Genomic DNA, 70,433 nt, shown 5'->3' with positions numbered 1-70,433 from the left:
CTACTCTATCATTTTTGTTTTGATTTAACTTTGTGTATTTTTGAGGGCTATGCATTTTTGCCTCCACTGATGCAAGTTACCCGATCTCACGTAAGTCTAGCCTAGTTTCTAATCCTGATATACCGTGAGATTGGGTAACTTGCATCAGTGGAGGCTAACTTGCATAGCCCTCAAATGAATGACCTGGCTGGTCATTAAAATACAAAGTTAAATCAAAACAAAAATGGTAGAGTAGAGCTGCGAGCAGAGCTGCGTAGTTGTATTTTAATGACCAGCCAGGTCATTCATTCGAGGGCTATGCATGTTAGCCTCCACTGATGCAAGTTACCCAATTTCACGGTAGGAGTTTAAGCTTAGAAAAGGGATGAATTTAGAGACTCTTTGACTATTAAATAAATATTATAATCATATACACTTTTCAATTACTTAAGACAAAACACTTAAAAGCTTCTGTCTAATTCTCCAGTCATGTCTATAATCTACCTCGCGACAAACTTTTGCAAATTTTTGCCTTCGTTAAATTCCTAATTACTGTTAGTTTTTCTGGAAATATTATCTTTAACTTACTATTTAAACTTACTTATCTATTATTTATTATTTACCATTTTAATATTTTAACCATTATATGTACATTTTAAATAAACTTAACTTAATAGACTTAAATTTTTTTATTTTCCTAAAAAATTTTTTGTTAAATATTTGCGAAAGTAATTCTAATGAATTTATGCAAATAAATATATAGAAATAGAAATAGAAATAGACTGCCCGTTAGAAAAGTCGCAACGGTCAGGGGTGAATTAATGGCTGTGAGGTTTTGCAGCATAAATGACATATACTTCAAACATTTTCAGGCCAAAATATCAGAACATTCTCTCAGTTCGCTGAACATATTGATGATCTAGCCAAGTTCGGGCCACAAAAACTTTGGATTTTCAACTCCGAAAACCTGGCCAGTACATGTGTGGGACAGGTTAGGGTCATGTTTTGGAAAAAGAGTGGAATTATTTTTCCGATGCATTTTGCAAAAGTACATGGATTTTTATCAGAATTTCCGACCACCACTGGAAAAGAAAAATTATTTCCAAGGCTAGAAAAAATTTAAAAATACACATTGTCCGACGGGGGGTAAAAAAAGTTTTCTGGAATGGCCGCCCAATGTACCTTCAAATTTCCAGTTTATTTTCCCCAATCGGAGATTATGCCATGTATACTAACTTCTCCCTATTTTACAAGCCTCTACAAGTGAAAAATTCAAACATATGAAACTATTATACTTTTCTTGATCAGTAGATTTTGGTATCTGATTTCTCAATAATGATCATACAGCAAATGAGCTGTGTGTAAAGATATGCAGAATAAAAAATATGGGGGTTTCCCCTTTGGTTTAACTAACCTCGCTAAGTATCTGCGAAGCCCTGATGCCATTGCTTTGAAAGTGCCCTGTATCTACTTCTGCTCCACAATTAAGGTTGTCGATAGTCAGAGAACGATGTTCTCTCGTCAAATCTCCTCCAGAAATTCTTGCAATGTTAGATAAATTGTTTTCCGACGTCGCCGCCATGTTAACTAGCCTTCTTCAAGAACAGGTCACGTGATGTTACTTTTAAAATAATGACCAACTAAGCATATGATAATAAGGCAGACTTTAAACACGCAACTGAAACGGTCAGTTTCTAAGCAATGTTTTGATTTTCTACATCTACCCGCACCCGTATTCAAATGTTCTAATTTGACCCATATTGAATTTTCGACAGATCAAGATCACATTTTGTGAATTTAGGAAATTTTCTATTAAAACCAAAAAAAATGTAAGTATCTTTTTACTTTATCATATTGACATACTCCAAGGCTATTGCAGGATGATTTGATTCTAGAGCACTTAACAAATCATTGACAAATCTCTTTAACAACCAGTCAGGGAAATCCCTCAATTGCGGTAGTAAATTTTTACTGCAATTATTGCAAACGTCACTTTTACAATTTTCATATACCGCAATTGCAGTATATTCAAGAATCAGAATTCAAGATTCAAGGAAAAAACAGGCAATTTTTGTACATAATTGATCATATCTTTCAGTTAGGAACGTTTGGCAAGTTCCTGTACGTGGCCGCAATCAAAAAAATCATAAAACATCACTCATTAAAAAATGGCGTTCGTGTCTTTTCGCACTTTTTTTAGTCTAGACAATGTAGCAAACATAGTAAGTCTAAGCACACTGTGTTTTTAATTAGCTGAAACTTTTTTTTGCGACATTTGACCAAACTGTTACAATGAAAATTATCCAGCGCGCATTTTTTATCTTCTTACCTTCTTCATTTTCAATGAAGCACTCAAAGTTTACTGAAGGTAAGCACATAAGATATTCTTATAATTAATGATATTCATTGAAACACGCTTCGTTGTGCGCTGCGGGGTGGAGTGCGTGACGTAAACTTTTTCCGCCATTTTAGATGGCCTTAACAATAGATCCAAAAGGGCGCCATAATCTTGGAAAATAATTTGTTTCGGTCTCCGGCTTTGGGAAGTAGCAATGTTTTTGGTTGTTTTCGATGGAAAATGGTAAGAGACTTAAGGTAGCTTTTGCTGGCTTATAGAATGGCAGGATCCTGGATGGTTTCCCTAACTGTCTTTTTAACACACAGACAAAATATTTTTTCTGTAGATCAGATTCTTTTAATGCGATTTTTTATAGTCGATGTTTGTTTATCTTTGTCGACCAGCACTATATGTAGTCATTATAAGCCTTTGTAGGCTAAACACGAATGAAAACTACCGCAATTGAACTCGACTGCTACACCATAGTTGAATTGTCAACCCATTCTCTTTGCAATCACTTAAATAACAGTTTATATGAATTGCAATAAATACTTGTATTTTTTCTTTATAACGTGAGTTACTTTATGGAAGTCTGAAACTTCCCAACCTCTTGCGTGTGTAATACCTTAGTTTTCCCTAGTTTTTAACCCTTTTGTTAAATTTTAGTCACAAGGTTTTATACTGACAGTATAGACCTAACTCTTCATATAAAATTTATGGTAAACGCATGTTTGGACTTTGTACCTTATCTATGCTGCACTTAAGCCAAAGTCCAGCAAAGGCAAGACAAAAATAATTTTTTTTAAGTTTGCAAAAAAACGCCACATAAAAGATCTTTCAAATTCAGTATGTGAACAGAGCAGTAAAAATACAACTTTTCTATCTTTCCTGCCTTTTTTTTACAAAGGTTCTACCGGGTGTGCCACAAAAAATTTACTCTCTTCGATTTGATATTGCAGGCAGTAGCAGAAAGATTTTTCAAAGATTGTTTCGGAATCATTCAGAGGAAAGCCTAACTTAAAATTTGGTGTATTAATTTTTCATTTTACTTTATTGGTTCAAAAGTTATGTTCAATTCAAAAACCTAAAATGTCAATTTTAAAAAATGTCAAAAAAGGCATAAGAGGTTTTACCTAAAGTTTCACATAGTTTTCTAAGAATTCCCTTCATACATAGCTGTCCCCCAGCCAGCCTTACTAAACTTTTCTGGTCAAGCTAGGGTAAGTAACAAGACCAAGCTACTGTATTATGAAATATTTAATTTATTCAATCAATAGTTGTGAAAATGCATATTCTAGTTTGGCTACTATAAGTGTTGTTCCAAGTGTTATGAAAGAAGTTTTTATGTTTCTTTGCTTTAGTGTCAAATATGTCTACAAGGTAAAAGTATTCTGCATGTCTCGCTTAACTTTCTTCTTTTCAAATTCAGGGCAGATTACTGGAAATCAACTGGTAAACATTATTGTGATTTTTGCAAATGCTGGACGGCAGATAATAAACCTGTAAGTAATATTGAGACTGGGGTAATATCTGGTCTTCTACACAGGGCTTAAAAAACAGTAAAATAGCCTGGTCCATATTAAGTCAATTAGACAATTAGGGTCAGACGTGTCTGATTATTTTTTTAGCGAAACTGGACATCTACAATGAATGAGTATTTCTCCTTTTCCTCAAACACATATGTACTGAAGTTATATATTGAACAAAGGATCAAGACAAAAATACCATTAGAATACCGCTAGAAATTTCCAATTATGTACTGAAGTTACAATTCTATCGTATTCATTTGAGTACTATTTTAGTTTAATTGAAAATCTCAAGAAATTTTTAGATATTTCACTTTTCACTAAATCAAACATAGAAGGACATTGCGAGTTTTGTTGCTTTTATTCTCCTTTTTAGAGTATACAATTTCATGAAAAAGGTAAAAATCATCAGGCAAATGTGAAGAAAAGACTCGCAGAGGTAATTTTTTTGTGTTCGATTTTCTACATTTTGATAATAACAAACATCTATTATGCAAATGGTAAATTATTGTTATTAGCAAAATTACCATCTTACATTTTCTTTATTCCCTCATTCTCATGCTTTTCAGATCAAAAGAAACTCAATCGAAAAGCGAAAGAAAGATGAAAAATCCCAACACATGTTCCAAGAGATGGAGAAGGTAACCCACTTTGATTCCCGACAAAATGTTCAAAATTATCTTTCATGATTTCCTGTAAGTTTGTACCTTGTTTGACCCATTTGATATCACTCATAAGAAAACATATAATAAGTGAAATATAACATATCTATCTATCTCTACACAAATTCCTTCCTTTATTTTAGGCTGCGTTGGCTGCCGTTCAAAAAGATATGAATAGCTCAGATGTGTCTATTGGTAAAGCTGACATGAGAAATATTGTCAAAGGTGCACACCATTTTATGTCATTAAACTGTGGAAGAAGATGAAAGGATAATGTCAAAATAATTTTAAAATGTTTTGTAAAATTGAAAAATACAAAAGTACCTAGTTTGTAAACTTAAAGTCTTAGAATAAGGAGGCTTTAGAAGCATGAGCAATCGACGATCAAACTTAAATTTCAAATCGAAATTGGTGTTTCATTATTGTACCAATTACTTTCTTTTGAAAAAATAGCTCACTCTAAAACAGAAGAATCGGGAAATGATGATATTAATAACAAAGATATTTATCCATGGCAAGTGATGGCTGGGCCACAAGGAACAACATATTACTACAATGCAATGAGTGGAGGTATTGTTGACGACTAGTCGTTCCTTCTGAGGTATACCTTTGTATCGTTTGTCTCATCTCTTGGTTTTATTTGTACAAGATTACTCTTTTAAAAAGTATACAGCTTAATGATATACCAAGATTTCTTTAGTGATCTTGTAATCTCTGGGTAACATTATCGTTTTTTTGAAGGGTTTACGGATGATATTTACTGTTTAACACAATTTTTGATATATTTTTTCCTTCAAAGAATCTACTTGGGTGATGCCAGAAATCGTGAAAAACCAATTAGAGAAAAAGAAACGGTTCGTGTCATGTGATTTCTATAATTCGTTTGTTTCTAAGAATAAGTAATAGTTACCGCACGGTACAGAGCACAAAAACGGGATCAACTTGAAAAATATCAGCAAACCTTTCTCTCTCCATTTCATTATTTGTGTTTTCTCTCTTCTTTGTTTTTTTTCACTTTCTGTATTTTGGTGAAATCAACATCAAAACATTCAAATCTTCGAAAATGATTCGAATGGTCATTAAAGTATTAAAACATGACAACTTTTGTGAGTATTGAGAGAAAAAATAAAAACATTCTTGAGAATAACTTTTGGGATAAGATACAAAAGTAAGTACAAAATATGATATCTCGCTTGCCAGACCCCTTTTTTGAATGAATTCTTGTATTTGCACGGTACATTTATGTACGCGTTTTTAGCCAATCAGATTGCTCATATTCTACATGTTAACGATAAACTCGAACAACCCCTGGTTTAAGCATCTTTATTTTTGTTCGTAAAATAGTGTCTAATTGACAAAGAGCGTGCTTGATTTATTGTTCTTTCAGGACTGCCGAGGACACCTCAACGAAGACTGTCAGTAAACCATCGAAGGTAGCTTTTGCAAAGTTTTTTTTCTATATATTTTTCATTTGCTTCCCTTTATTCATGTTTTCCTAGAATTATAAATCCGTCATCTGACGTCCATTTACTTTCACTAAGACGATATTGTCGTCAACTAAATTACGTTTAATTACCATTGATGGGTACAAAGTATGTTGACCATAACTACTTTGATAGGTTTTCAACTTACAAAAACCTTGTAAAAATGCTTGAAATGGATAGGTAACATAATTGAAAATAATTGAGTGTCACTTACGGAGATTTTGCGCATACTTTCTTCGTCATCCATGCTGGACCCTGTCATCTCGTTGTTATCAAGTTTCTAGCAATCAGCTGATTTTCTCTCCCCTCTCTTCTCTCGAAATAAACACACGCTATAAAAGCTAATTATCAGAAAGTCAGATAAAGAAAAGACAGGGTTTTGAGTAGTCTAGCATGCTAGACGACTTAACTCGGTAAAAAATAGGAAGTAGAAAACTTGACAGGAGCATCAATATAGTCGTCTAGAATATTTTGTGCACAACAAAATTTTCATAAAAATTCTCTTTTTTTATGTTTTTGGATAACATTTTCAGGGGGTCTTGTTGGTTTGATTTGTTTGTTTGTTTTTTCTTTCACTTAGAAATTCTCATTGGCTGAAATTTTTATTTGTTTATATATTTTGTTGTATATGATTGTTTTCTCACCCCGCAGAAATCTGCGGGCCCTGCTGGAACTCCCGTAAGCTACGGAAACCACCTTAGCCCAGTCGTTTATTTTAACCATATTTCGACATAAAAATTTCCCGCTTTCAACAAAAACGTTATAAACGACTGGATACCCAGTCTAGGTTTTGAGAGAAGTTCACCTTATAAATTTTTTTTGAGTTAGCTTCCGTCTGTAGCATTATGACGAGAAATGAAAAGAAATGACTCTTATTTTTGATCCTCTTTTAAAACCTACACTTATTGTCAATTTCCCTTGATTTCTTTACTCTTTAGAAGAGAGTTACCAAGACAACCCGATATCATTGTCAACTTTTAAACTCTTTTTGATTATCAGTGTTCATAATTCATATGTTTATCCAAAACTAACTGACCATTATCCATGAACGTTTTACATTCAAGCCCAATTGATATTACATATTCCTTGCAACAAGAAAGGACAGAGTTCGAGAAAAGTTCCTCGGAGAGATTTATTTCGTACGAAAATATTTTGAGAATACACAAAAATGAACTCTCCTTTCCCTTCAGTCATATTCATCAAGTACAAGCACTGCTTCAAAAGATCCCTACCGTGCACAACCCAAGAAAGAAGAACCTCCTGAAGAAGTTCGAGACTCTCATCCTTTGTTAGGTGGATGGTCGACCGTCAAACGATACGATAACACCGCTCAAGAAGAGACGAGCGAAGAACAAAATGTGAAAGAAGAACAGCCGTAAGTCTTCCCCTGACTAGAGGGAATTTGTTTAGTTTTTTTAGGAAAAGACCAATTGCCTCGGTTATCAATTACATGGTTTTCTACTCGCAGATCGTAAAACCTGTGTTTTGCTCTGTTTCAAAGGGTTTGAGTTCCTTTTTGACTTCAATCGTTCTTATGAATGTGAACTTTGAACTTTTGGTTAAGTCAAATGTCAAGGATTACGTAATGTTGTACAAGATTAAGAAGGAATTGATGTTTACTTACTCAAAATCTAGGGCGGAAAAACCTACAGAGACAACGGAAGCACCCGAAAATAGCGGAACAACACCTGCAGAACCTGTTGCGGGGAAAAAGTTTAAAGAGAGACAATTGAAAACTAGTCTAGCCACAGAATCCGATGCACCAGTTGCTTTCAAGAAACGGAAATTCGGAAACCGGAATGTTCGTAGGAGGAATGACGATGACTGATTTTTATGTAGAGATACATTTTTGATAGACTTTGTAAATATTTTGTTTTAAATCCACTTTTTTGTATTTTTGAAGATAACACTGCTAGCTTCGTTGCCGCCTCGTTAAAATCATCAAATGTAACAATAAATTCTGTTGGTATACCTCTTGGGAATACCTTGCTAACAACGTCAAAATTTCGACAAAAGTCTTTGTTGTTCTACTCTTCTCAAGTCGATATTCTTATGACACAGGCTCTCAACTTTGGCAAGTTAATTTTTTCAAGTCATAAGAAAAATTATTGGAGTGACAAAAGGGATTCAAAAGTATACACGCAGTTGAAATTCTGCATTTCAGAGTTGAAAATGTTGATAAAATATATTGCAAACTCGTGAAAAAATTTGAAATTTTTTTTTTGTGCATTAGGAGTAATGTTCAAGCTCTATCAATCATTTTACCTAAACAATTCAAAGAAATAAAATTACGACGGAATATTGTCAGATTTTTCATTTATCAATTTTGAAATACAGGCGGCAACGAAGCTCGCTTCAAAGAGACAATAAAAAATAGATGTCCAGTCGTTTATATGTTCATGGTAGAAGACAATACGATATTGACTACAATAGTTCAAATTTTATTCCTCCCCACTCTGGTTTTGCTCGACTTGATTGGGAGGGAAAATAATGGAGGGAGGGAAAGTACTCACCAGTTTGCTATCATCAATTTCTTTTTTGTAATTCTTCCTTGATCGCTCTCTCGTCATTTTACTGCTGAACAACAATTCAAAAAAATATACACTTCTTTCTAACACGCACTCAAAGTCAACTTTTTTTAACTAACATACACTTACTTATCAAAAGTCAACTGAACGACGACTTTAGACGAAGTAAACAGTTTCGCATTATCATCTTATATTTTCTTAGAAAGGAAAGAAACAAGCTTCGATATCATGTTTGTTTCGAGCACACAATGCTCTGTTTTTTAATGCAAGTAAGATAACGTGTTTATTGATAAAAATATGGCATCATTTACGTTTTGAATTTCTTTCAGCCCGAGTTTATCTGGGAAAACCCTGTTTGTTTGGGAAATTACCTTTCAACGACAAAGCTCCATAATTAATAGATTTTCTTTCATCCGTGGAATCAAATCCCAACATGACCTAGGCTGCACGATTCTAGATATGTTTTGTAATATCAAATGAAATAGTCCCCCTAAAAATGGTCCGAAATCGCCCAACATCCGTCACATTTCTTGGTGACGTCATCAGTTGCCCAGTAAGATTTGCATTTTCAAAAAGGGTAAAAAAATTATTAGCTCGATTGAGGATTTTTTCTGGTGGTTTTAGGAAAAAGGATTTCAGCCACGTATCATTTTTGTCAAGTTAGGGAATTTTTGCGCTAAAGAAGAAGAATCCTTTTGATGTGAAAATTATTCCAGGAAATTTTGCCATGTTTGTTAATTCCCTTTGAGAGGGTTAATTTCAGCAACAATATTTTCATTGGTAAAAAAAGGAGTCATGATGTAATTTCGTTGTCCCTTGCTATTCTTTCGTATCACAAAATTCAAAAAATCTACAAAACTCACAAAATAATATTAGTAATAATTTAAAACTGTTTCATTGTTTGATTGAAAAAGGCGGCTAAAAGAAAGGTTGACCGTTCTTGTCTTTCACATCGACATCGTTTGACAGAAATATTGAAAACAACCGAAAATCTAAGGATCAGTTCAGTATCAAAATTTTGAAATTAAAAAATTGAAATTACCCAGCTGCTAAAAAAACTAAATAATAAATCTTTATTCAAAAACAGAACGGGACGCGCACCATCCGAACTGCATATTTTCCGTTTTACTCAAGTCCGATCCAACGGCCAGTAATTCACTCAGCTGAAGAAGCGATCTTTCGAATCATGTAATTGAGGATGCCGCCATTTTTGTAGTAAACAAACTCGAGATCGGTATCAAAACGTGCTTTCACTTGGAACGATCGACCATCATCAACCTACAGATGATAAAAGATAAATACGTTTACTTTCCGTTGACAGAAACTGATAGTATCTGATATGTATCAAATTAAGGATTTATTGAACATAGAAGAGATTCTGGCTGGTAGTACAAGGATGGGAGAAAGTTATTAGTCGTTAATTTTTTTGTCATTAGCCATATTTAATCATGAGTTTTTCCCTTTGCATATACAGTATATGGCCCCCAAAACGGAGACGGCCCCCAAAACGGAGGTTTTCATTAAAATGAAGATTCTGACTTGTAGATTTATCAGAATTAAACGATTTTTGTTTATTTTGAAAGAATGATGGTTATACTTAAAAATGAGCATGTTTTTGCTTGTTTGAGACAGATTCAAAATAACATATTTGCGTCTCAAGGAAATGTTTTAACACCAAAATTAGATAAAAATTGCATATAACTCACTCTAGCTCCTTGGATATTGAAAATAAGTTATGAAAACGGGGTATAGGAAACTTTCTACACCTAATGCCGTTCAGAAAATGCAAATACATCTGTGACTTTAGAGGCTGGGTAAAAGATATAGCATCTAGAAGGTCGACCAGGAATTCTATTCCTATCACCTTGAGTTAATAGTTTATCACAAAAAATTAACATTATATATAAAAATTTTCGCAGAATCAGCAAAAATGACAAATTCTGTCATTTTTTTGCAAAATATAGGAGAAAAATATCTTTAAAGCTTAACATTTTCAGTTTCAGTTAAGCTTTTTTTCTAAAATTTTCACAGCTTATTCCATACATGAATGGAACTATTTTCAAAAAAGATTTGTTTTTAAAAACTTGATTAAGACGTTGTTAAATCAAAATTGTCATTTTGAAAATTTCTAAATTTTCAGTTTGGACTTTGCAATATCGAAAATCTTGAAATATTTCATAAATATCATAAATTTTACATCCATCGGGTCGTAAATTTAAGGGAAAACACAAATATGTTCATAGTTTCTCCCCCTATTACCAATGGGCTTAATAATTTGATTTTAACTACACCTCCGTTTTGGGGGCCGCAAACCTGCATTTTGACAACCGAGGGTATACTGTAAAAAGTCTTATCAAATAAATTTATGCCCAAAACCCTCTAAATCATATTTCAAAACTATGGTCAAAATTTTGTATTCATATCTTAAAGATATCTCGAGAAATCGCTAAAATTTCAAACCTCCGTTTTGGGGGCCATTAGAAAAAAGCTACCTATCTTTAAGCGATTGAAAAATATTGTTGAAATTGAAAATTTTGAAAAAGAACTTCCAGGAAATAAAGTAGAGATGTTAAAGGTTTTCATGCAGCAAAAATTTTTGTAAAATCTCTTTTCGTCTAGATTTGACAGAAATTTCAAATTTGATAGCCGTTTTGGGGGCCACATACTGTATATTACATGGCCCGTAGCTCAATAGTTCAGCAAATTGCGAGTTTGAGGGTCGCCGGATTTGTTGTTTACCAAAGGCAGCTGGTCAGAAGACAACATTGGAACGAATGTACTCGCTTCATTGCAAATAATCAGATTGAAGCTTTTTATTTTTTTTTATTTATAAGTAATGGCACGAACATAGAATACAAACACTAAAAGGCTCCAGCCCTCCCGCAAAAAACCGCTAGATTATACCGCCAGGAGAGAGGAACCTTATAAAAAGAGAAACGAGAAAAAAAAAACAATAGAAAGGTAAGGAAAAACAAAAAACAAACTAAATGAGCATTGTGAAAAATCAAAACAACGGACCCTCGAATCGACCGGTATCTTGGGTAAAGTTTACGGTTATACTTAATATATCCTGATTTAGGTTGTTACTAAAATTCGAATCCCCAAAGAGAAGTATTCTGGAAAGTCTTCTTGGGTTTAATGGTACCAAGCATATGTCAAGTTGAAGAAGGCTGTCAAACATTACATGTCTATCATCGGAGAAATCAGAGCAATGCATCAGAAAATGCTGTGTAGTTTCGATAGAGTTTTTCTCTGTAAGTTCACACTCGCACGATTCGTTCAGAAAATATGTAGAAATGAAACACTTACCTTGACAGTCACCATAGAACCAGCTCCCAAATTTTCTGGATATTCAATAGTGAAGCTCTCTTTACCGGTCAAACCGAGGCTTTCCGTAGTATCACCGGATAAGTATTGAAGCGGAGCAATACCCATCCCAATCAAGTTACTTCGGTGAATACGTTCGTAACTCTCAGCGATCACTGCTTTGATGCCCTAAAAAGATAAAGTAGTTGCATTGTGCTAACAATTTCTACTGAAATTCCATGATTTGTTGTTTCTATGAAGTGCCGAATACTAGCTAATGCCCATCAAATTCATTTACATTAAACAGGTTTTTGAGATTCATAGCTATGGAGAATAGATTAAAGGTATATTTATAAGTAAGCCGTTCCATTTTACTGCTGATTAATTTCAGATTTAAGGAAACCGAGAAGACGTGTCATCATGGTTATTGGATTATATGAGTACGCACATACCTGCATCCATGGACCTTTAGCAGCCCAATCTCTTGATGATCCACATCCGTATTCTTTGCCAGCCAAAATAATGAGCGATCTTTTTTCTTTGATGTATCTCTCGGCTGCATCAAATATGTCCATCTAAAAGAACAAGAATCGTAGGTTCTAATCGTAGAAATTTTAGCGAGACTAATTTTAGCGTTTTAGCGAGTTTTCCCTATTTTCGCTAAAATAAATCTTGCTAAAACACGCCGAATCGACAGATCGCTAAAATTTATCCGCGCGAAATTTCTGGTTATATTGCCTTAATATACTTTTATCAATAGAAAGGGTTTAAGTGCAAAGAAATGCTAGAAAACGAATTCAGTCAATAATGTAACGAGTATTCGCTAAAATTTATCCACGCGAAATTTTTTGAAATCGTGATTCGCTAAAATAAATCCAAAAAAAATCTAGATTTTTCTGATTCGCTAATATACGCTAAAATTAGTCTCGCTAAAATTTCTACGAATAAAGTAGCTGGTTTAAGAGGGAGGTAATATGGTTAGATTGGGGGCAATTAGTCGAAATTAAATATTTGCAAATGGAAAGTTATTTAAATTTACCTCATCTCCAGAAGGCCAATGTTTAGTTTTAGGTCCCGGTTTGTTCATGAATTTGTTGACCAATCGGATGTTTGCAAAAGTACCACGTGCCATCACATTGTAATTACCACGTCGTGAGCCGTAAGAATTGAATTCTCTTGGCGTCAGTCCCAGGCCCCCAAGATAACGTGCAGCAGGACTCGTTCTGGAGATCATTCCAGCAGGGGAGATGTGATCGGTGGTGACTGAATCACCAACATTCAATAAGACTGCTGCATTGGCGATGCTTTCAACTTCTGGTACAACAAGTGTCTGGAGAAAAATTTCTGAAATTTGACTACCAACTTTTAATTTTGGCGCAGATTTCATTTGATATTTGGTCAAAATACGATTTTTGGCGGGGATTAAATTTGGCGAATGGGGAGATTGAAGTCAGTAAAATACATGAGAATCGCTATGTATATCGCTATGCGTATTAATCTTTTGGTTAAGTTTAGTGGGGATTTAATTTGGCGAATAGCGGATTTTTTAAATTTTACTTCGGATATTAATTTGACGAGTTTTTTACATTTCGCCAAATTCGTCAAAATTAATCTACTTAAGGTATTTGTTGGTACTTCTCAGTGCAGCACGAAAAATAAGCTTAGACAAAAGAATTTCGAAGATCTGAAGAGATAAAATACATCATATTTAAAATGAGATTCTTACCATTTCATTAAAGAATGGTGGGGGTTGAATATAAGTTGAACTTGATTCCCAAGGGTAAAGAAGAGAGGCGCTGGTTTCCAAGTTATTCCATGCTGGGTTTCCAGTCTGAATCTTCGAATAAACTTCTTGGAACAAGGCTGGGATGACAGTTTTTCGTTCCATTTCCTACGGAAAAAAGCACATAATTAAGTCGAGATAAAAATATTACAGTGTAGGGAAAAAATATTATGTGCTAATAAAAATATTCACCTGAATTTCTTGTCTTGATGGCCAGATGTCGCGCAAGAAGACTTCTTTGCCTTCCTCCGTTCTACCTAAAAACGTAAAAAAATATAGAACGATTATTTTTCCAAAAGCAAATTTGTTGAATACTTAAACATGTGACAAAGGCTACTAACTCGATCAGCTAACGTTGTTATTGTTATCTCTATAATTGTCTGTCAACACAAAAAAGTGGAACCTTATTAGCCAGACGGAGACCATGCTTATTGAGAAATAGAAGTAAAAAGTGCAACGTTTCATCTTACCGATTGGTTCTTTTTCGAAGTCGATATCAACAGTACCAGCCAAAGCATAAGCGATAACGAGAAGCGGTGAAGCCAAATAATTTGCTCTTGTCAAAGGATGGATACGTCCTTCGAAGTTACGGTTACCAGATAGAACACCACACACAACAAGATCGTTCTGTGCGAGAAAATTACAGTAACTAGCAAAGCGATAAACTAAGGAGACAAGAACTGCTTGCCAAGCTCAAACGGCAATGGTTTCCAAAAGACTGACTTTGCTTTAATTTTATAGCTGTTGAAATAGGCGCGAGTTTCCAATTTTGCTCTAACAAGAGGATATTACGATTTCCATCGAGTTCCTCAGGGTTGCTTCACTCAAAAAACTGGCATCAATCATAGGACTTATGATTTCATGTCTTATAGGAATAAATTTGCATATATAATGAAAAGATTTCAAGTTACCTTTTCGATTACTTCAGCGACAGCTTCAGGTAGAGGACCACTGTTTCCAATACAAGTCATACAACCATATCCAACGATGCCGAAACTGAAAGGGAGAGAGAAGAATATCATTAGCTGAAAAGTAGTGTTATAAATTCGTCTAAATATATTGGGTAATGTCATTATGGCTATTAGCACTCCTAGTTAGCTACAAAGTCTACGCTTAGAACTCAATTTTGTCAATGTGGGGAGAAATAGTCTTCACTGAGTAACAGCCATTCTTTTACACTGATTTTACGAACTTGACAAACCCTGTCGACGATTACCTAAATGGTAAAACCGTAAACGGTTTGCAAATGGTGTTTTAAAAACTTAAGATGAGTCAAAATGAATTACCCTAATTGTTCGAGGTATTTATCAACACCGCTTTCTTTTAGATAGTACGTCACAACACCTGATCCAGGGCTGACACTGGTCTTGATGTATGGTAATGTGGTCAACCCAGATTCGATAGCTTTCTTGGCTAACAAGCCTGCACCCAGCATGACTGACGGATTACTTGTGTTTGTACAACTGGTGATCGAAGAGATAACCACCGAGCCTGAATTTGAAAAAAGAACACTCGTGTATATGGACTTAGACTGCTTAAAATAACTTTAAAATGTTTTGAAACTATAAATTACTGACGCATTACTCGTAAAGAAATTTTATAATAGATAAACGATGTCATAGAAATTACCGTGTTTGAGAGTGTACTCTTTTCCTTCGTAAATGAAAGGAGCGATCGTTTCAGTTTTTTCTTCAACGATTCCGAAACCTTTGAAACCAACTTTGTTGAGGAGACAACTCCTGAAATCAGTTTTCATTTCGGAGACTGGTACTCGATCATGGGGACGTTTTGGACCAGAGCATGATGGGACAACACTGCCAAGATCAAGTTCCACGATCTAAGAGAACGAATCACAAAAAAAGTAGTTTCTTGCAAGAATTTCTTCGAATAAACTTGTCAGTAAGGATTAAATATAATACCTCGGTGAAGACGGGGTCTTGTTCAGGATTTGTGTAATCACGGAAAAGGTTGTTGGCTTTCATATAATCTTCAATGTATTTGATGTGCTCCTCAGTTCGACCTATAGTTGATTTTAAACAAAGATCGAATTACCGAATAATGTACGCGATCGAGCGACAAGAAAAGCACTATCAACTATCAAGTCATAGTCTCACATAGTTTTTCTGGTCATTTCTTGAACTTTGAAGTTTTAAAAGAAAATTTTCGTTGTTTTTAAATTGGTCAGGACAGAACGACTGATTTTTTCAGTCTACATCATAAACTGGTAAGAATTTCCGGGAGTATTCGATGTAAAACATCAACCATACCTGACTGTCTTAAGTATTCCAAACTCATTTTATCAACAGGGAAGAAGCCAACAGTGGCTCCATACTCTGGACACATGTTAGATATGGTCGCACGATCGGCAATCGACAAACTTGCCACGCCAGCCCCGAAGAACTCGACAAACTTTCCAACCACACCGATCTGCCTTAAATGCTGAAAGAAAAACATCGACATCTTTAGTTTCGTTCTCGTTGGAAAAATTATCTAATTTGATTGAAAAGATGTAAATTAAAAAGAAAGTTAAAAGTTGATGAAGGAAAGGCTGCTATTTGAAATTTTAATTTTGAATACGTATTTTATTCGAGATATAGAAGAAATCAATTATATGACCCTATTTACTGCGCTTGCAAAAGTATCTACAAAACGGATACCTTAAATGGATTAATTTTGGCGTGGAATTTGGCGATTGGTAAATATACGATTTTAGGTGGGGTCTTAATTTAGTGAATTGGGAATTTTGGAACACCAAACTGGATGAAAATTAGATGTGACTTTCACATGATATTATTTGCGTTAAATTTTGCAGGGATTTAATTTAATTTAATCCCCGCCGAAATTAATCCACTGAAAGTAAACTTTAGCAAACCTAAAATTTGGATGGATCGAATCTACTCACCTTAGTAATAGTGAGGACGACATCAGTGGAGGTAGCAATAGGGTTCATAGTACCAGTGATTTTATATCCAATAACTTTGGGTACCACCATACTGATGACTTGACCAAGCATCACTGCTTCTGCTTCAATACCACCAACACCTATAAGGTTTTGAAAGTTGTCTTATTTACATTCTATTTACTATTTACTATTGTAATAAACAAAGCAGGAAAAAGCACTCTGCTTTGTCATCAATTTGTCAGAAATGTTCCTTACTTGTTCATAGTACAAAAAAGACATTTTCAGCTTTGACTAACTTAAACAAAAAATAGCTTGTCAAACGAGCTTACTTACCCCATCCTAAGATACCAAGCCCATTGATCATTGTGGTGTGAGAATCAGTACCAACTAGAGAATCTGGGTATAAAGCTCCTTTTTCACTGAACACAACTCGAGCCAAATATTCCAAATTGACCTAAAGTTACAACACAAGAGCTTTTAAAATCTTTTAAAATTGTTATTATCTTAGTCAATTTACGTAATAGTTATCACATGGTACCGAGTACAATATGGTATATATTTTTCGAGTTTACATTTTTCGTCATAATATAGAAAACTATATCCTATACAGGTACGAGTAAAAGTGTGATAACTAGTTTATCATCAACTTGAAAAATGTCAACAAACTTTTCTCTCTCCATTTGTGTCTCTCTTTGTTTTGTTTTTCTCTTCCAATATTTTATTCTTTTACTTTTATTTAGATGAAATCAACATCAAAACATTCGAAATAAGAATCGAATGGTCATTAAAAAGATCAAAACATTCTTTTCAAAAAATCTTTTGATAATTTTTTGTGTATTGGAAGCGAAGAGAAAACCTTTCTAATCATAAAATTGTACAAAATATGATCTCTCGCTTACCAGGCCCCTTTTTTGAACGCGGTCTTGTATTTGTACAGTACAATATGAAATACAGCATTTATGTACACGTTTTTAGCCAATCAAATTGCTCATATTTTTCGTGTTGATAATAAACGTTGTTTTAAAAACAGCTGATTGGCTTGGGTTTCAAAGCTCTCTATTAATTCATTAAAAACGCATGCGATGTATTTGGAAAAATTCAATATTCAAAACAAGAGCAGCGCGCATATCCCGAAGGGTAGTTTTATGCTCGAAACGAAGGAAGATACGACAAAGCCAATGTTCAAAACAAATTGAGCTTCATAGTTAAAACATGAGCACTTTTCGGCAGTTTGATGGGCATATTTACCTGGTGTACAATCCCAGATCCAGGCGGGATAATTTGAAGGTTTTTGAAGGCTTGTGATCCCCACTGGAAAAAAAGGAAATTCATTACACACATACAAAAGGGAGAAGACTTTAAAGAAGTACAACAATTTTTTAATATTTTTCTGATAAAGATACCTTGAGAAATTGGAATCGTTCTTTATTTCTACTGAATTCAAGTTCCTGGTTTTTCATCAGTGCATCTTCACTGTAAGAGAATGAAGCAAAAGTGTGCTGGATATCACTCACAAAAACAATTTGTTAATTGGAAAAAGAACTAGTGGAAATATCATTTATTTGGAAACATGAAGAATTGTTGGTTAAATGAAACACATTAAACTAGAGGTAGTAGAACCGAAACTTAAGAGATATTCCAAAGGCTCTGATCAGTTTCAAAAGTCTAAAAAATCAATATCACATGATCAACTTCCATCATATCTTAAATAAAACTAATGACAAGTATTGGAATTGCTTTCAAAAAATGTTAGCATTTATATAGTAATCAAAAAACCTTCTGAAATGATCAACTTGGATGGAGTGATCGATGACCATATCAGCAGGTGTCAATGGGTTAATTTTTGAAGGATCACCTCCAAGTCTGTTGACAGCGTCCCTCATTGCCGCAAAATCAGTAACTGCGGGTACACCACTAAAATCAAAAAAATTTTAAATTACTAGCTGAAAAGTGTGAAAATTTTCAGCCGGGTCAAATGAAAATGTCATAACAGGGGCATGGAGTTAGTACAAGACATTATGCCTGTTAGTACACGGTACTAACTGCTTGAGAAAATTCTTTGTGGCCCACCTGGTAGGTCTTTGAATCAGAACATTAAAATACTTTTTAATATAATAGTTGAGATTAAGAATCAAGATATCATTGTGTTCTTACGTGAAATCTTGCAAAAGTGTTCTAGCAGGTCTGAAAGGGAATTCGACTCCATTATGCTGTGTCTCTTTCCAATTCAACAATGTTTCAACATCTTTTTGATGAACTTGAAAACCATCACAATTTCGAACGACTGATTCCAGTAAAACTCTGATAGAGAATGGTAATTGTCCTATGATAAAAAACAAGATAATTTATTTTGTTGACTGGAGGCTCGAGAGGTTTAGCCTCATATAATTATCATTACATCACTAGGTTAAAATTCTAAAAGAAAATTTGATCTAGAAATATAAAACTTACCATATCGCTGATCTTCAAGTTTGCTCAAATCGAAGTATGAATAGTCCGTTTCACCACTTTTCAAGGTGGACTTGCATTTCTCAAAAGCATGATCTTAAACAATAATGAAAGAAAAATATGAAAAGTGCAATTTTCTGTTGTTTTTTCTCTCTTTTTACTACTACCTACTACTCGTATATTTTCTAAGTGTATAGTTAAAGAATAATTTTGGCATAAATTCTTGGAATTAATAGGCCTTTTGTAGGACACAACGTCATGTCAATGATAAGAAAATATTCAGTACACAGGCTTACTTAAATATGTTCTTGCTTGTTCTTTTCATTATACTGGAATTATTAAAATTACATCACATCCTACAAAAAGTTTATCATCTTTCTTAGTGACATGTAGCAGCAAAGAAAAAAACGAGCAAATAAATAACTGATCGAAAAGAAACATGAAAAACAAAAATTTGGCGATACTAAAAAAGTAACATAGCTTCTCTAATATTGATATTTTTACGAATAAACATCCACAACCTACAGCCCAGCACTGCTCTAAACGTCCAATCAACATTTACTGTGGAAAACGGAAATTGAGTTTGGATGGCTCTCCTTAGAATGACCTCCAATAAATCTTACTTCAACTTAAAATATTGGACCAGAGACTAGTTTAGTCTGGTAGACCAGGAGTGGCCAGAGACTAGTTTATTCTGTCAGAACGGATATTTTTCAGTTGTAATCCTTACACAATAGTCCTAGTGTTTCTTAATGAGTAGCACCTAATTATTTGATCATCAAAAAATAAAGAAATGGTAAAATTTCCTTAGGAAAAAGTGAGTGATTTAAGAGATAGGAATAATGGGAAGGTTGACAAAAGGTTTTTTCTTATGGTTGCACTAAGCAAAGAATATAGTTTCAATCAGTGATTCCAACCTTCCTACTAATCCTATCTCTAAAGAAGGGTATCTGGATAAGATGAGGTATGTAGACATTAGACCAACTTACGGTAATTAGCGGCAAAAAACACTACCTAATGACTCCACATGATAGCCTGATAGTAGATCAACTTCTTAGCGCCTAATTTTAATCTACTGATTTTGCTATACCAGTGACCACCACTCGCTAAGGCTAAAAGAGTACATACACAATCGCTAGGATATTTGACATTTTAGAACTTTGTAACCTAATGTTTGCATGTGTACTTTTAAACTTGGTGCGCAGACGCTGACATTGAGTGGTATTGAGTTTAGCAAAAGGTCTATCGATATGTAATCAAGCCTTTTCTAAAATATTGAGTATCAATTGATCATTAATGGTTTTTTCATTAATTTAATATCGTTTGTGATCAATCGGTCATCCCAGAGCCAAATGATGATCAATTAATCAATAATTGGTCAATCGATAGGCAATCAAGCCTATCTATTCCAGTTTTTACTAAAAGAAAGCCTGCGATCTTAGCTTTCTAGCAGTTTACAACACTTTAGACACAGACTACATAGTAGGCCCGATTTGTAACAAATTCCATGCAAATTTTGTGCAAATTTGGAACAAAGCACCAAATTTGGACCAGACATGCCTAATACCCTATGGATCGAAATTAAAAGGGCTGCCCAGAAAATTTTAAGGGTAGACTTTTTTTTTGGACCCATTTATTGAAAACCTAGGCTAAAGCCCAAGGGCTCATTTTTATGGAAATTTCAAACTCATTTTAGGCCAAAACCAATTATAGAATCTGAAAGCTCTTGAAAAACTATATAGAAGACTTTTAAGTGAGTATGGCCGATTTCTGCACTGAACGGGTGTTATTTGATGAAGAAGTGGTGGTTTCCCCCTCATTTTTGCAACATTTAAAAATTTGCCTGCCGTGGGACAGAAAATTGTTGAAAGCATCGATAAATAAATTTCTCTGGAAACGAGGAAAACATAATTGAAGGCTGAAAATTTTTATTCAAAATACCAGCCAAAACTCTTTTATTACAGATTTTTTCAGGTTTGGAAAGAAAAAACATTCAACTTTTTAATGTATAAAAAAATTTTTAAAAAATTTAAAAAATTTGTATTTTTAGTTTATATTTTAACTCGCTCTAGTCAGTGTGAAGGAGAGAATGCAAAAAATTTCAGGCCAATAGATGGCTACCGTTTTTGACTTTAGTATCAACGGTAAAAAGATTTGCTGTACCGCGAACAAGAAGTTCGAAAAAGCGCACCCAAAAGTACTCATTTTCAAATTTTGAAATAATAAAAAGATGTACCTTGAAAATTTCTTTTGCAAAAGAAAGCTAAATATATTCTCTTGAAGTTGGAAAAAACATTTATGCCAAAACAGGTTTCCTTCCTGGAGACATCTTTTTTTTCAACTTTTGGTGGAAACATTCTGTTGCTTTCTAACGCTTTTTATCGTTTTCTATCGCCAGAGTGAAAAGATTAAAAAGATTTATATTTATTTATCACTTTCTATCACCTGACATGAAAGAGTTCCGACAATTTTTTAACATAGATTTTTAATAGAATTTTCCTTTCTTATAAGAATATTATTCTCTTATTAAGGTAAAGTATACCTTAACCGGTGACGGTTAATTAAATCGCAATTCATTCAAATTCTATCAAAAGTTACAGCCATTTTTGTCTCAGCTGCAAATCATTTTGAGACAGACGTTAGAAAGAAATATTTAAAAGTGTAATATCTCTCCAACGATCTACATTCGCAAATTCTAAGTGTGACCAATAGATTCGGTACACTTTTTTTAAAGAAACACACTTTTAAGAAATATGAGGCTCAGAATGCCTAAAAACTAAGAAACATCTAAGAAACATGCTGAGGTTGAGAATGAGAAAATAACATTTTTTAATTTTAAGAACCTTCCAATCAAAACTGATTATGGCTGATTAATTTCAAAAAAAATTAGAAACATGCATGTACGAAACATTTAAGGCTCAAAAGGCTGATTTCTTAAGAAACATTGAGGCTGCTTAGTAAAACTAGTTTCTTAAAAAAAAAACGTGTATACCAAATAAGATAATTGTACAAAAAATTGGAAACTTTCATTTGCGGTGGAATTATGAACATCCCAAAAAATATTGCAAATTAGGAATTTTTTATCTGTACATATCTGTAAGGCCCCGCTTACACCTAAATAAGTTTTTCAAGTAACACATAGAAAGGGCTTAACGCGAAATCAACATGCGTTTTCCAGCGGGAGAAGTAAATTTTTTCAGTCCCAGAGCAATTCAAGAGTCCAACCTTTCTTTCTCACCTAAATGGAGTGGTAAGAATCTTATCAAGTACTTTTTAATGTGCAACTTTTTCTATTTTTGGAGAAAATCTAGGTACTTGCTTCATATTCCTATTTAGGAATATTTTTCTTCCTAATTAGGAATAAGATTCCTAGTTAGGAATATTGGTAAAAGTAAGAAAATATTCCTAATTTGGCTAAGTGTACTGAATGATTGGCCCACTCTTTTTAGGACTTTAGCATTGAGAGGGAGCAGGCTGGCTCTAAAAAGCTCTAAAACAGCATCTAATAACATAGCTAGACGGCAAATTGGTAAATTGGTAAACGCTTTTGCAACATTCTAAAATTTGTCTGCCCCTTGAAAATGGGCCCTGCCACCTTTTTGACTCATCTCAACCTTTTCCATATTTCTATACAATAATATTCTAACACCATCAAAGAATTCTCCCTCCAAATTTCAGGTCTCTAGCTACACTAGAAAAAGAGATATTCAAAATTAAAGAAGCATGGCATTTTTTCTTTTTTGACAATTTTTCACTTTTTTCCAAGCTATTTTCCTAACCACATTTTAGTCAAACTTTTGACACTAAAATTTGAATATCTTTACAACCACTTATCCTCTGAAGGCCTATGACCCCTCATTTTCTTTTTTTTCCAAAGCTCTACAAGATAGGATAGGTTTTGAAAAAAAAAAATTAAAATCTGAAAAATCTTCTGGAGTTGCTAGCGTGTGCAGCATTGGGTACAAAGTCCAAATATGCATTTCCCATAAATTTCATATGAAGAGTTAGGGCTATACTAACGAGTGCATTAGTACCATATGAGAACGAATAAATCAATCAAATGTAATCAAACAGTAATCAAATACAATCAAAAACGTAATCTAAGCAATTGAATGGCAAATCCTGGGTAATATTTGATTACTATTTGATTGCGCTTGACAATTGAATCGTAATTATTTGATTGTGTTGAATTGATTTGACGTTTGATTTGTTCAATTGACACCGTCTGGTTTAAAGCAACGGTGAATTTTTCTAGGAAACGGTAAATTTTTAGATTTATGGCTGCTTTCACCCTTAAAAGAATAAAAATTTGTTGCGGGGCATTTTCCAATGTTTCAGAACACTGAAGGATTCCGGAGCACAATTTTTGGTGATTGGTCTGCACCGGAACTCTCAAACATCCCAGTGTTCCGGAGCAAGATATTGGTGATGTAATTACGAAAGTTAATCATGTGAAAATTAACTGCGCACGCGCGTATTGAAAAAAAAGGCAACTCATGATGGGTAGTGAAACCTCACGTTTTTTTATTTTTTCAAAATTTTGACCAGTGATGCTTTCAAATATAATGTGACAAATTCAATTTCATTTATGTCTGAACCATCATCCTCAAAGACTGTAAGTATGTTATTAAAACATATCTGCATATTCCTTTAACCATGTTTAAGCGGTTTTCTAGAACGTGTTAAAAATCACTTGCTCTGGAAGCACTGGAAGTGCTCCGGAACTTTCCGGAGAGAAAAATAGTGTTTTTTAGCCGTTCCGGAAAACTTCAGAAGTTCGAACGGAACATATTTTAGGTTGCCGCCTTATGTAATATTAATTTTTTTTCTTTTTTACGATTACAAAATAAATTTTTTATTTTTGAATTAAAGAAATATAATACAATATATTATATTGATTCTCTGTGCCAAAAGATATTTCTTTACTTTACGAATAATCTGCTATCTATACTATGTTGCTTCGCCACTTACCCCCTTACTGTTTTAGTAGGCACTTCGGTCACGTGAATAAGAACACACGTATATGTTGAACCCGACTGTGGACTGTCAGAAATTGCAATTACATAAATTATTGTGGAAGTGAACGCTTGAGACGAATGTTTGGGAAATCAAAAAGACAACTTTCACAAGTGTTTCAACTGGTATTTCCAACGAAGCCATATTTTGGTCTGTACCGAAATTTTGCCCGCTCAAATCTAAACAACAAAATGGTCAATCTCACTAAAGCAAAACATTGCGGCCACGGCATTTCCCTGGATAAAAATTCTGGTCAGGTGACCATCCATGATTTTAGACCAATGAAAACGCTTCATTTCCTCGGCTTAAAGTTGTGTCTACACTAACACGCAGGAATTAGCTAGAAAAAGAGAGAAAAAACCGGGGGTCAAATTAAATGTTTCTCCCTTCTTGCGGCAAACATAAAAGACTTTAAGAGGCCATTTATCTAAGAAAGGGGTGTAATATCATAATTAAATTATGTAAGTATATAAGTGATATTTTAAGTAAGAATTTCATTAACAATTTTATTTTGAAGTTTGTTTTTACAAACAAAACCACCGTGCTACATGATAATCTCATTTTCTTAACTTATGGACCCATTTGGAAGTCTTTGTAATACAGATCATTTGGCAGTGTAGTTGCAGCCTATACAAGAATTGGAATCTAAAGTCTGAAGTCGTAACTCCTTGCCAGTGACCCCGCAGAGAAATTTTTAGTTGGCAGACACTGACTTTAGGTTGGTTTGGAAATCATTTTATTTTGAAATGTAATCTTCACTTTAGATGAATACTTTTATTTATTTGGATTCATGAAAGGTTCAAGGTTTGTTTACTTCTTATTTCAAATTATTTCATTGATTTATTGAGCTGCAATAGCTGATTGAAAAACGAAGATTTTTGATAATTATCAGCCAGTCGTTTCGCTTTTGATTTCAAGCCAACATCTTAGCAACGAGGTGCTTGCCCATAGTTACAGGGAATTGTGCAAAAAAACAAACATAGAAAGTTTTCCAAATCCCCTATTTCAATTAAACCAATAAACAAGCAGCCTGTCGGCATTAAGGCCCAGCTCTCTTTCAGTATCGTCGGGCATCTCGCATCTCTCCATCATTCCTGCAGATATCAATCAGTACTTTTTTTTATTTTCAGACCCTACAGTTGATATGGATGATTATATGGATTTGAGATTCTTTGGGTCTTGGATGCTTCGGCGAAATAACTACTTTGATTATAATCATACATGTGTTGAAGCACTCGAAATATTTACCTCGCCTGCAGTCTATAACAATTTTTTTCTGTGCAATAAATCAAATACTGACTGTTATAAGTTCGTTCTGGTTTTTCAGATGATTATAATAACACCCTCCCTTATAAAGTATATTGAACTGAAATCAAATTGAAAAAATCATTTTTAGGCTAGCTGTAACCACCGACTGGTTATCTGCAAGCTTGTACAGAGTCACTTTTTAGATAATCAGTGAAAAATCGGTATTTTTCAAGCTACGCTAGAAAAATTCAAGACTGTAATTGCAAATTCATTGTTTTACATTTCGGATTTCGAAGGTTGCTAGTTTATTGGAGTACTGAAAAAATGAGTCACCCCTCCCCTCTTATTTTTGCAGACGCTCCCTAATTAGTTTATTTCATGGAAAACCACCCATTTCCATTTATTTTACACCCATCCCGTTTATGATATTTTTCTAAAATGTTAACCACCCCCTGCTATTAGGCCCTCCCCCACAATTAGCTTCCAAAGAGTAGGAGAGATTGGGGTATATTTCAATATGTAGGGGTAACTCGTCAAAACTTAAAAAGTGATCAGTATATCCTAAACTCCCATAAAGGTCGTTACCGATTTTCAAAACTGTATCCAGATCGTTTGTATCCCAGTAGCGGGGAATTATTGCATTAGAATACACTATTGCCGATAATGACATAAACATACACTGGGAGCCCGCTGTTCGGCCATACACCGCCCCATTGCCTTGATGAGTTGTTGCTTTAACTATTTTGTAAATGGTAACAGGGCCTGGATTCGTTTCTACATCACCCGCCTGAATTAGAATAATACATGTCAGTAACACCAAAGCAAGAATAGACGGAGAGCGGGGACGCCCATTCCTGGCCACCCTACTGGTACTGCCAAATTTTGAGGTGCTATATAAGGAACGGAGGTCATATTGCCTAGCCCTATCAAAGTTCCCAATGGATATGCGATAAGCGTCTAAAGATATCATGTTGTCAGGATAAGGGAAAAGACAATAATTGAAACAATTTTTGATTATATTGAGTTCTGTATTTTTACAATAAGTTGGGTAGTCCTCTCAACTCTCAACTAAAAAGTGAATAATTAAATATGTTAAGGCTTTGGCTTTGGCTGTGGCTTTGGATATTATATATAATGCGTTCTTTACTATATATAAAGAAAGTTCCATCCAAACTCGATTGATTATCACCGGACTTCACTGTATGAACCACACTGATCTCCTACAAAAAGAAAAAAAGAAAAGAAAATGTTTAAAATTTATAGAAGCATGTGAAAAGCCTTATAAAATTGTTTTAAGTACTCTCACCTTTTGGGCGGGGTTTGAAATTGGTAGGGGGGTGTTTTAAATTTTTGATTCTAACATCCCCCCTAAAAATGGGAGGGTAAAATATCAGGATTAGATAAAATAAATTTGCAATTTGAGATAAAATATATTACCTCAAAGTGCTTGGCCACTAAATTGTTCCTTGTACTTCTCGTCTCTCATCCTTCCCTGGATAGATAAAAAAAAAAATCTATATTGCAAATTTAAAAACCCTTTTATCATAATACACCATTCTATTTTCAAGCAGCTTCAAGACACAATCTTCCAAAAATTTAAAGAATTTCCAGATATTTCTTCAATAAATGTTAGGGCCCGTTTACATGGATTTTCGGTACGGGGCGTACTGAGATTTTTCAGGACGGTCTACGGTCTGAAATATCGTTTACATGCCAGACCGTTCCGAGATTTCAGTACGCTCCAAATTTCGGTACGGTCAAAATCACCGTACCGAAATTTCAGTACGGTCCAGAAAATCCATGTAAACGCAAAGAAATTTCAGTTCGGGGTGGTCGTAGCACTTTCATAGTGTCCTCCCCCCCTTTATAAAGGGGGATTCTGATTTTAACCCTTTTTGTGAGGTATGGGGGAAAATGAAAAATTTGAAATAAGCAGGGGAAATAAAGAGGGGCAAAACTATAAATTTTGACTGGGGGAACTTCACTGATAAGGTGATCTCGTTGCGAAACCTGTTTTAAAAAAGCAATAAAATCAGCAAATATTCTTAAACAAACCAACTTTTCAATACAATTTCACTTTTCAAGCACTTTCAAGGCTATATTTTTTTCAAGCTTTCCAAAATTTCAAACTTGATTTAAGGCATTTTTATGTTAACCATATGGGGGAACCACAAAATTGTCGAATAGCTGGGGGAATTCAATAAAGAGGAGGGAACCAAGAAATTTTGAAATATGGTGGGGGAAAGAAAAGAGGGGGGAACGGAGAAAAATTTGGATTTTTAGTGGGGGGAACCAATAACAGAACTCAAAAAAAATTACTGGAACAGATTTTTCCAAAGTTTTCTGACCACGGGAGAGATTTTTATTTTTGAAGTCTGTGGTAAACATTCGGCCCGCTAAAGTACTACGACCACCCCAAACCGAAATTGAAAATTCAGCCCGTACCGTAACACCTCATGTAAACAAGACAGAAACTCAGAACGGTCTGGATCTCAGGCCGTACCGAAAATCCATGTAAACAGGCCCTTAGATTTCTAACAAATTTGAGGTGATTTGAACACGAAAAGTAGAAAATAAAATATATAGATTACCTCAATGAACTTGGCCACAAAATTGTTCCTTGTACTTCTTATTTCTCACCCTTCCCTGGATAGATAAATAAAAAAAATCTATATTGCAAATTTTAACTAAAAGCCCTTTACCATATTACACCAATCTGTTTTCAAGCAGCTTCAAGACACAATCTTCCAAAAATTCACTGCGCCGCCAGTTGCCAGTGCACTGGTGTGTTTTGAATTGCGTTTGATTAATTAAATTCAAATCGCTCAATTAGGTTGGTTTAATTTGATAATCAAATTGTTTGACTAATTACCTCTAGCATTTGTGGACCAAATCTAAAATGGCCCAATTGTTGTTTACAAAAATCCACAGAACAAAAAATTGGGCAATATCAGGACTCTGTGGTTAGCTTTATCGGATTATAGTACGAAAACAGGAAATTTACATCGCTCGCAGTATATAAACACAGTGAAAATTCACTTTTCATACAATTGCTGAGAAACTCTATGAGAAAGCCTATGTTTTCAGACCTTATTTTTCCGACGATTTTAGTGCCGACCAATCGATGACTCACTTTTTAGGGCTGGAATTGACGTGAACACAAGTTATTTGTGACTGCGGCCATAATGATGAATTTTTTTGAAATAATGAAATTTTCAGGCGGTTGCTTTTTTGACATACAGGCGGCCGACGCTGAACTCTCATATTCAAATTCCCTCGGCCTTAAGAAATTTCGAACAGTCGAAGGAGCGCAGAGAAGATTGGTCTAGCTCTTTGTTGCTACAGCATTTATAATCTAAGGGAAAATTTTAAAAGACCGGCTTCAACAATCTTGAAAGTAATTGTCTCCAGGGTTTATAGCTCAGTGGTTGATTGAACCCCACTGTTTAATCAAAATATCAACAAGGGGATGGTAATTGATTGATTCAGTGGCACCTGGAAATTTTAATTATATAAAGCAACGCCTTGCTTACCTTTGACTCTCAGGTAACTTTAAGGATTGATGATATTATACAGCATCCATGTAAACACTGAAACTGCAAAACACTAAAGACAACTTCTTCTACTTCTTGATTTTTTCACGTTCATCGTTTCATCACCACACACGAGATTTAGCGTTGGCTAAACTATAGTCTCCAGCAGATAGCACTAAGGAGATTATATTTCCTTACAGCCTCATAAATTTGAGGTTTTAATTTAGACTCTGTTGATGAAAAACTAATTTCTCTCAACTGACGGACTTCATACCCTCGTAGCACTACTCAATGTGGGTACAGTGAAATCGCGAACTAGCCTTTGATCGGGATAATGTATTTATTTTGATCCGATATTGCAGGCTACTACTTGGTTCCGCACTAACATTGCCGTGCTCTTAAAAGGTCCATTCGCTAACCGCGCTGGACCAAAAATGAAACTTTTCCATGTTTCACTTTTTTGTACCAATTCTTCAAAATGAAAATATTTAAGATTTAAAGTTCTCCTTTTATTCAATGATTTTATACGGCACTTTGTTGACAATCTAACTCTTGCATGAAATTCCTGCTTTCTTCAGTAAATCGAAGATGAGAAAAAACCTAAGCGCCTTAGGATCACAGATTGAAACAAATATATGAAGGGTAGGATTTTACAGCGGCCCGTCCTGCAAGGCACTGAGCGGCCACGGGTGCCAAAAAGAAGGGCCATTTGAAATGCGGCAACCTCGTTGGTGGAAATTTGATAAACAGCTGCGCACTGCTGTTATGGTGTCCATTCCAGCCAAGCCATATTTTATCATTCTACAGAAATCCCTGCTTGAAAAATCAAAATATTGATACGTGGTTGAGTTTACTAAACTTTGCCGAATTAAAACGCGCGAAAATATCATATGACGTATGACCACGGCTTCCGTTCACTCCGATCATGATTCTGATCACGTGATATAGCTTGATGTTTTGACTTTTTTAAACCAATGAAATCATTGTTTATACCGCACTAAAGGCCTTTCTAGATTACCGCGCAAAAAAACGGGGGTCAACATGAACTTTAAAGCAAAGCCTGCTGCGGGAAAGGGAAATGGTTTTGAAGAACCAAGTATAGGCAAAAAGGTTTTAATATTATTCAAATATCACAAAAACAAGTGACATTTACATGGTTGATCTTTATAAAGTTTGATCTGACGGTTTGTTGTAAAAAAAATTGACCCCCGTGTTGGTTTTATAGCCTATCTTTTTGGATTTGTGAGAAGACAAATGTTATTGTAAAGAAAAGTCATTTGGAAGTGTAATCATACCCTTTCCAGGGAACTGGACCAACATTTTTTAAGTCAGAATTCATTGCCAGTAATGCCGCAGCGTGGTTTGAAACCTTGCTGGTGGTTGTTGTAGGTCTGGTGGAAAATGGATTTATTTCTGAATATAAACATTACTGCAGCTATAATATTTTCTTTATTTTGACAAACAAAAGGTTCAAGGTTTGTTTACTTTTTATTTTACTGCATTTCTCTGTCTTATTCTGCTGTAGTAGGCAATTGAAAACTCCTGATTTTTTGTTTTTGTCAGTGCTCGCTCGGCAGCCATTTTGAATTTTTTTTTTCGACGTCTGTACTCGGCAATTTCGTGACCTCTACAGAATCGACGATTTTGCCTGAGGGGAACAGCAGTGTGCGAAGGAGCGCCAAGAAGCAATCAGTAGAAGAGACCACTTTCATTTTAGTTGCAGATTTTGATATAAACTTCTCTCAGAGATTGCTTGTCAATGTGTTCTGTCAACTTGTCAGCATTGTTAGCAACTCCAGAAGATTTTTCAAGTTTTAATTTTTTTTTCAAAATCTATCCTATCTTGTAGAGCTTTGAAAAAGAAAGAAAATGAGGGGTCATAAGCCTCCAGAGGATTAGTGGTTGTAAAGATATTCAAATTTTAGTGTCAAAAATTTGACTAAAAATGTCAAAAAAAAGGTTAGGAAAATAGCTTGGAAAAATTCGAAAAATGTGTTAAAAAAGAAAAAAAAGAAATTTTCCAGTCATGCTTCTTAAATTTTGCATATCTATTTTTCTAGTGTAGCTAGAGACCTCAAATTTGGAGGGAGAATTCTTTGATGGTGTTAAAATATTATTATATAAAAATATTTGTAAAATATTTAGTATATTTATCAAAATAACGAAAGATATATCTTTTTTTGAAAAAAGAAGACATTGCATTGTTTTATTTTTGTTTTTGAAGAAAATAGCTTGGAAAAGGTTGAAATGAGTCAAAAAAGGTGGTAGGACCCATTTTCAAGGGGCCTCTGGAAATGGAGGAACAAAAACTTATGAGTAAAGAATAAGTTTTTCTGAAAGGAGAAGCCCCAAATGAAAAGAAAATCCATTTCGGCAGAAATAAAAACTTTTTTTTGGGACATTCCCATGCTAAAGAAGCAAAAAAGTTAAAAAAACTTACATGAAAATGAAAGAACTAGAATTAGCGATTGTGATTTTTGAATTCCTCACCCTTTTTCTGATAAACATACAAAGTTTCAGCCTCCAAATACATTTTCCTCCGTTTCCAAACACATTTGTTCTTCGATAGTTGCAAATTTTTTTTCTCCCGTCGGCAAACAATTTTCAAAATGTTGCAAAACGTTCGGCATTTTACCAATTTGCCGTCTAGCCCGTGTCCACAGTGTTATATACCGCTGGAAAGCTAAGATCACGGGCTTTCATTTAGTAAAAACCGGAACGCTTTAGCATACATAGAAAAAAAGTTCGAAGGGTTCAAAGTTCACGGAAAAATGAAACATTTGGTTTGACGTCAACGAAAGTTGCATTACTTCTGGAGTCGCTAGCATTGTATTGTTGTAAAGGGAAAGATAAAAGAGGTATAACTAGCCTCTAGTTTCTAATCTTGATGTAGGAGTTTAAGCTTAGACTGTCAGCGTGGGCTTATGGCTGTCATTTTGAATTTCGATTTTTTTTCTCCTGTACTCGGCAATTTAGAGGTTGTTCGTAATATGCGATTTGGCTTACGCGTAACACTTGTGCTTTATCTTTAGTAAGGATGTTGAGTTTTGTTTATATGGCACTTTTTGTGACGGACTGATTAGCTATGTGACTTTACACTAACAAGTGATAGAATGCTAAAAGTTAAAAAGTAATATTACCATTTTCCATTGTACTTGTCATTGTGGCTACGTCTGGCTGAGGTTAAAAATGTTGAACAGAACAGAACGTTGAAGGGTTAGAGAACTGGCTGGCTGGCAGTTGAGATGAGTTCAGGTATCAGGAGGGCCTGGAAAATGTGCAATGCAAAGTCATATCGCAATTAAATCCGTCCTTTTACGTCCGCAAAAATGCTTACTATTATTGTGTAAAAAACAGCTTCAAAAACACCTGTTCATATATTTAAAGTTTGAATCAAACTAAACTCAACAATAGCACAAATATTTTTTACATGTTTAAAACAATATTATTTTAAAATTAAGGGAGTTTGAATGCAATATTTTGTAAATTCAGAGAAAAAAATATGCAGTATTTTAGTCAGTAAATTTAGTATTTTTTAAGACTTTGTCTACACTTTAACGATATAGTTTTTTATTTAGTGTAAATAGCCTCTTACAGATGTAAACAAAAAAATTTGGACACGTGATCATAACATTGAAATCGAAACTGGAAAAAACTAAAAACATGATAAGTAGAAAAGTTATAAGGGAAAAAGGCTCCTTTTCGAGTTAAACTGACGTGACAAAACAGACGAAGGCAAAGTACAAAAAGATGTCATATGATTCAGGAACTTTGGGCTAAGATTTGTAAGCAGAGAATTAATTAATATCGGATAAGACTTTTTTTTCTTATTTATGTTTATTCAAGTAAAGATCGATGTTCATTATTCACATTTTTTATTAGAAATAACTCATTGATTAGTTAATTGGCTAAAAGTACTTTGATTTTTTATTCGCTTTTGTTGTTAAAGCCCTAATTATTGTTTACCTAAAGCTGTGTGTAAATCTATGATCGCCCCTCAACATTTCCTATTGACCATTTGTTGTTTTAGTTCTTGCAAAAGTAATAGCTGTGACTACTCTATCATTTGCGAGAGGAGGATAGCTGAAGAGGCGCGCTGCATATTCGAATATTGCTGCTTCGCTAAAAAGAAAAAATGAATTGCTCAGTGCTTGTTGGTGGTTTTGGTGAAACGATTGAATTATTCAAACTTTCAATCAATTTGTCAGCCCCAGAAGAAACACGTTTGAATTTTGTATCATCTAGCAAAGTTGGAGAAAATCCTTCATTTCTCGCTGTCAATAGTAATGGGGTTTATTGTGTCCACGAGGTAAGTATTAATCTTTTCTGTTTGTTGTGTGTCGTTTGTAAACGAGTATCTTGGAGTATTCTAAAGTTAAAATGTTAAACAAGAGTGAGAATAGTTCTTTTACTACGTTAGACTTGTGGTTTTGTCGCAGTTAACAAAGGGGAAAGGTTATAGTAATATTGTAAATAAATAAGAAATAAATCAGTCTTATAGTCTGGCAGAATTATGTAGTAAAAATTGGGGCCCGTAATTGAGCTGGAAAAAAATTCCGCGTAAGGTTTCTTGGTATCGTCAGAAGCGGAATTATTTTCTAAGTTCGCCTCTATTCCGGGGGGGGGGGGCTACTCGATTTCGAAACGACGGTATGTGCCGCGCAAAATCTGCCTTTCAAAATCGTACCCTTACAGTGCAGTTCAATATGGCTGAAAAGGTACCCTTTCAGTGCATTTTCTTATGATTTACCCAACCCTTATAGTGCACTATATTTTTCAGCTGTAAATCTGCGTGTAAAAAAGGCTTGGGAAATTTTCTGTCTCAAAGAAAAACTGAGAAAATAACTTGTCAGATGTAATTATCAGACAATAGAAACTTTTTCAAACAAAGGAGAAGTAAAAACCTTTCTTTGTATCAATTATTTTGAATTTGTTTTAAAATTCGACCCTTGAATTGCAATCTCACAGAAACACACCCTTACAGTGCATTTTGGGATGCTGAAAAACCCCACCCTTAAGCGCGGCACATGACGTAGGCCAGATCATATGAGTGCCCCCCCCCCCAGGCCTCTATTATGTCACATTTCTGCTAGATTGTAACTGTCTTTACTGTGTTGTATTCTTGTTTTTTTTCTTCGCAGGTTTCACTATTCAAAGGAGAAAAGAATGGAGGGTTCTCGTTTATGAAAATTGACGAAACCAACGTCATTCGGAAAATTCAAGAGCAGTTTTCAAGTGGAGAAGACCCTACTCATGTTATCTTGAACATGAAAAGGAGTTGTGCTTATATCAGTAATTATTCGTCGGGACATTTCGCTGTTACAAAAATCAAGGAGAACGGTTTGTTAGGAAGTTGTGCTTACATTGAAAGCTATGATTCTGGAAGTGGAGTTGTTGCAGAGCGTCAAAAAGAATCCCATCCTCATGGCGCATGTTTCAAAGGAAAGTTCGTCTACTGTGTAGATCTAGGGGCTGATTGTGTTTATCATTACGTGCATGGAAATGGCTACGAGTTCAATTCACCTAAAGCTGAACGAACACCTACTGGCCCAGGTTCTGGACCAAGACACATGGTTTTCCATCCAAGGCATAAGATTGCCTATTTGATTACTGAGCTGACAAACGAAATAATCATTTTCAAGCAAAATGAAAGTAACGGCTCTTTAGCAGAGGTTTCTAGACAAAACTTTCTGACAAGTGATTTGATTGAGGATGGTGTAACGAATTATGGGTCTGAGATAATGGTGCACCCTAATGGTAAGTATTTATACCTGAGTAATCGTGGAAATGGTGCTCTCATCTCGTATGAAATTTCAACTGAAGGCGATCAACTGAAAAGAATAGAAACGACAAGGCTTGTAGGAACTTGGCCAAGACATTTTAACATACATCCGTCGGGAAAAGCATTGTTGTGCGCAGATCAATTCAAAAACTTAATCGAAGTTTTTTACATCGATGATTACACTGGGAAGTTAAGAAAAGTTCAAGAAGTTGATTGCAAAAACAGTCCATCATGTGTTATATTTAAATTCTGAGTACTGAACTCTTTTTACATTTTTTATTTTCGATACGCAAGTTTTGAACAACCGCGATGTATTCTTCACATTTTATAGGTTTTCTTTTACAATAAAACCAAGACATTTTGTATTCATCATTTAAAATATAGAGAATATCATACAATAAAGTCAATAAAGTATTCCTTTTTTTCCTTTACATACGTACCACATAAACAGTTGTTTTAAGCTCGGGTAAACAGAGCGGATTTAAAAATAAATCTTTTTCGGGTCGGCGCTAAGTCAACTCTAAAGGAATACATCAATGTATTGTTCCACTGATCATAGACCGGCGGTGACTCACAGATTCTACAGAAAAATTGCCTTATTATTGGTGAGTATATAGCATTATAGGCTGCGCTTTCACGACCCTCTTATCTACACAAGACCCGGGGGTACTACCCTTGCCGACCGACGGGGGTGCTCCGCTGAGGTTCGAAAAATGAACCCTACGTGGGACTCGTTTTTTCAAAAAAGTGACCCTGAAATGGGACTGAAATTCCAAAATTTTCTCAAACTTTCTATTTTTTCCCCAAATTTTCCAAAAAAGGCACCCTACACGAGGGACTGATTTTCTATTTTGGTGTTTTTGCGACCCTACCTGGGACTTATGGAGGTTAAAAAAGGTACCCTGACCAGCGGCCCATCCCCGCCGTGTAACCCATTTTGCCCTAGTCCCCACTAAAAAATTTGTTTTTATATTCTCTTTGCTAATATCCCTGGAGAGTTAAATGAATCTAAGGTAATTCCCTTTTCTGGGAAATTCCCTTTTTATACCACAAGTAGTGTTATTAAGCGCTCTTCATAGGTTGAAAATATTACTCTACTCAAAGTGTTCGAACAGTTATGTTGCTAAACGTGTACATTGGTAAAATAACATATAAGAGCAGTATCTTCAGATATACAGTATGCGCTTTTTTATAGGGAAAACCAGTAAGTCATATGATTCTGGCTGGGCTGCTCTTAAATTTATTTATATGAGTTTTTCAGCCTTAAATGTCAATATTAATTAGAATGGAAACATGTACTTCTCAGTAATTTCTGAAATCTGAGGTTCAGATTCTTCTTAATTTGTTCTTAGGTTTTGGCCAAATTTCAGCCTCGTATTCTTATGAAATTGTTCTTTATAAAAAAATGTGTAAGACAAGGCACGGATGTCACTCTAAGTAGACTGTAAATCACTCCCTTGACACATTTGTCAGTATTTGAAAGAATGACATGAGAGGTCACTCTTACCAAAAATTACTGTAGGGCTAAGATCATTCCTTTTGAACACGCAAATTCAACTCTATGTGTTCGTTTTGCTGCGGTGGCACTTTAATGAAAGTTATGGCTAGTTAAATTATTTTGGGGTGACTTAATGGCAAAAGGGCTATTTCTAAAAATTCTGAATGGGAAATGAAGCCACTTCCCATCCTAAAAGCAAGTAATGTGGACCAAATCTTAAGGCTTCAATTTTTCTTGCTTGAGAAAGTTTGAAGATTCCTCTTTTTTCCTCAAACTCAATGTCAATGCAGCATAATAGTATTAGTAAATCAATGAGGTTTACGGGCCAACAAGGGATCATTTCATGATCATCGTGTATTAAAAATAGAACTGGAGTGGATCATTTAAAAAAAAAAGTTGATGGGCATCACTGCTCATTGATTGTCACGGGCGGTTCTAGCATTTGGGGGTACCAATACCATGCAGAGACCAAGTTTGGTATCTAAGAAGGCTGAAAATTGATTTTTCTACTTGTGACTATAAAACGACTGGTTTATAGTTAAACTTAGTATATCATAATCGATCATAATAAAGAAAGCACTACAGTTGTCTCGCTATGATAATTCGATTTTCAGGGGGGGGGGCGAGAACACTATATCTAGGGTAAGTTATGGCATGTCTCAAAAACGTAAATTTTATAATATCTTTTAGATTGCATCATTAAAGGTTTTGATTTTAAATACATAAGAGTGATATCGTTTGCTTACTCATTAATTTTAATTTACAAGCTTTTTCGTATTGGATTGACACGGATGTGGAGTGGAGCAAGATTAGTCAGAAAGAGGAAAAGAAAAACATTTTTTGTTTATATCAGCATAACATATAACAATAAGGAAGACACTGTCCCGATATGAAATATGTGTCTGATATGAAACGGGAACACTTATGTAAAAACGAAACCTTTAAGTCGACATTAAACAAATAAAAAAACGTCTGAACTTGAAGGGAATTATGATGATGTAGATTCCCGGGAGTACAGGGTTACAAACTGACGAGTATGTACCACCCGACTTTATATTTCGATCTTTTTAGGGGCATTAAGTGGGTATTTTCCTATTTTCCTGACCCTTAATAGTGGAACTGAAATTTGATTTTCTGATTTTTCAAACCCTTAAGGGGAGCGTACGATCTGGCGGTATTCGGGATAAGGCCTAATTTAGGGCCGGGAAGCGGTAAAAACGATAAAAAGTGTTCGGGAAACGGTATTTTGCAAGAGCCACGGTGACGGTAAAACACCTGATTTTTCGTCCGGGATGAGGTAATTCTTATAAAAAACAACGGTATTTCGGTAAAAACCATACGTAGACGGTGTACATAAAACTTTCGGACTATAAAAAAAAGCTTGTCACAGGAGTCATCAAAGGTAAAAAAACGCGAAAAACACCCAAAAAATAAGGATCTTACATTTCATAAAAAACCTTATTTGAAACGTTAATGCAGATGTGCACGGGGCTTTATAAAGCCCGGTTCCTATGAAAATGTTTTTTCGCTGAGAAACTAGGCTACGTCATATCTCCTTTGTTTCCACTTGAGCTTCTCTTCGAAGAGAAGAAGTTTTACGCCCGAAGCGCAGGAGATATGACCGTAGCCTAGGATTAACCAGACAAAGATTCGAATTTTTGACTGTTTTTTTTTGTCGAATTCGATCAGCTTGTCCTATCTGTCACCTCGAAACTTTGGGGTAGGCTGGAGTCTACAAAAATGGTCGAATTGTCGGCTGAAATTTTGCATGCTTGTGTTCTTGTTCCTTGGGATAATCCCTGGGGTATTTCTTTTATTCAATGATTTATCATAGCCCAAAGGGCTAGATTTGCAGCTTTAACCTTAATCCAGCAAAAAAAATGAAGCACGATTTTGTGACTTGATTGAATTTCGAGGTGATGGATAGGATCTAGCATTTTCATTGTTCTCGGAGTGCAAGATCAAGAAAAGTAGGCGGCAAACGCTATTTCGCATCTCTCAAACCAGTGAAATTGCATGATTTTATTCAGGTGCCCAAACAAGGATGACGATGAGACAAAAAGAATGAGCTTCACTTTTTGATCCAGGCCGCAGATTTAGCCCTTCCGGCTTTACAGATAACTGTAGTTTTTTTCATTTTTTCAAAGTTTTGATTTCTTTGGGCGTGGTCACAAGTTTTAGCCTCAAAACGAGGCTAAACTTTGGGGCAGAGACTAGAAACTTCTTAAATTGTCTGATTAGGCTGAAATTACAAAATACAAAAATAGTGATCGACCTCATACACATTCTATTCCATTTTGCCGAATTTTTGACTTCTAGTCCTTAAAATTTTATGGGAAAAACAGCGGGACCGGTATTTTCGAAAAATTTGGACGGGATAACGGTGATTTTCAAAAAAATGGCCGGGATGAGGGTAATTCAAAACCTCGTACGCCCCCCACCTTAAGGAAGGCACACGTCCAAACCCTCCGTTTCCCTAAGTACGCCCCGTGTGTAGTTTTTAACCTAATACACCCTTTTTCTTTTATAAGAACAACGAGGCTAAAAATTCCCAAAAAGTAAGAACAATTAGAAGAAAAATGCTGAGCCTAGAATTACTCAATTTCATGCAATTTAGAGGTCTAAGTATACATAATAAAAATTGGGTTGAATTTCGATAAATCCAAAAATACCTCAATTTCATCCCACTGATAAAAATAAGAACATATGATATGATAATTTTTTTGCCTGCGGGTGGCTTAAAGCACGAGATCTATCCCTTTTGGACTTTATATGGGGGGTTGTACTTTTACGGTGTGACGGGATTGGCCCTTTTTTAGTACGTTATTACGGGATTTGACAAAAAAAGTTGACGGGAAAACGGTATTTTAAAATCAGACGGTGATGGTATTTAGTCTTATTTTTTGTCTTTATGCCGGTATTTTAACCTCTAAAATTAAAAACCGGTGTGACCGATTCTGGGATTTCGCAAAAATTTTGACGGGAAAACGGTATTTCGAACCCCTACAAACACTCCCCTTTATAAATATGTGGTTACAAGCGAGAGGTAAATCACTCGAAAAATTATCGTACACCTCTATACAAAAAGTAAAAGAGTCAAAGAAAAAGTCAAAAAGTCAAAGAGAAAATTAAAAAGTCAAAGAAAAAGTCAAAAATTCTTAGAAAAAGTCAAACAGTCAATTAAAAGTAAAAAAAAAGTCTTGAAAAAGTCAAAAAGTTTCTTGAATGAGCGGATGGGTGGAGCAAACTTTATGGGCGGTTGGCGTTTTTGTACATATTTGGGCGGAAAATGTTGGGCGCTCGGAGGCGGTGGGCGTTTTTGTCGGGAAAAAGTCAAAATGAAAGTTTAAAAAGACAAAAAAAGTAAAAAAAGTAAAAAAAAAGTAAAAAAGTCAAATGAAAATTCAAAAAGTCAAATGAAAATTCAAAAAGTCAAAAAGTATCGTACACCTTTTTTCAAGTGATTTACCCCTCGGTTACAAGTGGCTCTGGTCCGAAATTTGGCACAGAGGCCCCTCTATGATGATGATTCAGGTTCCTTTTGGCTTTGGCCTGTCCAAGAACCACCAAAAAAACCGCCCGCAGTCGATTCGAAAAGTTTCCAACTCTTCTTGAGGCGTTTCATGGTGATATCAATTTCCAGTACAAACCCCTGCAAACAAGATTCCTGAAGCTGAAGAGTTCTATTTCGTGTTTCTAAAATAAATTTCTATAATGGTCCCAATAGCCGAAAATCTGCCGTATTTCTTTGTGTTTATGTATATGGTTTCGATGGCTAGATCACAAAATATTTGTGTTTTATTAACCCTAAGTGTCAATGTCGTATATATCAGACATGGGCTATGTAGAAGAGGCAGGGCGAAGCCTTCCTGTAATGTCCAGTTTGAGATAGAAATCGTCATTTTTGATCTAACTCGTAGGAACCGGATTGGGCTTCATGACCAAGCAAAAAAGGTCCACGCAGCGGGCCTGATTTCTTTAATTTCCTTTACCTACTACTCCTTTTGCGGCGCCTAAAAGAAAGAGGAGACTCTAAGCTATTCAACGGACTTTTTCCGATCCAGCACATTTTAAGACGTTTTAATCAAGTCAGCCGAAACTTCAAACCCATATACCTTAAGGGAACTAATTTTGGCGGATTTGGCGAATTTAGACGAAATTCGCCAAAATTAGTTCCCGCCTAAATTAAATATTTTGCTCACTCGCCAAAATAAGTTCCCGCCATAATAAATTTCTTTTAGTTTTAGGATTTTTGCTGCCCGCCAAAATAAGTTCCCTTAAGGTATCTTGTGATTTGGCAATCGACGCCCTATTATAAACTACATCTTAGTCAGTAGAACTGGTTTGTCCATATAATCAGATTCAGCTTGATTGATCTGTTAAAATCAGTTTCTCGATGATAGCAAGTGTCTTCGAAATAGATCTGTTTGCATTTTTTTCGCAAGTTGAGTTTGATTTGACCAGAATAAAAGGGTGCTAATATTTTCAAATAACCGTATCAATATTAATGCAAAAATTGAAGGTATACCTAACGGGAACTATTTCTAGCGGAAAATTAATTTTCGATGTTTAGCTTCATTTTGGACACATTTCTTTTATTTTCCTGGGAATTTTTCATTTCTTTGTTGAAAGATAGCCACATTAAAAGCATTCGCGGGTTTTAATTTTCGTGTTCTTGTTGAAACCGCGAAAAGCAGTCCCCGCTAGAATTAGTTCCCTATGCTTTTTGCTTTTTATAACGTTTCTGATCTGGTTTTAGTCTTAGTCATCTTCACCTTATTTTTATTACTTAGTCCCCACTCCCGGTAATTAGGTCCTCCCGCTCATCGAAATTTGACTTTCCCAACCCCGTTTATTAGGCACCTGAGAATAAATCCCCGCCAAAATTTCTTCTTCTATGGTAATTTAAATCTATCGAATCATCTGGAAAAACAATATCAACAATGAGATCGATAGGCGAAGATGTACAAAATTGATCATGATTTTTATATTAATTGAAAGAAATGAGCTGAGAAAAACCGTATTACAAATGAGCTTCGTATGTAAAATATACGTAAATCCCTTTGTACCGACTGGACTAATTCTCGCGAATCACTAACTTTAAAAAAATCAACGTAAAACAATACTCACCCTCGATAAAACCCGTTTCGGGGTCAAGGTTAGAGTAATTGAAAAAAATTTCAAGAACTCACATAGAGACGATATTCTGTTCGACTCCAATAAAGCCTCTGCGTTGTTGAAAAAAAGGAACAAAAAAAAACCATCGGAAAAAGAATTAAAATGAAAACTACTAGCGAAAATCGAGGGAACTGAACATGAAAATACTAATAAATACATGATACTAAAAAAATAATTTACTGATACGGTATGTTAAAAACATCCTACCATGACAAAGTTCAAAGGATAAAAACAAATACTAAAACATTGTTACAAATACCTCGAAAAATGATTCACGAAAAATGGCAAATGAAAAGAAGATTCTCTGTTACAAAAATTCAGGAAAAGGAAAACTACCGATAACTTTCTCATACATTCCAAATTCAAAAAACGGCCTGAAACTTTAAAGAAGTTATCAATATATACTCTGTATAAAACTAGAAATTTCTATTTTGCATAGTAAAGCTTTAAAAATACTTAAAAATGTTCGTTTGGATTTATTTAGCCTCAGTAACTTTTATGAAATATGTAGGGTTATCGTCGAACTCTTCCGGTTCTGGCATTGGAGAAACATTCGTTGCATCTAACAAAGTGTTCTCAGTTTTATCAGCTGCTTCATCAGACTGTCCGACTTCCTCAACTTTCATTACAGGAAGTTCATCAGCATCCCCCACTTCTTCAGCTTTCAGAAGAACAACTTCAGGTTCTTTTTCATCATTAACTGCTGGTTCTTCATCAAGACTTGTTTCCTCAATAGATGTTTCCTCGACAACTGGGGCAGCTGGCTCCTCAACGACTGGGGTAGTTGGCTCCTCAACGACTGGGGTAGTTGGCTCCTCAACGACTGGGGTAGCTGGCTCCTCAACGACTGGGGTAGCTGGCTCCTCAACGACTGGGGTAGCTGGCTCCTCAACAACCGGGCTGGCTGTCTCCTCAATAACCGGGGTGGCTGGCTCCTCAATAACCGGGGTGGCTGGCTCCTCAATAACCGGGGTGGCTGGCTCCTCAATAACTGGGGTAGCTGGCTCCTCAACGACTGGGGTAGCTGGCTCCTCAACGACTGGGGTAGCTGGCTCCTCAACAACTGGGGTAGTTGGCTCCTCAACGACTGGGGTAGTTGGCTCCTCAACGACTGGGGTAGTTGGCTCCTCAACGACTGGGGTAGTTGGCTCCTCAACGACTGGGGTAGTTGGCTCCTCAACAACTGGGGTAGTTGGCTCCTCAACGACTGGGGTAGTTGGTTCCTCAACGACTGGGGTAGTTGGTTCCTCAACAACTGAGGTAGTTGGCTCCTCAACGACTGGGGTAGTTGGTTCCTCAACAACTGGGGTAGTTGGTTCCTCAACAATTGGGGTAGCTGGCTCCTCAACGACAGGAGTAGCTAGCTCCTCAACGACAGGAGTACCTGGCTCCTCAATGACTGGGGTAGCTGGCTCCTCAACAACTGGGGTGGTTGTCTCTTCGACAATTAGAGCAGCTGGCTCCTCAACAACTGGGGCAGCCAATTCCTCAATGACTGGGGCAGCCTGTTCCTTAACAACTGGGGCAGCCTGTTCCTCACTGACTGGGGCAGCCTCTTCTGTAGGAGCCTTCACTACTGGAACAACTTCTTCAACAACTGGAAGAGCAGGCTCCTCAGTAGGTTCTTCTTCTTCAAGGATGGTTGAAGGAATTGGTGCTGCTGGAGGTGGAATAGTTGGTGGAGGTGGGAGGTCTTCGATTGTATCTTCCTCTGTATCTGAAACCGGTTCAGTTTCAATTGGAATATCATCAAGTTCTTTTTGAGAAGATAGAGTTTGAAGATTAACATAGTGTGGTGATTGAGGTGGTGTATCTTCTGTGTTTTGAACTAGGCAATCATATGCAGGGGGGCGATCCTCCATATCAGCAGCTGGGGAAACATCAGAAGATTCTTCTCGTTCAGCCAGTAATTCAGGTGTGAGTGGTAATACAGGTTTCTCTTTTGGTACTTCATCAATGTCATCTACTGGTTCGCCAGCTTCACTACTTGAAGCACTAACTAATACCACAGTTGTGCTTTCCGCTGGTTCTGCAACAATACTGGCTTCCTTGACATCTTCTGAGTAAGTTTCTGTTAAAACAGAGACACTCTCTTCATCACTTTCCGGTGCAGGAGTGCTAGTTTCGACAGGAGAGTCTACTTTAGGTGCATCAGTATCATCTTGCTCCAGTTCTTTGAGGTCAGGATACAACGATTGAGTAGGATGAATGGACTAAAAATCAATTCACGAGAATCAGTTAATGAAATGTAACATGCAAAGTTGTGTAGAAAGCATCTGGCAGAACAGACAGAAAATAACTGGAAGCATGTCATGTTTTAATGAGAAAAAAAATTTATATTCTAAATTTCTATTATTTTCCCTTTATATTGCTTTAAAAGTGCTGTCTCGTTTTTGGTGATCGTAATATTTATAAATTAAAAATTGTTCAATTTTGACTATGCAACTAACCGAAACATCACTAGCTCTTGAAGATCGAGGTCTGTCTTTGTTGAATGCACCAGACTTGTATGCCTAAAGTGTAATATAAACAAATTTTGCATTGGTTAAAGGAAACAAGAACGATATTGATCAACAATTTGGCTTTGCGGCAGGAAATGTGGTGTCATGGTGAGTTTCCTTAACTGGAGACATCCTGTAGTAAAAATAAAATGTTTTCCTTGTATTTTTCTCTTTATTAAATCAATCGGAATAAGCAAAAGAAATTGTATTAATTATAGGTAGGGTAAATACATATGATTCAGTTCATTAAGTACTATCAATTAAAAGTAAGGGGAGCCACTTAGTTATGATTTATTGCCTCTTTAAAGAAAATTACAATACACAGGATGTCGTTTCAGTTGGCTATCACACTGAACAAACACTATTCAGGTCAAATTTCAATTTTTATCAGACAGCTATTACAATAAAATAAAAACAAAATACATTTGGAAGCGTCTTGTTGTGTAATCTCAAAAGTAAAACAAGAACATGTAGATCTATAGATTAACACCTTTTATAAAAGTAAAGTTACTTTTATAAAAATTTCTAAAGTTTAATCATAACACACAATACTACAATAATAAGATTACCTATGATTTAAAAAGATATGAAATGATATTAAGAATAATAAAAAAACCCCAATGTCTGGAAGTTTGATGTTGAAATTTTCAAACATAGGTCATTTACCTGTTCCCTCTCATATTGACGCTTTTCCCTTTCATATTTTTCAACCTCCCTGGTTAAATCCTTTATAACCGAGTATTTTTGGCCCATGATGAAGATTATATGGTTTGGTTAAAGTGAATGTCCAAGATATATTGATTGGTGTATATGTGTATTGTGTTGTATCAGTCACAGTCAATGATTTATCTCAAGATTCACTGTCTTTATGTTTTATAGCAACATGTTGGTGTCTTTTCTTGTACACAGTTCACAGCATGATAGACTGCTTTTATTTTTTTCATGAGCTATTTTAAAATAAATAAAGAAAAAAGATAAACAAAAAATGCTGAACAACAGATCTGAGCCATTATAATTATAAGTGATTAAATTATTGATCAAATAAAATGAAAATAATTATTCACACAAACCCAATATACGACCGGAAGAAAACCAAATAACTGCATTCATACATGATATGATATTATAAAAAGCCAACCAGCAAGAAAAAAATCACATTTGAGCTCATAATATCACACCTTCTTAAAAGTTAATTAAACCCCCCAAAAAAGTAATATCAATAAACTTCTATCATCACAATAGCCAATATAATTTCAATAAAAGATGTTCAGAATCACCATAAGAGCTAAAGCTTTAACTAATATTACTCTAATATTAATAAATATTCTTCTTTAAATGACCCAAAAGACTTGCATTTTCTGAGTATCCCTGGAGGTAAATGTTTTAAAGTCTTTAAAGCTACTAAAGCCTGTAATCTCACTGAATTCTATGAACCTAATAAAACACATGATTACTGATTATTCACATCGATCCATTTTTCAAGCACTTTTTGATATCCAGATTTTGAAGCTTCTAAATAATCAAAATAATAATATCAAAGGATATCAAATCTTTATTTCATAAAAAAATGACTTCAAAAGTGTTGAATGGCTGGTGTGAAAACTGTCCAATTTTTTTTATACAAACCACTAAATAAAAGACCTCAGAAAAAAAACTTATGAAAATTGGGGGCAAAATTGTTTTGTGTTATAAAAGTACTGAATAGGAAATATAGCAAGAAAATAATTTCAATAAATCACAACCAGAATAAAAACAGCTCTTTGTTTGATAGTAATTTGTTATTTAATAGACTGTCACGTTCTTCTAAAGGTTTTGAAATCACAAAAATTACACCAGTGGTTTTTTCTTTTGTTTACCTCAGAGAAATTCCATTGCAATCATAGAAATTGACGCAAAAAATGCCGGAGTAAACGCCAAACAAATAGGTAGTGCAATTTACTTAAGGGCTATATATTGGGGCCTCTCATTGCAAATAAGTAGCTTGAATCACTTAAGATATGTGTTCACCTTTCTTGACACATTATCTTTAATTGATCATATCTTTAGAACAACAAATTTTTATACATCAAAAGTATATATTTCCTGAAAGCCAATAATATTCTCATTCTAATGGTAAAAGTTTCAGCTGAATTTAAAAAACTGGGCAGGATATAATTAAAATCTTAAGAATTTTAACCTTACCAAAGAAGTTAAAGTCACCCATAGCTTTTGAATTTTGAAAAAATAATTTCGATACTATGTTCCCAATTGATTGAACTAAAAAAGTGTCTTGGGATTTTTTTTGGAATTGACTTTAACTCTTTAAATCCTAAATTCTGTAAAAATATCGATAAAAAAGTAAATTTAAATGTGATTTTTTCAGTTATCTGTAAATTGAGGAAAAACAACTTGGTTAGAAATAAAATCCTAAGACACTTTTTAAGTTTGATCTTTTGGGAATCTCATAAAAAAGAATGAAGTCGATATCTAAATGCTATGGCCTATGGGTGACTTTAACTTTGTTAAAAGTAGTATGGTATGGTAAAATTTCGTTTTTTTCTGCATCAATTTGAAATTTTTAACCAGATGACAGCTGTTTATTTGAGTAATTAGTGAAATGTGTCAAAAATATTACTATTCAATAGAGGCGAGAATAAACATCAGCTGAATTCTCTCTTTTGTCTTTGTTGTTTCCAAAAAAGACAATTATTTGAGTAAATACTCCATCATAAGACAAACTTTGTTTTGAAATTTAAATGGTTATAACTTTGGATCAAAAAAAGATTTTAAGATCGCAATTTTACCAAAATGAAATCCAGTAACTTTTCTTTCACTTTGACTGAAAAAATTTCTTTTGACAAAAAATCTGAAAAAAGGTGTGCACATACCTTAAAACTCACTAAATTTTCTGTTTCTAGTCTCTGGATCAAAATTTGTGATTCTGATCTTTGGTTTTGAATATGTTCCATCAAAATACACATTTGAAGTTGGACAACCCTGCTGAGTTTTACCGTGAGTGGTCCTAAATCCGACAGCCCTGCCTAAATCCAATGGGGTCTTTCAAAGATACAAACTAAAATAAAAACAAGCCTTTCGCTGTGACGCAATGAGGATACCAAAGTGTCAACTAAACAGAGATTTGATGCACTGAACCAATTGAACCAAAACATTAATTGCTTCTTATACAAAACATAATTTTTTTTATTACTAAATTTTTAACGTTTTAAACACAAGCAACAAATTCAGAATAATAGAGGTAATTATTTTTACAACTCACACTTTTTTATCACGTTAATTGACATCTTGACATTTTAGTCATCTTGTTAGACGTTTTGTTTCGAGGATTCTTGCAATATAGTTTATTGCTTAACTTGGAGAGGGAATGTTTGTAAACATAGAATTTTTTTCCATAGCAGTTATTTGGGGGTCGGCATAATTACGGTATCATGCATATTGTTATATATGGCATGGTTTTATCATTGTTTTTCTGCTGGACTACATAATTATTCAACAGGGTGGTCTCTTTGAAAAAAGGTCTATTGAAATACTAGCTCGATAATGGATCAACCAATAAGGATCGATACTCAAGACTTTTCAATGGCTGAATCTTCCATCGATCTCCTATCCGGATTGTGAAGTAATCCATCGATCACATATCGATCCGTCATCGACCTGTTCCGATGATCGATCCTATCGAGCGCGGACGTCTGGGTTAACACTTTGGTATCTTCATTGCGTCACAGCAAAAGGTTTGTTTATATTTTAGTTTGTATCTTTGAAAGACCCCATCGGCGGTATACAAGCCATTTTTTATGGCCTTTTAGCGCCCGGTCATCGGATATGCTGCCCCTCCTGAAATCACTAAAATTTTGGTAAAAACAGCCTTTTAACGGAAAAACACTAAAAAAGTGCCTTTTTTGGCCATTGACGGACGCTGCCCTGCCTTTCTAGAATATCGCTTGATATATACTAGCCTTGGGGCCATAATCTTAATTTGAAAACAAATACATAGACATATCAGAGACAAAGGTATATATCCAGTTAGACTTTGTGGCTGAATAATTTGAATGAACAAAAACACACACACACCCACAAAGGAGGAGTATGTAAAATAATGCCTGCTAGACTGTTTGAAACTACTCTTTTGTTATCTGAAAAAAATAAAGAATTTAAAACAGATGAGTTGTGTGTGTGATGCGTCAAATTTACCAGCAATGACGATGTAAAAAATATCCCAACACCAGCAGCCGCGTATTGCGTCTCTCGATCGTATCTGAACAAAAAGCCCAACTCCTTCACTTTGCTCTTTAAATCATCTGCTTTGAACTCTGCACTAAACTTTCGATATCCATATCTCTTGGACAAGCTTCGAAAAGGTTTATGTAATACCCTATTTTCAAGTAGGATTCCTTTGGAGAGTTTGACAAATGCCATGATGTGAAAGCTTGCAGGGGACTGACCACGTACTGTGAGCAGTCAATCGCGAAAGTGAAAAACCAAGAAAAAGATGGACGAAACAGAAAAGCGCTCCACCGCGGGGGCGTCGCATTCCATTGGTTAAAGCCGCGAAAATGTGATGCAATCCACGTGATCAATTTCAAAAGTAACCCCCCCCCCCAAGCTCTATGGTAAGTTGTAAATAAAAAATCTTGAAATAAACAAGCAAAAATATTTTATTTAGAAAAATCCCCCCTGATATGGAACAGAGTTCCCTTACATTTTGGAAAAAAAACGAAAATAAAATGTCAGAAGTGGGATTCGAACCCACGCCTACGAAAGTAGACTGCGACCTGAACGCAGCGCCTTAGACCACTCGGCCATCCTGACATGAATCGATATGGTACTGTAGTTGGAAACTTTTTAAATTATCCAATTCTGATTATTTTCATTCCGAATTTTCCCGATAATACAGCGCGCGCTTAATCGGGAAACTAAATCATGTTTGTCAAAATGGCTACCTCTAGCGAGGAAATTTTACGTTAACACAGCAGCAGTAGTTTTTAAAAACCAAAAGACTGAAAGATAAATCGATAGGTGATAGAACTATCGTGGATACTTATTCCATCATAGGCAAGTATCATTGTACAAGTATCTTTGTAATATCATATCCCTTTTCTCAGAGTGGTTGGACGTTGGAGGCAATCTTGACCCATTTTTCAGTGGCGCGCCGAATTACTTTTTATTACCAACTTTTTTTTTCGACACCAACTTTTTTTTCGACACCAACTTGTTTTTTCGACACCAACTTTTTTTTTTCGAAACCAACATTTTTTTTCGATATCACACTTTTTTTTGGATACCATTTTTTTCCTTCCTTTCCTACCAACTTTTATTTTCCGATATATACTAACTCTTGTCTCGATTACCTCCTGCTAACGTTGATTACTTAACAAAGCGCTGAAGAGCCATTTTCTGTAAGAATCAGACAGGTCGAGGAAGTGATATCCTCAGATTTTGCCAATTTTTGGATATTTTGCTCAAAATACATGAAAATAACATCCTGTGAAAATTTTTTTGAAAAATCTTTTTTCGTTCCCAAGATATGGGCCTTTAAAATTTGGGCCAATTTGCCCAAAAAAGTGCACTTTTGATAAATCTTTGACTTCAAGAGCAATTTTAGACATGATCAAGCTTAAGATTCATTTCAAAACATATTTTCCTGGAAGAAATCCATGGGTACTTTGAAAAAATGGCATTTTGAGAAAAATCTTTTGACCCTATGGCTAGAAATCATTGCCTGAATTCACAACATTTCTAATTTTGAATAAATTTTGAGAGCAATTAGCTGGCTTGGCCACAAGTGTCACATTGATATTTTTGTATATTTCTGAAGTCTTTATGGTCATCTTTAACTTTCAATTAAAATTGTCATGTGACACTTAAGGCCACGCCCTAAAATGGCGGTTAAACATAGCTTTTCGCTCAATTTTTAGTATTTTCAATGAGCTTTTAAAGCCATGGCCCTAAGTTCCACCACTGAAACAAACCATTTTTAGTTAGTGTTTTGGCCATATTACCCAATCCTAAAATCAAACCCATGTGTTCTAATACCATTTTTGCACAATTTATCTTGGAAAATCTTTTTAAGTCATCAAGACTTAGCCAATTTTTCCCTTAGCAACGCATTGATTTTCCCTAGCAACCAGGCATCCAGCTTTATCAAAATTTTCCAAACTGTTTCCTAGTGGTTCCAGACCATGGTAAATGTCTTAGATTGCAATATCAAAGTCTTGGACACAATTTTCACTGAATTTTAGGGCAAATTAGGGTCGCAGAGACAGAAATAGCAGACCCCAACAGGTAACGAGGAAGCAACTTTGGCTGATGCTTGTTGCAAAACCCTAAATCAAATCAAATTGATTCTAATGTTTTTAACATTATTGCAGAGGAAATACTAAGAGAAAATTAAGTGGGGGTACTTAGCATAGAAGTTGAAGGTTCTTTTAACAGGTGAAATGAGGCTTTTGACAAGAAATGTCACCACTAAGGAAAAGCTAAGTCTCTTGTTTTTCTTTGTTTTCAAATGCTAAAAATTATTTGCAATTGATCTTTGAAGGGAAGTCTCTTCTTGCATTTCATACCTTTGTACTGTTTTATCATTATAGAAACTATACAGACCTAGAAAAGAACTTTGAAGAAAGTTATATTTTGTCTGATTTTTACAGAAAATGGCTCTGAAATTCTATTATAAATGTCACGTGACTTAGATAAGATTTCCGGATTTCCTATCTAACTTCGACACACTTTTCAGCAAAAGCACGCCATCTAGCCCTAGACCGTCTTATATTACTTCATTATATTATTCATTTATTAATCCACATTTACAATATTGCATAACCTCCTGGGGCTCACCGAGCACCAAGGGAATAGGTAAGTTAAATTGTGAAATAAGTAATATAACAAATAAAATCAATAAAATTTGTAATAAATCAAATCTTGGGACATTCAATACATTAAAAGTTAACTCCCTATACAAATTAGAGTGTGGTAAGCTCATATTTAAACATATAAACAAATCATCAGCTGACTATTTAAACACAATTTTTAGTAATCAATTTAGCCATCTCATGGGTTTGGTACCCATCAGCCTACCAATGACTCTTTAACGACTTTGGTATTTGGTGACTCGCCATCTCCCATACGATTTTACGGTCCACATCTCTGGAACCAACAATGTCTTAATTTCAAATCCACCAGCTTTTCTGTGTTTGCTCGAAAACTCAAATCAAAATTACTCAATGATAACTAAGTTCCCATCTAGTGTCTTATTCAACCACATTTATTATCATCCACAAACCAAGTGTAAATATTTTCGTATTGTATCTCCTGTTTTTGTTTATCTTTTGTTGTTTTTTTCTTTTCTCTAGTTAGTATCTCTTATACATTATCACTCCATATATCCTTTCAAACTCGAAAGCCTCTTAGGGTTGTTTTTCGCTTAGGATTTTTTAAATGTAAATAGATCTGAAAAAAGAAATATATCATATCATACCCTTATCGGGCTTTACTACATCATTGCCGGTCATCCATTCTGTTAAAGCTCCAAACACACATTATATTAATCAGGTTGGGTGGGCGAGACAATAACCAAAAAGGTTGACTTCGTAAAAAAGAAGTTTCGTATCCGGGTCTCAAAAAAAAGTTGGTATCGGAAAAAAAGTTGGTGTCAGAAAAAAGAAAGTTGGTGTCAGAAAAAAAAAGTTGGTGTTGGAGAAAAGATGGTATGAAAAAACATGAAGTTGGTCGCAAGAAACGTCGCAGAAAAAAAAATTTGGTGTCGAAAAAAAAAAGTTGATCTCGAAAAAAAAAGTTGATTTTTGCAACTTTTCCATACCAAGGCAAGGGCAGCTACAAAAGTTGGACCCCCAAACAGACCCCTAAATGGAGCCCAAAATGGAACCCTTTGAAAAACGATTTTCAAAGTGTAGAACGGACGCCGTGGTTTAGTGTTCTAATCGTATAATAAATACGATTAAATTGAAAATGTAAAAGAAAGAAGGCAAAAAGGGTATACTTTGGAAGCTTTACTTTCGAGCCCAGTAGTCCTTGTTGTGCTCAGCACGTGCGTGTTGATTTTAGAAGCAGCTAAATCCTGCCCTAGCAAGTTAGTCACACTAGCTTCCCGCTAAAGCACTATATCGTTTACTTGACTCTCAAGCAAAAAAATGTGCCGCAAAACTTCTAAAGGGATTCATGAAAAAATAACCCGGCCCTTTTTAATGAAATTAACATTTTCAAAAACTATGAGAAATTGCCTAAAATTTGAGCCATAGATGAAAAAATTTGAGCCAAGCCAACCTTCAAAAGTAATTTGAAGATCAACTTCCCAAGAAAAAGATCTACGGGGGAGGCGGAACCCACCTAGATCCGCGCACCAACGGATAGGTTGTTTCCCGGAAATTTTGCCGGACCTCAAACAATGGCCCATTTACATATGCGGAATTATTTTTACTTTAGCGTATAAACAAGGCCTTAAAAATCGAAGCGCTACTCGGGAGTTGAATGACAAATTTTGGTTTGTTGATTTTAGCTGCTGCACGTTTTATTTTGTTTCAAACTTTCAAGTTTTAATTAATTGTCTTGCGAACTTAATTCAGGTACCTCTCATCCTTGTTGTGCAAATACACCCTGTAGATGACTGATGTTGTTTTTTCTGAAAGCTAGATTTCCTAGTGTGACTAACTGCTAGCGTCAATCGAACATCCCCTTCTGTTTTTCCAATTCCTATCTCTATCTTCTTTTCTATTTTCTGACCTTCTGAGACTTGTTTTCTGAATGTCAATTGTACGACAGTCTTTTATGGGTCCATTTGTTTCTTACCTCAAAACTTCCATTTTTGCCATCTTTTCCCCAAATGCCACCATCGTGTGAAACAAATGGAAACCGTGTTAAAAATGCAAAAGTCTACCATTTTGCAAACTCTTAGTTACGTCAATAATGGCCGCATAAATTATGTCGGAAATGTAAACAAACTAACAAGAAAACGAAAGTGAAACTCATCGTAATTATGCATTCGATTATTGCCGCCATTTACAATAACATTCTTCCACTTTTGACCCAGAATGCAGAAACAAATGCAAATTTCTTTTTGCTTGGAAAAGCTTGGCAAACTTCCACTTTTGACACAAAGAACACAAATGATCAATGTAAATTAAGGTGGTAAAAATGTAAGTAATTTTTAACACTTTTGAACACATTTTCATGAAACAAATGGGAAAAAGGTGGTATAAGTGGCATAAGTGGCATAAATGGTGCTGAAACAAATGGACCCTATTAAGGAAAAAGCTTTGATTTAACTGCAGAGTAGCCTCTGCAGTTATGCTCCCTACACCAGGTGACTGCTTCATTTAACTGTTCTTCTCTAGTTTGTATCCTTTTTCTTGAAATTTTTGCAGCCGCTTTGCTCTCAGGATTGCTTCGTTTCCTTTTTAAATCATTGGGTGAGGTCCCAGGCTTTAATCACAAATTAAATTTTCCAGGTGTACGATCCATATTTCTCTACTGTTACAAACTTGATTTCCTTTTCTGTTTTAAGCTGTATTTATAATTCTTTAGTATCTAGCTGAAAAATAAGAAAAAGTCTTCATATAATAGCCAATACCTTTCCTGCCCTTACCTTTTTGCCCATACGTAACTTACCCAAATGTCTTACTTTATTACTTTTTGATAAAACATAATTTTGACTTTTAAATCAAACTAGTCCAAATTTACACACAGTCTAACTAATCATTTACAATATGGCTTTTCTTGGTAGTTCAAAGCAATAGGAAAGGGTGGCTTTTAATCAAACTGGTCTACATAGTTTGGATTTTTTGAAAAATCATCTGCAAAAGGTGGCATTTTGAGGTCCCTACCACTGGCACTTTGTGGAGCAAAGTGGGGTTCCCTTGAAAATAAGTCAACATAAATTTTACATATTAAAAAGGATTCAAATAAATGCATTCACACAAAATTTCATCAATGGATGACTTTTTGTTCTCCAGATAATGCGATTTTCCAGACTGACATTCTGCGGCCCCCCCCCCCCCCCCCCCTAAATAAAGTATAAAAGTTCAATTTGAGAAAAAAAATACCAAAAACCTAAAACTTTGAGATTTAAAGTTACTGGGAAGAAATTTTATAATAGAAGACCTTGTAAAAACACCAAAAAAAGTACAGAAAAAAAAAATTAGAGCAAAAGTAAATTTCACGTACATTCTGAGGGGCAAGCACCTGTACTAACTTTTCTATGAATTTGATATTTCAAACTTTTTCCAAATATCGACCCAACCGGGATTCGAACCCACCAAATGAAAGAATCTCTGATCAGAAACCCAGCGCGCTATCCGTTGAGCCACACTCGCACAGCAGAACACAAAATTTGTAAATACTTATAGAATGACAAAAAAGACGGGGGTAATGTTATTATAATATGGGTAAAAGTATCCCTTTTTTAACCTGACTGAAATTCGAGCCGTTACTAGCAACCCTGACCCTACCTAACTGTTACCGTGAAAAAGGGTAACTTGCATTGGTGGAGGCTAACATGCATATACCCCAATTCACAGACCAACTAGAGCAGTATTCTCTTCAAAGTGTTGACATGGAAACATTTATGAGAAAATTACTTGACAATAGTTGATTTTGTTTTTGTGCTCATCACTTTAATTTTGAATCACATTTTCATGAGAGTGAAGAGATATCGACGCATTAATGTAATGTTAATTGCTATTAGTAATTGCTCCGGCCTAGGAGCCTTTAATTCTCTCTTTCGACAACGGTCAAGACATTTTTTTTCGTTTATCTAATCCGATGATCTATATCTAATCCGATGATCTATTCGGATTTAATAAAAACGGATTATCTGGATTCCGATAATATTGTGATTTGATTGGCCGAAAGTATTTAGAAAAAGATGGCTGCTGAAAGTGGGCTAGCTGACTGTAAAAAGCGAATGGGCAAATCTCAGTAAAAAATTGATCATTTACATCATTATTCATGATGTTTTGGTCATGATTTATGAAAGTTTGATGCATACTGCATAGTGGGCACCCCCCCCCTGGATTCTGGGGAGGGTGGTTGAGGATTTTCAGATTTTTAAAAATAGGTGGGGGTTGGGTTGATGAGAAATTTCAGGTGGGGTAACCTTATGTAGGTGGTAACATTTTTCAGGTGGGGGTTGTCAAGTTTTCTGTATTTAACTTCGTTTGATTTTGTACTTTTTTTTGCAAACGATTGGATCAAGCATCAAACATTTTGACCCGGAAATCAATTATCATTCTGCCTTTAAAAAAAGTATAAAACGAAAAGTTCAATGATTCTGAAAGAAGTTATTTGACGATTCTCTTACAAAGAATCGCTCGCTCACTCGCTGGCTGGCTGAAAGTGAAAGTAGTGAAAGTGAAACTGTCAGTCAGCAAACACAGGCGCAAACGTCTATACCCGATCTTCTATATCTCAGCCTTGAATAATCGCTTGGGGCAAAAAAAAATTGAAGAAAAAAAACTTAAAAAAGTTCTTATTAAGTGATGCTATTATAGCTTATCTAAACCTTAGACAGAGAGCAGAGGTAATATTAGGCTAGCGACTTGTTTGATTGACCTTCATTATAAAAGAGGATTAAAAAAAAAATTGAAGAATTGGAAAATTGGACATCTATTGGGATCGAACTCGGAACCTCTCGTTTACGAGGCAGACGATCTAACCGCTTGAGCTAACCACGCTTTATAAGTGGTGAGGGAAAGCCTAGACTGATAAGAAAGAAAAAGGAAAGAAAATTAGTTCCCGCTTTGATGTTATTATCGAAACAAAAGGATCAGTCACGCCGACATTCCTTTCCACACGTCAGCAATCTAGTTTTTATATATATGAAAACTAGATTGTAAGGAAGATTCCAAAAAAATGATAGCTATTTTCTTAGACGACTACGTTAATTGTAATTGTAAAAATCAATTACTCAAATTTTCACTTACCATTAATAGACCTAAAATAGATATTTTAGCTACTCATACCATGCGAAGATTTCTGACAAAGAAAAGTCTTTCTAGTAGACAAGACCTTACTCGGATTATCTATCTATCTATCTATCTTTACAGCCTGAAACAGCCGTAATTTCGTTTTTCAAAGGATTCCATTTTGGGGTCCATTTGGGGATCCATTTGATGGTCCATTTGGGGGGTCCAACTTTTGTCGTTGCCCCTTCTCCAAACTCATAATCTTAGAAAAAACAAAAAATACCTCACCTCACAAAGTTCTAAGATTATAGAGCTTGGTGCAGGTAGATTAGTCTGACACAGAAAGTTATAAACAGTCTGTGTGTATTTAGACTTCCAGTCAACAGCCATTTTGTTTCTAAATAAATCTATGTTTTCATTTTCATTCTTTTTCCATAAATTATGTGCGCGCATTGGGATATTCCATTTTTAGACCACACAGGGGTATTGACAAACTTTTCCAGGGGGGTTAGAGCCTTGATTTTCCAAGGGGGTTATCAAAGGTTTCCAGGGCGTTCTCTCCTCCTAAACTGGCATCAATAGTCACTTTCCAGGCCCTTTTTCACAAAATTACACTTTCCAGGGGTGTCAACTCCTAATTTCCAGGAGATAGGTTGTTATCTAAAATTTCCAGGGGGTTTAGTGAAAAGTGTTTGTCAATACCCCTGTACAATTTTTTTTTGAAATAGCCCATTGAAATTATCAAAATGTGCGCAAAAGTACTGTTAAGCAAGCTGGCCTATAAGGCTGAACCTACATTGTAAGAAAAATGTCCCTGCAGGCGAGTTACCTGCGCCAAGCGTTAAACAAGCAGCAAAAATATCATAAACTAGACTGTGAAATAAAGTTTAACGCTTAGATTCCCAGGCTACTTTTCAGGCAGTCTAGTTCTAAAGGTCTAAAACAGAATCTAATAACATGAACACTTACAAACATCAATATGTCAGATCTAACAAAATTAACAACGGCACTGTCATCATTGACAATAAAACAAAGGATTTTCTGTCAAGAGTCTTGTAAATATTTCAACAACTTCCATCGAAATGATCCGTCACAGCTGAGTCTACCATTTTTAACATGGTCCAAGGATTGAGCCGAGAACGCTCGCAGAACGCCCGCGTGGGTGAAAAATTTAATCTGTCATTAAACTTCTGAAGCGAAGAGTACACGAAGCGATTCTAGCTTTACGATAGTGCCGCGGATCATCAGAGGATATTATTCAATTGTCATTATCCCTTTATTTTCATTCCTAGAACTAGAAAAGTTGTATTTTTTACTTCTCTATTCACATACTGAATTTGAAAGATCTTCTATGTGGCGTTTTTTTTGCAAACTTCAAAAAACTGATTTTTGTCCCGCCTCTGCAGGATTTTGGCTTAAGTGTTTGTGAGCATAGGGTACAAAGTCCAAATATGCGTTTCCCATAATTTTTGTACGAAGAGTTGGGTCTATACTGTCAGGGTAAAAAGAGAAATTTTGATTTTTCTTTCTGGCAGGGTCCACTTTCCGAACTCCAGCGGCACATCCCTGTCAGCTGTCAAGGTCAGTGCCCCCCCCCCTTGGGCTGGAGACTGATTTTCGAGAAAAAAAAATTTTTGCCAAAATTTCAGCCTAGCCTGGGAATCCAAGCTCATAATCTTAGAAAAAACAAAAATACCTCACCTCACAAAGTTCTAAGATTATAGAGCTTGGTACAGGTAGATTAGTCTGACACAGAATGTATGGTTGGTTTTGTAATCATTTTTCTCAAAAATCAGTGCTCTGAACCAATCTGATCAAACAATTATTATCAACAGTATATATCTTTTCTTAAAGTTGACAAATTTGTTGAAAACAAAAATTTATGCACACTTTTAGCCAATGGGCATTATGCCAGATTCATATAGCAGACTGACAAATAATCTGCTGACATGGCAACAGTTGGTTTGCTATCAAACTGATACATATCTCATTAAATAACTTCATGAGAGTCCATTTTAATTTTTAGTTTCAGATAATTAAAAAGAATGCCTTTAGAACAAGATGTATTGACAATTGGTCATCAATTGGAGAAGTTAGTCTCTGAAGGAAAATCTGTAAGTATTTTGTTCTTTCCTCCTCTACTCTAATTCTGTCTTCTGTCTAATGAACTGGAGGAAACAGGTGTTATAACATAAAGGGACTGAAGATAAGGTCATGTAAGGCTGTTCTTGTAAACTTATTTACCTATGAAAAACTGACTTCATTTTCAAGAGGATTCAAAGCTTGTATCTTTTTAAAAATACATGCTTTACTCTGGGTTGTGGGTGTTTTGATAATGAAACTTCGTTACAAGTTACAACCCTTTTTTTTGGGTCAGCAAAACTTCAAAACTTTTCTTGCCATTTTATCTATCTCTTTTATCTTAATTTCTTCCAACGACATTTCATTTTTTAGTTGACTCTTTTGGACAAGACTTTTAGAAAGTGAAATTGATTTTTTAGGACAATGAAACAATCAGCGACTTATTAAAGAGATTGAAAGAATTACCAATCACATTAGACATCTTACAGGTCAGAGATATTCAGATATTTTTCTGTTTAGCCAAAATTCTCTTTCAGTCTTTCTCAACCCTCATAACTTCTTCGTTTGTAATCTCCATAAATTCATTATTCCACATTTACAAACAAAAAAACGTGAACATAGTTCTCTTGAACACTCTTGATTAGTTGCACAATTTTAGGGCTCACTTCTCTAGTAATTATTTAAGAAAATTTATCTTGGAATTACAGTCAATGCAGGAGGGAGTCGATACTGAAATCTCAGATATCATGTTGTTTAGTGACGTGATGGTACACCCAAAAAAACTTAAAAAAACTTCTGAGAAAAATGGTCCTGAGAAGACCAAAATTGGATGGTCTACGTGTAAAAAAGTCCCCAAAAGTTTTAGTTCATTTGTACTAAAATACAGCATTTCTAGAATTCTTAAAACCCTTATACATGTCAGAGATTTTAGTACCAACCACCCCCTGGTCAATGTTGTATGTAAAGCCAGCAAAAAGACTGGTGGAAGTGAAATTCAATTATCCTTATCACATATGTGTTTTTGTATTTCAGAAAACTCGTATTGGAATGACAGTAAATGTTGTACGTAAAGCCAGCAATAAAGATGACATTCAAACTGTTGCAAAAGGTTTAATCAAATCTTGGAAAAAACTTTTAGGTGAGAAGGAAATTCAATATCCTTAGCTTGAAAACTGCCCTTAACATCAGGAAAGGCTCTGATCAATACATGTGTTTTGAATTAGTTTCTCTGTGAATTTTTCAAGGAGTTTTAAACTTCACTTTTGAGAAGAATCTGGGCTGATCAAGCCATTATGTATAACATTCCTCATTTTCACTAACACATAGATACACAAGATAAAGACAAAGAAAAAGAAAAGGAGAAACCAAAAGTGAATAAACAAACGTCTCAGGAGAAAGAAAGCAAGCCTGCACCACGAGATTCAAGAGCGGATTCAGGTGGATCGTATGAAGTACCTCCACCCAAAGGAAATGATCCAATACGAATACAATGTCGTGAAATGTTGGTCAAATCACTCAAACTGGAAGGCAGACCAGGTTTCTTTGTTTTCTCTTAATACTGGATAGAAAAATTTCTCTTATTTCTGTTACTTCTCTCCAATGCCGTTTGAAGAAGTTTTTTCTTGCAATTTAATTCAAGAATTTTGATCACACAAATAGTCAAAACTTCTAGGAAAGTTGGAAATTTGTTGTAATTTGTTCAATTTGCCTAATTTGCCTAATTTGATGACCAAAATCACACATCAACATTAGCTGAAGTTATCTAATTTTATTGTTTTGATTGCAAATCTCGAAATCCTTCAAAATTCACACAAAGATTTTTCCTTAAAGAATGGCATGAAAGCTTTTATAATCTATATATTAATAGTATAACGCGTATGTCATTTTGTTTTCTGTCTGTGTGTCACTTTCGATTTCGCAAGCAATGTTTTGTTCTTGGTAAGTTTGTTTTGATTGACAGATCGGATAGAGCCTGGTTTAGACTTTATTCAGCCTTTGTTTTGAAATTTAAGGCCCGTCTACATTTAGTAATTATAATTTCTGCCTAGGCATGCCCGTTTTTCGTTTTTCTCTTTTCTTTTGTTTTTCTCTTTTCTTTTGCTTAAATTCTTTTCGAATGTAATTAACGATCGTATTTATTAATGACATTCGAATTCTTTTCAAAACAAATTCCTTTTACAGAAAAGAATAATTCAAATGTAAATCAAAACATAACAGTCAAAAAGTTTGTCAAACCAAACAACGACAGCATTCAAAAGGCGATAAAAAGCAAAAAGAGAAAATTAGTCAACCTCTTTCTTCATATAAAAACATTCAAGTCGTCGTTACTGTCAAAAAGTGTGTACGTCATTTTACATGTTTAAATTTGAAAAGTGGCTGCGTTTAGACCAACGCAACTGGCATTTTTAGTTTGGCATTTGCTCATGAGGGGTTCGATTTTAATAGCTTTTCCATTGTATTTTCTGTCATGGCATTTAAGGAATTTTTAGAGTCATTACTGAAAAGGTGATTCCCTCAAGTTCAACTTTGACAGATCAAACAATGAAAAGCATAGAATCTTTCAAAAACTGCAGTCATTAAGACTGAAACTTTTTGCCGTAGGGCTAGGCTATGGCAAATGTTGCAAATTTTACAATCTATAGAAAGAACTGAATAAAAAACGTGCAAATACTTTAAAAAATCAAAAATATCATTTTTTCTCTTTGTTTTGGTTTCTTTGTTTGATTTGAAATGCCAGAAAAGGGGATTCCTTTGCTCAAAATGACACCCCTGTGTCACAGACCCGGTGGACCCCCCACCCCGGTGGAAAAACAGGCCAAAAAATCGTCCCCGGTGGAAAAAATATCTTACAATTTCAACCCCACTGCGAAATTGCTCTATGATTTTATCCCCATTGAAAACTGAATGTAAAAAATTGCACTCCAAAACCATCCCCACTGGAATTTTCGAGCTGGAAACAATAGATTTTCTATCCCCATTGGCATTTTGATAGAAATTTTCATCCCCACTGAGGGAAAAAGTTCTACCGGGGCACTGAGACAGGGGTGTAAAATGGCATTTCAAATGCCAACGAAATGCCAACACGCTGGCATCATTAGGCATTTGACAAACCGAACAATTTACAAAATGCCAGGCTGGTCTAAACGCAGCCAGTTATGACAAGGGTTTAAAAAAGCAACTTAGAATTGTCTTATTTTTTCAATCTGATAAAAACAAAGAGTTGCACTATTCTTTGTGACTTTCCCACTTTTTCCTGAAGAATTGTCATTTCAACTGGACGGCATATTCAGAGTTGTTTCAGACGACACTGGTACAGTAAACGATTCTCTTCCTGATAACTTTTGACTTAAACAAAAAATTCGTCTACATCCAAAGGACTTTTATTGCGTTCAGCTACAGCTTAACCGGCGTGCGACGCCGGGTACCGGCTAGTTACATTTATAATTACATTGTAATTACATTTTTATAAAATTTTATAAAAACTTTTGAAAAATATTCTCCTACAAAAATACAGCCAAGTACAAAATGCAATTGGTTTAATTTCCGACTGATGTAGCCCTGAAATGAAGCTTTCAAAACTCTGAACATAGGAATTAAAAATACTCTTTTTCTTTTTCTCCTTGGGGCATAGGCCCTGAAGACCCCTAAAATGCCAACTCAAATCAATCTGAGGCGGTTATTGCCATTATGTATTTCCCGTTAATCATTACATGTTGTACGTTGTTCATTATACATTATGTATTATGCATTACGCAAAAGATACAAAGAATAATATTTTCTTTTCAAAATACACAAGGTGATTTTTCTTCCTTCATAATAATTACTCAAAATTTATTTTCGTGCAAAAAAAAATATTTGCATGGAAAATATTCTTGCAAGAATGCCGAAATATGTAAAATCATTTTCGTCATATTTTTTACGAAAAATACAATGAAAAATACACTTTCCTTGAAACATATATGAAGCATTTTCTCCAAAAATACACAAATGGAATGATATTGAAAGAATGAAATTTTTCCTTTAAGATTACATTTTATTTATCAGAACTTTTCCCTCGAAAATACACAAAATGATCTTCCCTGAAAATTACTCAAAAATCCTTTTCCTACCAAAATACAAGGAATTATCTTTTCCTTCAAGAATACATTAATACAATCTTTTATTTTTTAAATTAGTGTACAGTAAATCATATCTGCAAAAATAGAAATAATTTCAAAACTACCCAATATATTTTCTTTCCATCAGAATTTTTACAGGGACGGCTTATTTTCTTATGCATCTTGGTTAAAATCATTTTGAAATATTACGAAAAAAGGAGGTGATCGGCTTATGACCAATGGTTATTTATAGTTCTTTTTCTTTAGAATTCAACCCAGCATACATAGCAGCTGATATAGAAGAAGCAACGTACCAAATGTTTAAAGACACTGGTTCAAAATACAAAAATCGAATTAAAAGTCGTGTTATGAATCTACGAGATAAACGAAACCCTGCTCTAAAACAAATGGTGGCGGAGGGTGAGATTTCACCCGAACGATTCGCCAATATGACGGCTGAGGTATAACTTTTGGAATACGGTGCGACCATACAACCTTCTAGGACTTCAGGCCCTAACTTATGTTGAGTAGGTTTAAGCATTACAAACATTACTTTTTAATAGACAATGAAATGCCTCGTTATTCTTTATTAACTGTTGTTCTTATGTGATCAGCCAAATTATTATACTGCGTTTGATTGTAATGTAAACGTGATAGAGTTAATTTAGATTATCTTTGTATCAAAAGGAAATGGCGACTGACGAATTGAGAGCTGAACGTGAAAAGATGACCAAACAAGCGATCAACGAACATCAACTAGCCACGTCAGCTGGTACAAGCACTGGTCAGTTCAAATGTCATCGCTGTGGTAAAAGAAAAACCTCTTATAGTCAAGTAAGTGTGACATTGATATTTAAAAAGGATTAATCGGGTATATTCAGATGCCATCATTTTGCTGTCTAATAATGTTTTCTTTATGTTGTGCCAGTCATTGATCATGGACAATTTATCGATGTAGCTCAAATCTTTCCCTCTTCTCCGGACTTTTCCTCCGCAAGTAATCTCATAAATCTTTTCATGCAAGGGATTTAAGTCTTCGAGGATGGGCTTTATAGGGGGCTGAGGTTCCACTTTATCGCCCTTGGCAGCCCTTCGAAGAGTTTTTGTATTATACAGTTTGTGAGCTACCTCCACTGTAAATTGTACGGATAGATTTCAGGGATTTGGGGATGAATTATTAATCGGGCTTCTCTACTATGTTTTTGATGTTTGGATATTTTCTTCTTCTTTTTCACACCAGGTACAAACACGTAGTGCGGATGAACCGATGACCACTTTTGTATATTGCAACGAATGTGGCAACCGGTGGAAGGTACTCCTCTTTCTCTTAGTTTCTCTTACTTTTCATCTTGACCCTTTGAAAGAGAATACTTGTGAGTAAAAGATTAAATGTATAGGATAATTACATTTTGGCTTTCACTAGCTCCTGAAAGTCAACTCATGATCAGATCACTGTAATTCTTTTCTGAATGAATGGAAATTAGCTAGAATGTTAAAAATCATTTATTGATTGGTTATTGAGAATTGCAATGAATTAACGATTACACCATTTTTGGAACACCCCGGTGGGGTGGAGGTCCTATAAATTAACCTTTGTCCGTTCGTCCGTTCGTTCGTCATTAGCTTCCTCGTGATTGGCTCGTTAGTTTTTCTGAATTTTTGCACAAAGATGTGTAACTATAAACCCTCGAATGTGACGGAGCCCGATTTTCGAAAAAAAAAATTTGGGGGCAAATTTGGGCCAAAAAACGGCTAAAAAACGGGTTTTTTGGACTCTGTGAAAAATTGGATCGTTAACTTTTTCTAATTTTTTGCATGAAAGTAGGGTACTATCACAGGTAAAAGATGGCTCAAGCAGATTTTCTCAAAAAGATTTTTTTGGCTCAAAAAACGCATGTTTATCTATAAGAATCACTATTAATAAGCATACATCAATGTTCTTAGTTAAATTACTCAATTTTTTTATGAGATGGATGTTTTTTTGCTCACAAAGTCTTGAATATGAAAGAATATCTCAAGAGCATGAAATTTTGGTTTTAAAACGTTTTTTTTATAAGAAACAGACGACTAATTTTAATAGATCGTCACTATTTGTGTTCTGAATGATTGTTTAATGGTCACGCTCACGTAGATATCAATTATATATGTGTTAAATACATAACTAGGTAGGTCCATAAAAGTATCACTTGTTTGTTTACAGTTTTGCTGACACCGGATGCACACATTGCCAACTATCAAAGAAACAACACAGCACACTTTGTACATATTCCTCGCCCCTAATTTTTTAAACCGTGTTCTTCTTTGAAACATAAAATTTTATACAAAATAATCCAAAATGTTTGATACTTTTCCGCCTACTAAGATTGTCTATAAGATAATAACGAATTTTGACTTTGTTTGTCGGTAGAGTTTAGAGAAATTTTGTACAATGAATTTTCAGAACATTAAAAAGTACCCTAAATTTCGAATATGAAATAAAAACAAACAATTTTCTGCAAGACAATTTGTAAACCTAAGACAGGTCTTCTTCAGTATGTGGAAAGTACGCTTTGATTCATGCAAGGACAAAGGTAGTTGCCAAGTTTGCATGAAGGTAAGTTTATTTTATATTCTCATTAAGGCTTTCCCCTCACGAACTGACATATTAAAGTTTTTTTCTGGAAAGTTCCATGTAGATAATTATGTAGAAGGATATAACATGTGTAATTTTCATACTCTGACTCATCAATATATCAGTAGTAGTGTCTCCAATATTCTTTATCGGTTCTTTGAAGGTCTTACTTTGCCTTACGTTCTACGTTTAATGCATTTAAACAGATTGTAAAAGATTTTGTTCTTGCAAAAACCCTAAATCCAAAAACCCCTCGTTGAGATTACTGTAAACAAAGTTTGGCCAGAATTTCATCATAAATTGCTTTGTGAATAAACATTGTTTTTGAATGAATGGAATTTTAAAGAAAATTCTAGGGCCGTTGAAATTTATTTTAAATTTCGATCGAACAACTTCTTTAAGCTGTAACACAAACAAGAGTTTAAAGCCTACGCACGGAAACACGAAATAAAAACCTAACCAAACCAAACCTTGACGCCCCCACCCCATTTCCTTATGATGGTTTTATTACAATCTTTAACCATAATTAGCTGATTGTAATTTTCTTTTAACGTTGGGTCTTTAAATTACTATATCACTTTAATTTTGCAATGTACTTTTAGCAGTTGCTAATTGTTTTGGTTGTTCTTACTATAAAAGACGAAGACAAACATTATACTTATTCAGATTTGAAGGATTAGAGTGAAATTAATTAAGTTTGAAGCATTTTAGACGCCTTAAAATCTGTCTGAAACTCTTTTCGTGCAAGATCAAGATTTCCGTTACGACAGACAGACATATGTCAGATTACTCAATATAGCGTTTCCGACATCTTTACTTTTTGTCAATGACAAATTCTGTTTTTGAATGATAAGGACTTGTCATGGCTATTGTGAAGCCTTTGTTAAAATGTATGGAGTCATGTAGTGTTCTTTTTAGGTAAATTTAGAATAGCTTGTAGGAGTCTAGCCGCTTTCTCTGAAAATAAACTGGACTGGCTCGTGTAGCCCACTCAACTAACAGAGTCGCTTTCAGGCTACATAGCAACTGAATAACCCTATCATTTCTTTTTGAAGACTCAATTCGAAGTTTCATAAAATTGACAATGGCCAAGATCCGAAACTGAAATACTTACTGGGATGAAATTTATAAGCCGTGCTCTCTCTCGAAAAAGTTGCATGGAACTGTATAGTAAGCTGATATCAAATGTTTTAGATTTGACAGGCCTGCCCGACTTATTTTAGCTGTGTGAATATTTATGAAATTCGAGAGGAGGTTTGAAAAGTGAGACGGGAAAACTTGGTGGTCGATATCATACCACTATTTTAGATTTTACCATATTTGTCAAAATAAAAGAAACTGCTTACTTTTGTTGTTTGTAGTAGTATAGAATTTACAACATGAGACTTTCATCTGTTTATCATGCTCAGCTACACCTCCTTCATGTGGAGTTGAACCTTTATATAGTTTTCTAATGGGGAGTGTATCAATCGAATTTCATTCCCTGCTATCTTTTGTCTAAACAACTCTGTTGGTAAGCTTTGTGCTGTGCTGGAGTGTAGGATGGAAGAACGCGAAGGTTGTCCTTTCACCATTATCCTTTCTCAAACCCCAAAAACAAAATATTTCATTTTATTTATCATCCTTTTTCTTGGCAATACTTTGAAAGTTTATCAAACTCCGGAAAAGCCACTTTAAGCCCTATCATCAAGAGCACCCATTGTATTTTATTGAGCAAGAATTTTTCTTTTCAAGTATTCTTGTCTAAAGTTATGATGGTTTTTCCTAGATGACGTTTTTACAACTTCTCAAGCAACGTAATAGACGACGTAATACAACATTTTTGATTTCTTTCCCATCATAATACAAGATCGTCGTGAATTCGATTATGTATTTAGTCCACATTCTTTCCCTAGCAAGAGCGAATAATTAAGATTAATGATTATTTAGCAGTAATTTCTCCTCAATTATTTTATGGATTATTATGTAATGTCGCAATATTAACTCTCACTACAATTCTCACAAAACCTTGACTTCCTGTCACAACAACCTTGTGTCTCCAAATGTTTTATTTTTACAGCTTTTCCGAGATAAGGATTTAGCTGCTTTCCTTTGAACCTGTATTGAACTCAGTTATTTGTTGTATTCAAGTATTCTTATCCGAATTCGCTACAAATCCAGTGAGAAAATCACTGCTAAATATACTTTTTCTCAAACAACTTAAAAGGTTGACCTTGCCTTGTTACTTTGACAGGTCTTTGCATGTTTTAGCCACCAGTTTTGAATGTTGTCAATAAAAGAAATGTCTTTGTAGTTACCACAAACGACTTGTGATCGCCAACATCAATTTGAAAAACATGCTCTATAGACGTTTGCGAATAATTAAATTGTTGGAAATGATTGATTGTTTATAAGTTTGAAGATTCTTTGTCGAACCGCAAAAGCCATTTTAATTAAAAACTTCTGCTCCCGATGCCAAGAATTTTTCTGATGTTTAGAAAAGTCCAGAAATTTCATTGGTAGCATTATTCATTTAGTGATATGATATTCTTTGCAAATTCATCGCTGTTAGAAAAGTAGACGTAAAAAAGATTAGAGCATCGAAAGTGTCAATCTCAGCGATTTTGTTTTCTTTCCGGTCCTTGAATTATCACTATCTGCATTTTCTGTGATTTTGCTTTGTTTGCGCGAATTATTCTGCTTTAAGCCATAGATTTTGCTTTGTTAAGTCACAGAATTGATTTAAGATTCTAGCAAGATTTTTAAAACATTGATCCTAAGAATCCAAACTTGTTTTTTGTCTCTGTGATGTCACTTTCCAAAGACGCGGTATATAAAGGAAGGAATATTTGATTCTAAGAAACGGATTTGATGATCCTTATTCTATGGAAAATTTCCAGAACAACAACTTGAAATCTTTTTCTCTTGAGTTTTGTTTATGCATACAAAGCTTTACATAATAACAGAGTTGCATTTTTAGCTTGCAATGCCAACTCAGCATTAGATTCAACAATGTAGTAGGGTCGTTCTAAAATTGGCTGAGTTTTGCATTAGATAAAGTGAACCCGCATTTTCTGATAATCTATCGCAGATAATCTTGATCAAAAGACTTTTTTTCGATCAACTTAATTTTGTAAGCCTCTTTGTTGTATGGAAAGACAAATGAGTAAATGACGAATGTAATTTTCCGTCACTGTTACATCACAATCGTTCGACCGCTAGACCAATATGGCGGTCAGAGCAGCGATTGTCGTAACTTGTAGTACGTGAAAGGGTTGAGGAGAATGGAGTTTTTATTGACGTCTTTTCAAATGAAAAAGTAATGATATCAAAATGTTATGTTGTGAAAGTTTTATTAAGAAAAAAAGTTTAGTCAAAAATAGCGCTTGGAACTGTGATTTGCGTAAATTTATCTTGAACTTTGTTAAGATTAAAGTTATATGTTTTGTGTCAAAAGTCATGACGCTTTTAAGCAGGGGACAAATTTGAAAATTATCGCTTTAAAGTTTCTGTTGATGTTCACATTAACTTGATGCTTAAATCAACATAGCGAACAAGGTTATTTGCCGAATAGCAAAAAGCACGATCGGCTGTAGCTTTTTCACAGGACCCTCACAAGAAACCAATAACAATAAAAATGTATTTGGCTTCATGGCGAAGCAAGACAAAAAACATGTAATGTTGATCCATTGTCTTCGGAAAAAAAAGTAATTAAAACCCCCTTAATTTATCCTTCATCATTTCATAAGAGAATTTCCCCCGTGTTTCGTTTCGATCGTCTTTTTTGATTGACAGCTCGCGATGTCAATTAAGAATGATGTCATTTTGATGTGATGAGGGAATAAAGAGATTGTACGTATATAAAAACTGTGTTACAACAAGCTCCTCATTTTATTTACAAGGAAGCACAAGTACAGAGAAGACGTGGTGAAAAATAACATTTATATAACCAAGTGAAAGTAGAGAAGGAAAATTTTTGATCAACATGTACGATCATAAGAAGTTGAGCAATCAACTAGAAACTTTATCCAATAATAATATGAACGCAAAGAAACCCATTCGAATTGTGGTTCTTGGACAGTGTGGTGTTGGGAAAACAGGTACGTTCAATTCCTTACTTTTCTTCACATACTTGATTCTTTGTTTTTAAGTTCTCTATTAATGATTTACTTTTCATTCAGCTTCTTCGAGTTTTGTCAGATGATCTTATTTTTATTTTTATTTTGTTCCTGCTTTGAAAATTGCTTGATTCAAGTACTGTATTATCTTTTGACTAGACCTTTCATGAGTGGAATTTCAATGGCAAGTCTTTGGCCTTAGCTTTCATAAATTGGAGTACCCAGGTTTACAGACCTTTTTTGAAATTGAATTTATTTTTCGTTCATTTTAGCATTGGTTTCGAGATGTTTACAAAATACGTTTCCACAAGACTCTTCATCGGGTAAAGACATTTCACATCGATACAACATGACAATCAATAAAAAGAAAACCGTTTGTCTCGATATTGTCGATTTCAACGATAAAAACGACGCACTTATCAGTTGTGCAGATGCTTTTATTATTTGTTACGCGATAAACGATCGAAAAAGTTTCGAAGCTATCGATGCTTATTTGGACAAAATTGTCGAGGCTAATATAAAAAGTCCTAAAATTGGAATTGTTGGAAATAAAATTGACTTGTATAATGATAGAGAGGTAACGTCAACAGAAGGACTCGAACTAGCGAAAGAAATTAACAGTTTATTTTATGAAACGTCAGCTAAAGTTCCCGTTATAGATGTGCGTCAAGTGTTTTATGATTTATATCAATCTAAAGAACGCTAAACGATCCAAGAAAGGTAAAAGAGGAAGTATTGAACTTGAATCTTCAGACGTTTTCAGTCTACTGAACTATTCCATTATTAATAATTCGGGCGTCATTGGGCGGTCATCAAACAGCAGTTGTTTCTCAGCTTTACTTAGCGCCCGAAGGAAAAAGTCGCCCCCACCATTATTTGGACGAAGCTGGTCGTCAGAAAGTGTTTAATTGTTAATTGGTTGATTTTCTGATTTAAACGGTCATGTTTTGGCAATTGCTTAGCAGACTGACTGTCTATCAAAATAATTACACATACATAAACTTCTAACCTTGATTTTGTTTTGATTTGTTCCAATTTGAGGATGGTTACCTAATATATCTTTTTTTGTTTTTGTTGATTTTTAAATTTAAAAAAGAAATATAGAATTTTATTAACGGTTTATAAAAGACATTTAATTTTTTGTGTAAATAACAGAGTTAATATTTATTTATCGGTATTTTATATATATATATTCACGAAGAAATAAAAAGACATCGCAAATAATAATTAAGTTTCATTCCCAAATATCTTATTGTGCCTGGTATTTTTAGTCGCGATCCTTTGGTATCCCTATAATTCAATATAGAGAAACTTGAATCTTAACTTGTCCAAATTCACAAATGACCATAAGCTACTACTGCCTGCGGTATTATACTCTGTTGAGCTCCAATTTTTATAACTACAGGACTAGTAAAACTGAGCCAAATTTGTGATATTTTCGTCACAGAAGTTTGGTTTTCAAAATTTGGTCGAAAACCTGTTGAAATACAATTTTACATTAACTACTCTAAAGCCATTTTAATTTTGAAAGCTCTTGATAAATTGGAACAGATGAGATTCAGAAGACGTGGTTTTCCTTGCAATGCCACAATCGAATAGCCTATATAAAGCAGAACTGTTGGGCTAACAAAAAAACTTTAGTCTTAGTTTTATGAGAACTTTTTGTCCTTTATATTGAGTTTGATATAGTTGTAATGAAAATGAAACTTTTTCGTTCAAGCAAAGGGTATTGAACGAAACGGGACTCCCAAAAATGAAATGAATGTGTGAAATTAAAAAAAAACTGCATGAGTGCGTGAATTGGAAAACGTTGCGTGAATTTTGAAAAAAAATCGTGAATGCGTGAACTTGGAAATAAAATTGCTTAATTGCGTGAATTGATGTTCCTCTTGGGGAAAGAACTCAGTAATTAGTTAGCCCAG

The 70,433-nt window shown here is 34.9% G+C and overlaps 7 protein-coding genes, 1 long non-coding RNA gene and 1 other non-coding gene across 12 annotated transcripts in view; 4 read left to right on the top strand and 5 right to left on the bottom strand.

Moving 5' to 3' along the window:
- The window catches only part of LOC136805782 (serine/threonine-protein kinase A-Raf-like), a 32,577-nt gene extending 23,957 nt beyond the window's left edge, over positions 1-8,620 (bottom strand). Inside the window, exon 1 of one of the 3 annotated variants that reach the window (XM_067062341.1) lies at positions 8,503-8,620. In XM_067062341.1, the coding sequence (XP_066918442.1) occupies positions 8,503-8,559 (57 nt within the window). In that variant the 5' untranslated portion in view covers positions 8,560-8,620. Of the gene's footprint in view, positions 1-1,393; positions 1,607-6,203; positions 6,311-8,502 lie in introns of those variants that run through there. The other 2 variants (XM_067062342.1, XM_067062340.1) reach the window with 2 other exon arrangements.
- LOC136805802 (WW domain-binding protein 4-like) lies at positions 1,734-7,912 on the top strand. Its single transcript, XM_067062362.1, has 10 exons — positions 1,734-1,808; positions 3,747-3,819; positions 4,220-4,282; positions 4,413-4,484; positions 4,649-4,730; positions 4,959-5,075; positions 5,305-5,359; positions 5,893-5,938; positions 7,180-7,364; positions 7,625-7,912. Coding segments are annotated over exons 1-10 (888 nt in total). The 5' UTR covers positions 1,734-1,806; the 3' UTR covers positions 7,818-7,912.
- A 701-nt stretch (positions 8,621-9,321) lies between the features above and the next one.
- On the bottom strand, positions 9,322-32,047 carry LOC136805781 (cytoplasmic aconitate hydratase-like). The gene is made up of 20 exons (XM_067062339.1): positions 31,894-32,047; positions 18,960-19,052; positions 18,663-18,831; positions 18,285-18,422; positions 17,912-17,981; positions 17,757-17,819; positions 16,842-16,962; positions 16,509-16,648; positions 15,874-16,045; positions 15,526-15,626; positions 15,236-15,443; positions 14,893-15,097; positions 14,518-14,602; positions 14,077-14,233; positions 13,799-13,863; positions 13,550-13,714; positions 12,863-13,153; positions 12,276-12,398; positions 11,827-12,012; positions 9,322-9,795 (listed from the first exon to the last, which is right to left on the bottom strand). The coding sequence occupies exons 1-20, from the start codon at positions 31,913-31,915 to the stop codon at positions 9,673-9,675; spliced, it is 2,697 nt and encodes an 898-aa protein (XP_066918440.1). The 5' UTR covers positions 31,916-32,047; the 3' UTR covers positions 9,322-9,672.
- Positions 26,353-28,842, bottom strand: LOC136805816 (uncharacterized). The gene is made up of 4 exons (XR_010846450.1): positions 28,754-28,842; positions 27,812-27,866; positions 26,658-26,712; positions 26,353-26,440 (listed from the first exon to the last, which is right to left on the bottom strand). It is a non-coding gene; the product is annotated as an uncharacterized lncRNA (long non-coding RNA).
- A 374-nt stretch (positions 32,048-32,421) lies between the features above and the next one.
- LOC136805796 (6-phosphogluconolactonase-like) lies at positions 32,422-34,929 on the top strand. Its single transcript, XM_067062357.1, has 3 exons — positions 32,422-32,538; positions 32,784-33,062; positions 33,895-34,929. The coding sequence occupies exons 2-3, from the start codon at positions 32,889-32,891 to the stop codon at positions 34,786-34,788; spliced, it is 1,068 nt and encodes a 355-aa protein (XP_066918458.1). The 5' UTR covers positions 32,422-32,538; positions 32,784-32,888; the 3' UTR covers positions 34,789-34,929.
- A 6,069-nt stretch (positions 34,930-40,998) lies between these two features.
- Positions 40,999-48,183, bottom strand: LOC136805785 (proteoglycan 4-like). 2 transcript variants are annotated; one of them, XM_067062344.1, is made up of 3 exons: positions 47,901-48,183; positions 43,662-43,724; positions 40,999-43,424 (listed from the first exon to the last, which is right to left on the bottom strand). In XM_067062344.1, exons 1-3 carry the CDS (start codon positions 48,123-48,125, stop codon positions 41,688-41,690), a joined length of 2,025 nt encoding a protein of 674 aa, XP_066918445.1. In that variant the 5' UTR covers positions 48,126-48,183; the 3' UTR covers positions 40,999-41,687. The 2 variants fall into 2 exon arrangements, with proteins under 2 accessions (XP_066918445.1, XP_066918446.1); XM_067062345.1 differs by lacking the exon at positions 47,901-48,183 and adding an exon at positions 44,379-44,661.
- A 251-nt stretch (positions 48,184-48,434) lies between these two features.
- Trnal-cag (transfer RNA leucine (anticodon CAG)) lies at positions 48,435-48,518 on the bottom strand. The gene has a single exon. It is a non-coding gene; the product is annotated as a tRNA-Leu (tRNA).
- Positions 48,519-57,633: 9,115 nt separating this feature from the next.
- Positions 57,634-64,132, top strand: LOC136805803 (transcription elongation factor A protein 1-like). The gene is made up of 8 exons (XM_067062364.1): positions 57,634-57,738; positions 58,126-58,194; positions 58,739-58,844; positions 59,033-59,242; positions 62,071-62,264; positions 62,491-62,637; positions 63,044-63,115; positions 64,004-64,132. Exons 1-8 carry the CDS (start codon positions 57,670-57,672, stop codon positions 64,010-64,012), a joined length of 876 nt encoding a protein of 291 aa, XP_066918465.1. The 5' UTR covers positions 57,634-57,669; the 3' UTR covers positions 64,013-64,132.
- A 4,057-nt stretch (positions 64,133-68,189) lies between these two features.
- On the top strand, positions 68,190-69,742 carry LOC136805777 (ras-like protein rasG). Its single transcript, XM_067062334.1, has 2 exons — positions 68,190-68,493; positions 68,784-69,742. The coding sequence occupies exons 1-2, from the start codon at positions 68,379-68,381 to the stop codon at positions 69,215-69,217; spliced, it is 549 nt and encodes a 182-aa protein (XP_066918435.1). The 5' UTR covers positions 68,190-68,378; the 3' UTR covers positions 69,218-69,742.
- The last annotated feature ends 691 nt before the right edge of the window (positions 69,743-70,433 follow it).

This window comes from Clytia hemisphaerica, unplaced genomic scaffold (genome assembly GCF_902728285.1).
Source record: "Clytia hemisphaerica strain Z4C2 unplaced genomic scaffold, Clytia hemisphaerica genome assembly, whole genome shotgun sequence".
In the NCBI taxonomy this organism is placed as follows: Eukaryota; Metazoa; Cnidaria; class Hydrozoa; order Leptothecata; family Clytiidae; genus Clytia; species Clytia hemisphaerica.
This window is presented reverse-complemented; position numbering and strand designations above follow the sequence as displayed.

Coding starts and splice junctions, on each gene's coding strand:
- LOC136805802 (XM_067062362.1), top strand. Junction 4,283..4,412: donor TGAAGAAAAGACTCGCAGAG/GTAATTTTTTTG, acceptor CATGCTTTTCAG/ATCAAAAGAAACTCAATCGA. Junction 5,360..5,892: donor CAATTAGAGAAAAAGAAACG/GTTCGTGTCATG, acceptor TTGTTCTTTCAG/GACTGCCGAGGACACCTCAA.
- LOC136805781 (XM_067062339.1), bottom strand. CDS start 31,915: ATGACAAGTACAATGGAAAATG. Junction 17,820..17,911: donor AACGATTCCAATTTCTCAAG/GTATCTTTATCA, acceptor CTTTTTTTCCAG/TGGGGATCACAAGCCTTCAA. Junction 13,715..13,798: donor CATCAAGACAAGAAATTCAG/GTGAATATTTTT, acceptor TTTTTTCCGTAG/GAAATGGAACGAAAAACTGT.
- LOC136805796 (XM_067062357.1), top strand. CDS start 32,889: ATGAATTGCTCAGTGCTTGTTGGTGGTTTTGGTGAAACGATTGAATTA. Junction 33,063..33,894: donor GGGTTTATTGTGTCCACGAG/GTAAGTATTAAT, acceptor TTTTCTTCGCAG/GTTTCACTATTCAAAGGAGA.
- LOC136805785 (XM_067062344.1), bottom strand. CDS start 48,125: ATGGCATTTGTCAAACTCTCCAAAGGAATCCTACTTGAAAATAGGGTA. Junction 43,725..47,900: donor TTTTTACATCGTCATTGCTG/GTAAATTTGACG, acceptor ATTACACTTTAG/GCATACAAGTCTGGTGCATT. Junction 43,425..43,661: donor CAAGAGCTAGTGATGTTTCG/GTTAGTTGCATA, acceptor ATTGATTTTTAG/TCCATTCATCCTACTCAATC.
- LOC136805803 (XM_067062364.1), top strand. CDS start 57,670: ATGCCTTTAGAACAAGATGTATTGACAATTGGTCATCAATTGGAGAAG. Junction 59,243..62,070: donor CAAACTGGAAGGCAGACCAG/GTTTCTTTGTTT, acceptor CTTTTTCTTTAG/AATTCAACCCAGCATACATA. Junction 62,638..63,043: donor GAAAAACCTCTTATAGTCAA/GTAAGTGTGACA, acceptor TTTTCACACCAG/GTACAAACACGTAGTGCGGA.
- LOC136805777 (XM_067062334.1), top strand. CDS start 68,379: ATGTACGATCATAAGAAGTTGAGCAATCAACTAGAAACTTTATCCAAT. Junction 68,494..68,783: donor GTGTGGTGTTGGGAAAACAG/GTACGTTCAATT, acceptor CGTTCATTTTAG/CATTGGTTTCGAGATGTTTA.